Genomic DNA, 71,705 nt, shown 5'->3' with positions numbered 1-71,705 from the left:
AGCAGTTAGGAAATGCACAAGGCAGACATGAAAATGAAAAAGGAGAGAGGAAAATAATGAAAAAGGAGAGAGGAAAAAAACCCAAACAAACAAACTTAAAAGAAATAAACTTGAAAGATGTTGGCTGCAGCTTCCCACTTGCATGTATTCACCTTGGGTACCTCTTTCTGCATCTTTTATTTGCTCCAAGTGTTCTTTACTTACGGTAGTTGGACTGTGCAAACATGGATCAATGTGGCTGAATCACAGAACTTGCAGATGTGGACTCTGATTCATCAGCCTGCACCACTGCACTCACTGATAGTCTGGAATACCTGTCAGATGCTTACTGTTACTGAAGTGTTATGGTAAAACCATCAACATCTTTCCTGGGAGCTATAGCAGCAAGCATTTACATCAGTTTCAGAAGGCCTTTTGCTGAGCTGTACTCCGTGCCCTACGAAATATAACCTATTCAGCTTTCTTGGGGGGAAAAAAGGAGGTAAATTTCTGGTCTGTTTGTAGACTTTGGATATGAGAGATCCCAATGGGTTTCTAGAAAGTTGCTTACAGGGGCATGTTTTGCAGTATCAGGGGCCAGCATTGTGAGGCTTCTCCTAAGAGCAAGAACTGTTGGTCTAAGCAGTCTCAGTAATACTGTGTTAGTCAGGCATAGTGGTGATTTCTCCAAGCTTTTTGTGGTATGTTTCTTTCAGGGATATGCCCCTTTATGCTGCCACCAACCTATTTATTTCCATTTTAGTCAAATCCTCCCTGTCCTTAATCCCATTGTAGTTTCAAAATATAATAGGCAAAAATGTAAAGCTTCTGTTTCTTTAGCTAAAAGGGCATGCATTTTATTTACAGAGCTTTCTATTTCTTTTAACATGTCACCCTAATTCTATATAACACCTTTTCAGATAATTTCCCTGCAATAATTTCTGGTGGTTTCAGCTACTTCAACCTGAAAAATCCTCCAACTTAAACCGATCCGAATCTAAAACAGCACTCCTTGCCTCTAGATATGTCCATTTAATATATCCAATACAAGCAGCCAACTGCTGTTCTCAAAAGACTATCTGACAGATTCTATTCACTTTCAAAGTAGCTCTCCATGGTTTGAATAATTATCTTTCATTTCCCCCTTTCTGACACTTTTCAATGATTTGTTGACATCTGAAGAGATATGTGCAATCTCACAAGAGGCAGCTGGACTTTCTACCCAAAAGATACAAATACAAAAAGGATTCCCATACAGAATTTGAAATAACTATGTTCTTTGCAAATGGAAGACTAAATCTGCATTTTAATGGGACATGTTTTTAAAAAGCGGAATTCATGAATAACCCTATGAGTTTTAACTTTTTCACTGCCAGTGACAAATCAGAACTACCCCTGGGAAGAAATCCTACCTTCCTTTTGTCCGGTTTGCTTTCCCAGCACTCGCTGCCATAGTGGCTGGAGCTTTCCTGCAAAATGCCTTCCTTGCCCTCCTGGCACAAAGCTGACGATGAAGCTCTCTTGCCTAGCATGCAAGTCCTTTATCAGCTACCCAGGTTTGGAAAACGAGCGTATTCCCCCCTGCTGTCTGTGTGCAGCCAAAATCACACGAAGCCCACAAATAGGTAATATATCTAGGCAGCTATCCAACCTCCAGCACAGGGCAGTCTCCAAACTCAACAGAATTTATGCTTACACCAGCTGTGGGAATCCTTGTTTACAGGTGGAAAACAAAGGCAAAAAGAGCACAGAATTCAATGCCTTACCCAGAATCACACAATAAGCCAAAATGTGATGCCTGGTTGTGAACATCAGTTCGTTACTGGATACTTTCCCCATTACTTTGCCTGCATAACTATTTTGTTTTACTTGTACTGCAACATGCTGAATTGTCCCTGTCAGGAAAGGGCTTTATCCCCTCATCCCACCTAAAGAGTGTATGGAAAAAATAGCATTAAGCAACAAGTTTTTTGTTTCGTTCTTACATTATAAAATATTGTGTTTATTCTCTTTGGCTCCCAATAGGTTAATTCCTCGGGGTACAAAAGAGGACACACAAAACTTTTTTCTCCATATGGCCTCTCTCTCTCTCAGTGATGATGGCATCAAATGGGTCTCTGAGACATGTAGGAGCAATGGCCTGGGCAAGGTTGGCTGGAGCATAGGTCTCTTGCTGAAGAGCCCAGCACAGCCCAGCTGCATTCTGTTCCATGGAAGTCCTCCTTTGTGGGAGGTCTGCTACCCAGCACCCTGAGCTGGTACCTTGCTTGTATGCCCCAGGAAGAGTGAGAAGTGTGCAGTGAGACTGGGGGGGGGGGGGGAGCACAACGCAGGCAGCAGCTAAAAAGTAAATGCTGAAAAATACCAGCTTGGATGGGGCTTGGAGCAGCTTGAAATGCAGGTTATTAGTGGAATGTGCCTCTGCCTGTGGCAGGGGGATTGGAACTAAAGGAGCTTTAAGGCTTCTTCCAACATTTTGTGATTCTGTGATTTTCTGAGAATGAGGTGGGCTGAAGGAAATAGAAGAGCCTGACGTGTGATGGTAGGACGAATGGAAAGGCAGAAGCACAGCACTGTGTAGTTTCAAGCAGTGTTACGGGAAGCCCGCTGTTGTCCAGACTGCTACCCTGGTGCCTTGACGATTTGGAAGCACACAAAGCAGTAAGCAGGAGGAGAGATTCGGGACATTCCTGAAAGTTCCTGCATTGTGAAATGATATCTTATGCCACGACCCAACAAATTGCTGGGTGAAAACCCACCCGGTCTGTACCCGTGGCTATCAAGGGTGGCATTCCACCAGCAAGCACGTGTAAGTTGCTACTACCATTGAGAAACAGCCCCAGCTGCTTGCTCCCCGGGAGGAGCTCAGGACAGCTCCGTGTCTCACTGGGAGCTCTAGATCTGGCGGTTATTCCCGGTTCTGGCCGGAGCACCCTGGCACGGGCAGTAACTGGGAAGGCGGCGGTGTCTTACTGGGAAGCTGGAACGGGGGAGCTTTAACCCCCTGACACAGCGAGGGGAGCAGCGAGAGCCGCCTCCGCCGTCCCGCCCCGCAGCGCCGCCTGCCGGCCCCGCGGAGCCCCGGCCGTGACTGAGGGCGAGCCGGGAGCGGCCGGGCTCTGCCGCGCCTCAGGCTCCGCCGCCGGGCTCGGCTCAAGCGAGGGGAGCAGCGCGTTCCCGGGCGAGGAGCTGCCACCGTTTGCCGAGGTGAAAGCCAGCGACCCATGTATTCAGCCAGCCCTGCCAGACAGCCGGTTCTGCGGCAACAGGAGCTTGTGGCGTTAATTGAAAGGAGAAATAATCCAGCGTCCTGAAGGGATGGCGTGGAGGGGCCGAGTCATTACAGCAGTAATTGTCCGTGGCATTTACGATTTTAATACTCGGCTCCTGTAAATAAAGGCCGGTCGTGTAAAGTGTACAGCTTTCATGTATAACAAATGCCAGGCTACTTATTTACACACACTGAATTGTAGAGCAAGTTGAGCAAACAGACCAAGGCGGCAGATACCACCCCCCCGACACCTTCCCCCCTCCAAAGTGGATTCCCAGCTTCCAGGGCCACATACAACCCCATGATGCTGCTGCTGCTCACCTGCCAGGGCCACAGACTGATACACCCCCTGAATCACTCAGGACCTTGCTTCGCTTGTTGAAGGTCATCGATTAACATCATGTACATTCCAACCCTAACTATTCTATGATTCTATTTCTTGAGTGTCAGCATAGACATAGTAAATTGATCCATGAGGAAAAAATATAAAGAACAGAATAAAGACACATCTGATCTAAAATTTACAGAGATAAAATCCTGGTGTGACATGATATTGCCATTGCTGATATCTAGTTTTAAATAAATTAATTTTCTAGGTAGTAACACCAAGTTAGACAATTGCACTATTTGGCTGTAGGTATCATATGCTATAATACTTGTTGTTCAGTCGATGCAAACTCTAAAAGCAGTGCAGTTTTAGAACAAAAGCCATTTTTGCTTGGGCCCAGACCTAATGCTGATGTGTGAGACCCCAGAAAACCTCAGTTTGTTTTCTGCAGGTGTCACCTGTCTGAAATCACAGGGAGCACTTAGGAGGCTGTGCTTTCACCTCTAGCTGTTCACACTGACTTCTTCAAACAGTTTGGCCAAACATTTTGTTTCAGAGGCCCTCCAGCTTCCTCTGGGGATGCTGCTTGATCCATGAGAAACATGTAAGACTTTGCTTATCCATCTCTGTATCTGTGGCCTCAGCTTTGAGGCCCACTGGGACTGGGCCCAGAGCAACTAGCTCGTGCTGGCAGTGCAAAACTGAAGGACATCTTGACACGCTCAGCCTGCCTTTCATTTGTGGTTTAACTCCTGAGGAAAAGGGGTGTCATGACCAGGATTTGTCAGCCCGTGTTGCCTTTGCAGCTGTTGACCAATTTCAGCTAAACCTGACGCTGGCATTACATATAGATTCTATATTTTTGTGAGCGTCAGAAGCAAGCAGTGGTCTCAGCAGGGTGCCTTCTGCTGAGGGATGGGGGCAAAAGCCAGCTCTCTGCCCATGCCAGGAGGTGCCAGCTGGGCAGTGCCTCCCAGGTTCTGGCAGACCTTGCCTGAGGTCCAGATGGGGCACAGGGGTGCCCACTAGCAAGGACCACTACTTGTTTTCCTCCCCAGCTTCCTCAGTCCACAGCAGCTAGAAAGAAACAGATTACATTGTCTTCTCCTTCAGTAAGTGTGGGACAGGTTAAGATTCATGTGTTGATTTTCCAATTCCTCTGTCAAACTTCATGTAAAGGCACAACCATTTCCCAGAGACAGTTGATATACCACTACTGTGGAGTTAAGCATAATTCTCACCATGACAAGACAGGAGGCTAAACAGCATAAATGCTTTTATTGTGCCTAATTTTATCTCTGTGTGCCTCATTACTGTGTGGTAGCTTGTTTCAGGCGAGTGATTGCTGGTTTCCAGAAAAACAAGAGGACCTGTGGTGTCTGCATCGAAGGTATTCCTCAGAGAATAAGAAATCTCCAGTGGAGAAAGAGGTGGGTTCTTGTTAAGCACTGGAAATAGGCTGAAATGTAAATGTGTATTCCTCTCTGCAACATGCCTAATTGCCCATAAATGTCATTAAGTCGAGAAATGTTTTCCACCAAATTAACTTTGACTCCTCATGTTTAATTAGCTGGAGATGCTGAAAGATAACGACTTATCAGTCAAGAAAACATACTTAATGGTTGACTTTTTTGTTAGCAGCCATGTTGAACCAGGTATTGCAGCTGTCAAAACAGAGCATTATCAGAGCAATTAAGGACAATACCTCGGTGCAGCTTCCTATGGAGATAATTTGACAGCTCGTTCACAGGCAGGAAGTGCAGTTGAGCCCAAACTTTCTGTGAGTTGAATTTTCATTGCACAGAAGCAACCATGAATTTTACTTCCCCCCCCCCCACCCGTGTGTGTGTGTGTGTGTGTGTGCGTGAGTGTGCATGCTATGTGTAAGCTTTCTTTTCCTACTTACCTACAATCAAGTTCTCCAAAAGCAAAGGCTTTATCATCAGAGTTTTCACGAGGTGGTATTCAACTCTCTAAAGTAAAGGAAGGGATGGGAGGGGATTGTATAATCTTTTATTGTTTAAGTCTATAGAATCATAGAATAGTTAGGGTTGGAAAGAACCTCAAGATCATCTAGTTCCAACACCCCTGCCATGGGCAGGGACACCTCACACTAAACTCCTATAGTTGCGTACATAATTTTATCTTCTACAGAAGGTAAGCTTTTCCATGAGGAAGGTTGGTGACCACTGCATATAAGGGGGCGGCACTGAGGATGTAAAGCCTGACTTCCTGGTGTGTAACCCAGAACATATTTAACAAGATTATACTGCAAAATGGAAGTCTCACACCTAGCTCTCACAAAGAAAAAAATATCAGGCTCCCAGAACAGCCTTTATCTTAGATACAGTCTCTCATACAAGCTTCTGGGTTGCCCTCTGCTGAGTTTATTTCATACTGCCCTTGCACACAGATGTTTATTCAGCTCCTTCATGCGTGCTCCCTCCCATTCACTGGTTTTCTTTTTCTGCCAAATAACTTTCAAGCTTTCTGACTTCTTGCTCAGAGCGGGTGTAAATCAGCACAGCTCCACTGCATATATCTGTAATTACGCACTATAAGAACCTGCTTCTGAAAACATAGCAGTACTCTTTGATAGCTGGAAGATTATCACCATTATCATCTACTGGATTATTATCCATTTGGAGATTTTAACACCAATTTCTGTCATTGGGTTTTTAGTCCATCATTCTGATGGTACACACTTCTTCCCTTCTTTCCTAAAACATGTTGTAGCACATCCAGGTGTTAATAGCTCTACAGTAAAAAGAACTGTCTAAATTTCCCTCCAAAAAGCGATTTTAATCAAATCCCCATTTTTCTCCTTAAATTGTGTGTGGCCTTGTTCTGTTCAATAATTTTTCTGACAAGATGTGTTAAAGGAAGAATAGAAATAAAATCTATGTGAGTGGAGGAGGTAATGTGTTAATAATCTCCACAGTTAGGTTATAAATTAGAATTTTATTTCTTCTAGCCTGGGAGGGTATTTTAATCTCAACACTATGAACATTTCTCATGGCCCATTGCACATATGCCACCCACCAAGGACATTGAATCCTTGTTGTAAAGAAGATGCTGACCTCCAGAAAAGGTTCCATAGTTCAAGCTTGGGATGACAAAATAGGAATAGATCCTATCCAACAGAGGCAGGCCTATGACTTCCGACTATTCTTGTTTTATCCCAGTGGGTTGTACTGTAGGATATCAAAGGCCTGGGAACTGCAAAGCAATCTATGGGATGCAGGCACCAGTCTGCTCGTGCAAATAGAAGGTGTGCGGCTAAACCCTTTCAGGGCTGGTTTTCAAACTCTGAACTGTTTGGGATGAAATTAAGCACACATGTAGACACCTCAGTATATGATACTGTGCATTACATTGTGATATATTGCAGTTCTCTGCTCTCTGTTACCCACTCCCTTTGAGATGGCTCCTTTACAGTACTGGCGTATGATATTACTTCTTCCTTCACCAATTGTTTGTGCCTGGCAAGGGATGTCATTTAGCGGGTCATCTCCCTCTGTCTGCTTGAGGAGGGGAGCTGGATTATTTGGCTCTGCATGCCCCAAGCCCTCCACTGGGCAGCAAGCTTTCTTCTAGGCAGCCTTCAGCAGAACAGCCAGAAGCCACCCCCAGCACCAAGTCAACAGCCCTGTGCTCCTGTGACAGTCCAACACCACTGCTCACACAGCATCTTTGAGGGTTTTCCTACTTTTGCACCCTTGCTTGACACCTGCTCATTCTGTTCATTTTGGATCCTGTTCTTCCTGATTTAGCTGGGGTTTTCTTAGCCTTTTTCCCCCTCCAGTGTCTCTCCCTTGCCCCCATGGATATCCCTATGAAACACCCCCTTTTCTGCCAGCTGAGCAAGCTTTGTCCCAAGACAGACAAAAGCTCTCCATCACTATCCTTGTTATGTGGGGGCTTACACAGTAGGTAGCTGCCACACGAAATACAAACGTGTGATAAAGTTTCCGTGGGGGAGTTTCCCTTTCAGAGTCTTTCCCTCTGCTTCTCAAAAGCAGTGGTCAGCAATGTCTATCCTCCAGTATTTTCCCACAGTTATTCTAGTTTATACTGAACTAGAACACTCTCTTTGGTCTTGCATGAAATGTAAGGTAGGACATGTCAACTGGGGAGTACCATTTTTCTCCTAAAGTTAGGGCCAAAGACATTTATTTATCCTGGAATTATCTAAAACGCATAAAGTCTGGAAACAGGATTTTTATTCTATACCATTTCATTTTCCAGGAATAAAATAAAGTCTCTGATGATCTTTTTTGAACAGGTCCTGCAGGTCAGTTGGAAAATTTTGCACGTCACCTTTTTTGGTCTGCAGAATGTAAAAAGTCTTTAAATATTTCTCTCTCATTTCCTCATAGTAACTTTTCATTTACAAAAGATAACTGCATATTCATACATTACGTAATGATGGTCTCAAGTAACCAGCATTTTGTTTCAAGTGGGCACGTATCTACAAACTACCCTACTGCATGTACCACCTAGTGCAGAAGTGGCTCCCACAGAGCAGCTGCTCTCAAACCCACAGAAACAGCAAACACAGCTTTGGAGCAGGAAGATATAAAATAGGTCTGATCAGTCCACTCCCCCCTTCCATTTACAAGGATATGTTGGGTTACTTTAAAGCCTACCCAAGACACTAAGGTTAACATCCCTGTGAAACCTTCACACAAACAAAAGTGCTTAAGGGCTTTTGAGCCAAAAATACTCCAGAGTGCAGAATCCTCAAAAGTTGTGAGGAAATACTTGGTTTTATACTGAGTCAGCTCACCACACAAGATAATTTAGTGGGTGCCATGTAAAGAGTAACAGCCATTGACCCAGGGCCATACAAGCTTTAGCCGTTATCTCCCAGTAAAAAAAAAAACCCACGTGCCACTTGTCAGGAGGCTGATTGAAGAAGCTGTTCAGCTCTTAATAACTCAACAGCATGAAGTATCCATGCAGAAGCTGGGGAGATGGAAGTCAGAAACAAAGCATGGAAAAATTAGTTCAAAGTAACTTATAGGCACTTACAAAGCTGGTATTTCGAATCAAATTATAATAATCACAACTTTCTGCTAGGGCTGGACATTAGAAAAGTTTTAGTCCAAAGTAAAATATTGACATATGAAATACTAAAATCAAAACTCCTTCATGGGGTATCTATGACTCTCTTCTCTAACTGCAAATTGCTTCTTAATGGAGAAAGCTAAAAAATACTAAAAAAATACCTTGTAAAATGGCCAGGGGCTTAAGTAACACTTCCCAAACACAGCTTTTGCATTGCTTTAAAATTATCTGATTTGAAAACCAAGCAAACTAATTTTACTTTTTTTTACCTCCATTACCTTTTATATCAGTATTTTGGCAACATAGAAAGATGATATTTAAGTTTACATTGTACTGTTATCATTGCTACAGCTCTCATGAAAAAGCAGATTAATAGGGAGAACACAAGGAAGAGAAACCACAGCAGCCAATTTAGAAATAGGGGAAATGAAGTTATTCCTGACTCTCTGGCCAACAGCTCTCTTCTTTGCTGACTTACAGTGTGCAGACTTAAACCCATCACTTAATCTGACCGCGGGAGAGCTGGAAAGGCTTATTCACTCGCCAATGATACCTGTTGACCGGTTTCTCTCCCTCTCAGTTTCAAATCCTCTGTTGCTGTCAGCGACACATGCTTTCCTGCTCATCTGGGGTGGCCCAGCCTCATTAGCAAAGGATTTTGTGCATGTTAGTTAATTGAGCCCCATTCCCACCACCTGCCACTCGTGAGCCTCATCTGCACACTAACTGCTTCTAATTGTCATCATACGGCCGGCGCACCGCAACAACTTGAGAACAGACCCATAGCAGCACGCACCAGGCAGGGCTTTCCCGTGATCGAGGGAACGGCAATGCAGTGAGCGGTGGAGAGTGGAACAATTTACCAGGGGACCAGATGTTTCGAGGGGAATGGCACCTTGTGCTAACATCAGGTGCTAAAGCTTTGATGTTTATTATCATGTCAGAAGCTGAGGCACATCTTGCTGGTAAGGCGACTTGATAAATGGATTGGCCCTAGCTTCTCCACTGCCTTATTGACAGCAGAGATATAAACAGGGGGGAGCAAATACAATGATTTAGACATATGTGAAGTTTCGCAGCTCATTAATCTATAGTGTAAATCCCACAGCAGAAGTCTCTTCACTTGCTTAGATGAGACAGGACAAAGCATGAAAAAGGTATTCCAGAGGGATGAAGCTGTTAGAAGGAGCGGGCAAATTGTCCTACTATGTTTTTGACACCTCCAACGTTTATATATAAACTGGTGCTGCTGGGCATTTTGTTCTGAACAAATACAAAATGGATGCAGCCTTTAATCTTGGACAATCTGGCAGCATAAGTGGGAAGTTCCTGGTTTCCACAGGCCTCTTAAATATGCAGGCTGCCCACACATTGCAAAACAGTTCCCTGTCCTGAGGAATGGTGGTCTTAAAAAAGCAAGTAGTAAATTACAGTAAATTTTAAAAAGTAAATAGCAATAGTGAATAATACTAAAGAGAAAAACGGGGAAAAAATCAGGATTTTTTCTGTGCACAGCACATTAGTGTCATCAGTTTGAAAAGAGTTCTCCAGTACCTTGCTAAGATATTTTCAGATATGTTGTAAATATGTTCTGAGTTCTAATTTTTAAAGAATACAGACATTGTAAAGAACCAGGCTATTTCTGAGCTACATCTGTAAATGTAAGGGAATATATTCTGATGGCGTGAAAACCTGACTTAAACATTGTTAAACTCTGGTGTCTGATTTGTACTGAATGCACTTAACCTGGGGACACCTCATAATGATCCTGCAATGTTCACTCATCAGGATCGATTTCTTTCCACCAGCACACTCCTGTGCCTGAGCTCAGGGTTTTCCAACTCCTAGTCCAGGATTCTCCTCGGAAACCCTGCAGCTCAGAAGAAAAGGGAATTCTCCCACACAACAGACATTAAACCAATGGTGACAATTGTTCTCTTAGGAACAGCCTTCCTGTGGCAGCATAGTCTGCAGTACAGTCTTCTCCTTCAGACTTGTTTTCCTATACCTCTGCTGCCTACTGCAGACAACTTCCAGGTGCTCTCTGCAGACTGCAAGTCACTCCATACACCCCCACCACTCCTTCCCTCCTGCCCTTAGCCATCCTTTGCTGGGTTGTGCAGGGTCCATCCTCGTCTTTCAAGATCTACACAAACAAAGCCCCAAGCAGCCACGTCTGATCTCAGAGCCAGCCCTGCTTGGGCAGGGGTTGGATCAGAAACATTCTGAAAAACTTCCAATTTAAGCTAAACCCTCTGATAAAACCCACCCAGGGAGTATAAGCTAGGCAGGCCCTGTATGCAAAATTCAGTGAAGGATTCAGGATAAAAACATACTGTGAGCCACCCATCTTCAGGAGAGCTGGCAGTCCTGGAGATGGGGGCATATCGCCTACTTGAGCCTCTTGAAGGTTCAGCATCTACACTGACTGCAGTGGTCCTCTATAATCCATGGGAGAACTGGGCACCAGCGGATTGTGACTTGCCCCACACATCTCAAGGCCCTGACTTAAGACAGGACAAAGCCCTCTTTGGCAGAGCAGAGTCTTTTCCCAAGACTGCATCAAGGAGTCTATGCAGCCAGCTCAGGATGGAAGTACAGCAAGGTAAAATTGCAAGGGATTTTAGAAATGGTACTTGGGCTCTCTCACAAGTCTTTTGAAATGGAGAAGTGCAGACAAATTTAAAAAATCAATTTTGCTGGCTGATTTTATGAATAAAAACCCCACACATTTCTGAGATGATAATCAGGGAGGAAAACAGTGACAGTCAAGGATAGGGTCTGCAGAGAAGGGTGATGCTCATAAGCCATAACTCCAGTTGACGTGGTATTTTTAAACATAGTAGTTAGTGAGTAAGAATGAGCTGTGCTGGTGATCTCAAACACTAGCTTCATTTCCAGATGTGCTAAGGTGAAATGGAGCGTGACATAAGTCCATCTCCCCACACACAGAGCTTTTATTTAGGCAGCAGAATATGAGCAACTTCAGTGCTTCATTTTGTGCACCCAGGATTAAGAAATAATGCCTGTGACAGACCACAGTTATACAGTCACAGTGCAATCTTCCCTGGCTCACAAGAGCCCAGGTTTTCAGCAGAGGTCAGGGCTGAACGAGAACATCTCTAACTGGATAGTCTCTGAACATCATACTATATTAGCCTCTTTTTTTCTCCTTTTTCTTTTTACCTCAGTTTCTATAGACACCCACACCAGCAATAAAGCAATGCTCCTTCAGGCTTCAGTTCATACCGATTCACAAATGCCAGCCACTGATCCCTTGGCAAATAGAACCACAGTCCCCTGAATGCAAAAGATCTAAAGAAATTGCTTTTCAAGTTGCAGACCTAAAGCTGGCCCATCACAATGCTTTTTCTTGTTGCCTTGCCTAGGATTTCTCTTTATTTTCCTTTTGTGGTTTATGTTTACTCAGTTAAAGATTATCTCAAGAAAGGAAAATAAAGAGATTTCATTTTTAAAACATTTTCATTTTATTTTAGGATAGGAAGGGATGTATCATTTCATCTCCAAAGAGTGTACTCACTGTGTGCTGTCCTCTGGTGCAAACACAGTGTTAAACACTCCACTGGGATGGTTTTTAAGCCTCCTGATTAAATTCTACAGGAGCAATTTTTAAATTGTTGATATCAAAACCTGTTTTTATAATTCGAAGTCTCTCCTCAAATGTTTAACTCTTTGCAGCACAGTGCTTTGATACAGCAATAAGCAACTAAAAATATCTGTATGGATAAACTATATATCCTGCAAAATATCACAAAATTATAACTATTATGTCATAACAAAGCTGAATTTTGCCCTGTTAGACTGACAGCCACAAAGAGTTTTATCTCAGTTTGGCTTCTGCAAGTGACAGCAATGCAGGAAAGGAATTTAACACCACGAAGTGTGTCTGTAACAGGAGGGGCAGAACTGAGTGGGGTGCCATTGACGATCAGCATCACTCCACTGCCTGAAACCCTGGCAGGTTTTGCAGAACACTAACAGCTCTCTCTGAAATATTTTAATCACCTTCCAATATAGAATTTTCTAAAAGAAATTAATGAACTGATGTACTAAGAGAGTGCTGGATGGAGGGTGTGAATTCATTCTGCTTTCTTTTCTGCTATAGCACAGAGCTCACGTCAGCAATAATAAGCCATGCTTTGTATGCACTAACTCTGTAGTGGAATTATCTTTTTTTAAAAAAGAGCTTTAGTGAAGTCTTAAACTCCAAAAGCAGAACTCTCCTGTAACTGCAGAGCTTAGTGTAAATGCATAATCCTTGATATACATGATCTGTTTGTCCCCTGGCCTGTGAACTGAAAGCTGGGGCTTTGCTGCTCCAGAGATGTGGCAGACTTCAGAAGAAGAATGGCAGTTTGACACCATACTGTCACAGTAAAAGCGGGTCCTTCATGTGACCCAGGCTTGGAGGCTGATGCTCTGTACCCAATAACAGCTGAAGCTGCATCTGCCACGTTTCGTGGGCCCGCCACACCATGCTGTGTGACCAGCTGCCTCTGTTTACGCTCGGCCCCTCGCAGCCTTCTGGCCGGGCTGCAGCCAGCAGCAGCCCTGTGCTCCAGAGTGGGGCTTCAGATGTCGACGTGCGCCGGTTGCGGCACCGCGGGATACCCAGTGCCTTGGGAAGCCTGGGAAAAGGTCTGCCAGCTCCGTGAGCTGCAATGTGAAGCTGGCAAACCAACATCATAGCGAGTAGCCTCTTTGCAAATGGGATATCAGGTTAAAAACTCTAGCAGGGAAAAAGTGCGAGGGGCTGGGAGAGCCGCTGCAGATAATCACCTTAAAACTTCTTTGTATTAGAAATAAATCATCTCTGCTGCTCTGCAGCACAATCTTAATTAAAAAATCAAACAACATAATCTTAATCAAATCAGATGTCATTCTGTGCCATTAAACCACCACAGCATCCTACAAACAGCAATAGCTAACACCACATTTTTCAAGCCAGCTTGCCCTATAGCATGTGTATGCACAAGGTGACACAGAAACCCCCAGTAGGGCAGGGCAGTAAGTCTTTATCACAAGCACAGTAAATGCCTCCTCCCTGCCTCTCTGGAGAGGAAGGGAAAGGGCCCAATCATACAGTTTCACTATCACAAGAGTATGCAGGATCAGGCCCAGGTACCTTTCCATCTACCAAGAAAACAAAGCAATTGCACTTCACCAACCCCATGACTGATTGCTGCCATCACACATCACTTCCTGTTCATCACTTAAAGATGGTCATGGGACCACAGACAGGAATCCCTTTGAAGAAGGGATAATTCTGAGTGAAGAAAATAATTTTGTCTTTGACAAGGAGAGTTTCAGAGCAGCAATAAAATTGGCACTGTAATGAGAAAGTGCCAGAACTAACAGCACAGGACAAGCCTCCCAGGAAGCAGGTCCTGGCACTGCTTGGCTTAGTGTGCTCTGAGTGCCCCTGGATTTGGTCAAGAACATTGGTTGATGTGCAACTGGTACACCATCTTGTGAAAACGCAGTGCTGCACTGTGTTAACTCGGTCCTCACAGCTTGGCTGCAGACAGGGCTGATTCCTGAGCCCCTGCCTTTGAAAAAAGGTTTAATTGGTCTTCATTACTGCTGTTTCCTAAATGGAAATAACAACCCCCCCAAAACATAATAGAACTTCTGTCAGGTCTTGCTTTATGCATGACAGCAAAACTGACCTGGTCACAGTGATCTCCCTGAGTAAAATACTGTGGACAATTTGGAGACTCTGACAGTGAACTGAAAAGTCTGTTTCAAAATAAAAATAGTTCTTTCAGTATAAAGTAACTACTCCCACAGTCTTAGCTTCTCCTGCTGCTTTCCCACCGTTTCTCAGTTTAGAAATTACTCTGATCCTGAAGAATTACAGTTGAGAGCAGGCAGAATCAGTATGCTGCCCATTTTTGCTTCTTTCTCTTGCTAGATTATTGGAAACAGCAGCCCAAGAAAGATTAAGGGACACTGAGCTGAATTCACATTCTCCATAGGAGAAAAGCATAGGCAAAACGTATAAAGAAAAGGAAGCATGATCCTTGGGAATTCACAAGCATAACAGATGGTTAAGGTAAATGCTACCATTCCTACGCTGAAGATGAAATGAAGTAGGTTGTCAGTAAGAAAGCAAACAGCAGTTAAGCACCTAAGCACTTTTAAACATGTTACGGAAAGAGTTGTCACTAGAAATCCCATTCAGAGCTCTAAAGTCAGTGATTAGGACATCCTAAGACCTGGGACATTAGCATTGCCTCTCTCATGTTGAATGGTACCCACTATCAGTCTGGAGGGAGGACAACTCCACCTCCCAAAATGAGAGCTGCCTGACTGACATTCCATCCACAGATACACCCAAAGACAGCAACTACGGCCTTTTACCCAGAACACTCCCTCCAGACCCATGATACACTGAGACAATTCCCTTTCCAGGGGCAGGAATGAGGATGCACCTCCTCTAGCTGCCAAGTTCAAGCTCAAGCCACCAGGCACTGCTATGTCCTGCATGATCTCTGTGCTCAGAGTGGCAGATGATAGCCTGCCTGTGCAACACACACACGCTGACAGGGGGAGGAAGAGTGCTTCCTTGGTGCACTTACAGCATTTGGACAAGAGAAACAAGGATAACTCTCCCTCCTCTAGTTAATCTTTAAATAATTTGCATTATTTATTTTCCCCCCCAGAATACCTAAGTCTGGTCTGTCAGTAGATGCTATCCACCTGGGGTCTGAGGTTACTGGATTCCTTTTAATCTGAGAGGGCCATATTTGTGATGCTCATGCACTGATCATTTGACACAATATGAAACAGAGATTCAGGTATTTGTTCCTACCAGAATCCACTTTTAAACCACTGCTGGCCTTCTCATCGCAAAATATACCAATGCCCACTTTTCCTTTCACATGTCTAGCCACAAGCTTAGAAAGCCTTACAGCATAGTCCTGAGTGCTTCATCTTCCACCATCTTCATCAGAGTGGTGAAAGACCCATATTCAAATTCCTTTGAGTACAAGTGGATGTTACACCAAATTGCTGGCTACTAGAAAAACACCATTTGTGAGAAAAATAGTAGCTATGCTATGAGGAAGCTAGATGAATCACGGCTAGGAAGTGAATGGCTCAGCATGTCAGACTGAGCCCAGGGATTTTGGGACAGTATTATGTACAACGCACACTTCTAAACTCCCAGATTAGGCAGCACCCTGATCATCTAAGACTGCAAGTTTGGGGGCCTATGGGAGCAATTGGTGGCCAAGCCTTCAGGTGGCACAGGCTGCCCACCCTTCACTCAGATTGATTTCTGGCCTATTTAGTGGGACACTTTGGCGAGAATGGCAGGTATACAGTTGTCAGTTGTGCTCATGAAAACAGAATTACCAAGAGACCTTGTGATGGAGAAAGCAAACTAGATATATTAGTATTAATTGAGGACCTTGTCTCATTTTCACCATTAACCAACACCCTCTGAAAGAAAAAGGTATCTAAAATCATAGAACCATAGAATCAACCAGGTTGGAGAAGACCTTTAAGATCATCAGGTCAAAACCTTTACCCCAAGACTGCTAAATCCACTACTAAACCATGTCACGAAGGGCCTCATCTACATGACTTTTCAGGGGTGGTGACTCTACCACTGCCCTGGGCAGCCTGTTCCAATGCCTGACTACCCCTTCAGGGGAGAAATTGTTCCTAATATCCAGTCTAAACCTCCTCTGGTGCAGCTTGAGGCTGTTTTCCGAAGGCTTTTTTCTCTAAGGAACCTGATTTAGTGGTGGACTTGGCAGGGTTAGGTTTACAGTTAGACTCAATGATCTTGAGAGTCTTTTCTATCCCCCATATATTCTATAAATGATTCTGTGATTCTGTAATTAAATACGGTTGAAATGTTGGTTGAAAGTTTTGATTGCATTCTTTGCGTGATTACTGCCAAGTGTCATTCAAAAGACTCCTTGAGGGTAAATCCTCAAGTAGTGTAAGCTGGCATCATTCCCTCAAGAATGTGGCTGTGAATATTTAAAAACATTTAAAACTTTAAAAATATTTACAAACTCTTGAAGTCATGCACTCCTAATTGTTTCACAAACACTAAGCAGTGGTTTGTGAAGTCAGACGTTACTGTAAAGGTTGCTAGTATTTTCCTGACATCAGTCCATGTTTTGCAGTGATGCTACAGCTTCCAGATGGCGAGGGAAGGCTGAACTTTGGCAATTAAATTCAGCACTGATTTCAAACATAGAAGGTCACCTTCAACCCTTCCTCCACCTAACCTTAAACTCCATTGAAGTAAAAGAATGGGGAAAGCAGTTCTGTCTTCTCAGAAGTTTTGTTGGGGAAAAAAAGGAAATATTCACAGGCTAAGATCTCAGCAGGGACAGAAATGGGAGCTGTGGCACAGAAACTAACAGAGATCCATCCTAGAGAAACAAGGACATCAGGAGTGGAAAATGCTGAACACTTCTGTGGATCAGATCTTAAACACAGCACAATGGCAGAGCCTGTTTCCCTCTCAGTAAGTTTCGAACAACCACAACTGCTTTCTTTCAGATTCATATTTCACACATAGCAAAGAAGTGTCAGGATGAATGAGGGCATGGAAAAGTTAGAATTTCTGGAAATCAATGCTTTTCAGCAATAAGGAGTGAAGAAAAGGGAAATTACCAAGTATAAATTTTGAAGATGGAAAACAAATAGTTAGAAATAGTCCACAAAGAACTTTCCTAGATGCAAATACAGGTGAATCTTGAAAATTATCCCAGTACTTTGTGACAGCTAACTATTAATATGTAAATTTGGCTTAGCAATTCTTTTCCACCTAGCCACGGACTGGATTTTCTGTTCAGAATTAGCATCGTGGCTCTCCATGGTCAGTTTATGCACTTTTGTGAGGACAAACTCAGCAGCACAAGCCAAACTTCCCTCAGTCACACTGATGAGTGCCTAGGCTCCAAAGCCCAACTTTACATGAGTCACAACCCTGTTTGCCCTCAGATCAATGGTTCTTCCATCCCCAGTAGATGTGTCATTCATGCTTCCAGTGGACAATGCACCTGTGCTTTTGGAGTTGTTGCTGACATCAAGTGTGCTGTGCTGGTGCTTCCAGCCCGTGCAGGCAGTTGGAATTATCTTGTTGGAGTTTATGTAGCTGGTTTATTTGGGATGGACTTCCATTTTCATTTCTCTGACCAAATCTCCACCTGGACTCTTAGAATTGATTTAGCCTCCAAAGGGAACACCCTAGAATTATAGCAGCAAAACCATCTTCACTTTCTCTCTGCAATTGGATTTGAATTATGTCATTATTCACATTTACATGATCCTCTGACACATGTAAAGCATTCCATAGTTCCTCCATTCTCCCAGGTACCCAACATTTGTAGATATAGAAGGAAATACTATTTCAAACCATTTCTTTTCAGATGTTTCTGAAAAAGCTTTACTTCTAAGAGGCTTTTTAACTGTTACACCCTGCTGCTTCAGGTATTTTCTTCCTTTTGTTTTCTATCTGACACCTTGTATGGAAAAAGAAAAAAATCACCCATAAAATCAGAGAGATCTGCACCATTCAGTGCTCAGACCATTGCAGAGCACAAGAATTGTTACAACCACATAACACAAAAACCTGCTCAAAGCTGCAGTTTCCCACAGCAAGACTGAAATCCAATATCTTTTCTCTTTTCCAAAAACAAGTTGCTGCACTATTCACAACAAGATACTACCACAGAGAGCTTTTTTTGAGAGCTTGTTTTCTTGCAGGCTGAAGGGAAGGGTTGTTCGTAGTACAAGATAAATTTCAATAGGTGTGGTTCCAGTGCTTTCAGATTTGCACCTCCCAATGACTGAGCACCTCGATTAAAACTGAAATGTTGAATTTGGTCTGTAAGAAATGTATTGTGGATTGCGGATTCCTCTCTGAAGGACAGTACGTTTTATCTGGGCCATGATGACCCAGCTGCAAACCATGGCACAATTTATATTGGAGCTACAAGGAAAGTATAAAGGTCTCTTGGCTTTGGTATCTGCTTCTCATCACTAAAGTCCTACAGCTTTGAATTCTGCACATGGCAGACACCATCTATTCAGTAAGCTTGGCTATGGGGAGAGAGGAGCTAAGGCCTTGTGGAGATACCTTCTAGAGGTTTATGCTGAAGCCCTATGTTAGGCTTTTTAAGACCATGCTGTTTCTGTCTGGCCTTCTTAATGGTGTATAACTGTATTAAGCTGCCACAGCACAGGCATCTTTGCACCAGAATCTTTGCATAATATTTTAAATCATAAATTCCTAAAACATTTATGCTCCTGCCAGTTCAAGAGATTCATTCTGATGAGGGAGGAAATATCAAGAGTCATAAAATAAAAATTTTATACCACTCCAATCACTGCACAAAACCCTGGCCCCATGGAATCCAGAACCAAATTACCTGTTTTCCTACTGATCAGCCACACCTCAGTAAATGAGAGTCTTCATGTTCTATTCTATTCTGATTCTAAAATATTCTGTCTTGATTAAACAGAGATTTTAGAAATGACCTCTAAGCTTTGTGAAAAATCAGCCATGCTGTCCTCCAGTCCAGCAATGACTTTCATATGATGCTTCTCATCTTGTGTAATAAATTCACAGATGGACCATCCTTGTCCTTCCAACGCCTAAGAATAACTCCTAAGTACTGTTCCCAGGGGATTTGATTTGGTTTACACACATCTGCTTAGATACGTGTCTTTGAGCCCAGATTAAGTCTTTGTTTGACTATATTTGTGCATTTGTGAAGCTATTGGCAAGAATGTCTTTATTTTATTCATTCAAAACATGTGCTGATTGTTGCCAGTGTGATCTGAACACCTCCGACAGAATTGTTGTCTTTCATTTTCAACCTATCCATGGGGACAAGGAAACCAGTTGCAGGAAATGGTCAGCTATATTAGCCCTAAAGATGTGCTCCCCCAGAGCCTTTCTTAAATAATAAAAATCAAGTGTTTTTGAGCAAATGCATTTCAGGCTCAAACCTTTCCCTAAGCAGACCAGTAATGTTTTGCTTTGTTAGCCTCCTGTCTCAGTTTAATACCTGTTTTACTCATTACTCTTGGACACGCTATGTATCAGATGGGAGATGTTTCAAATAAAGTCTTTAATCTTTCATGGCAGAGAAAGGATTAGGAAACTACAAAACCTAAGCTTGCAATTGCCTCTCCAGAAGAAAGGTGAGGATGCCAAGGCTGTGGATGTGGCTCAAAAAAGCAAAACATGTCTTAGAAAGAGTACATGATACTTTCATCTATGTCCCAGACTGATTCAGTAATGTACAGCTTAAACCTGCCTTTTTGAGTGTAAACCACTTAGTCTGTCAGACAGCAAGACCGCAAAGTTGACATCACTGAACCAGCGGTGCAAATCTGTGCAGCCCAGCACCTCGGCAGGACAGTATATCAGGGCTTGAGGTTTACACAGTTTTGTATCACACAACGTCATTAACGTGCTGATCTCCTGTCCTTGGAGTGTTATGACACCATTGATCAGAACCAGGTAGCCCAGAAGAAGCAATACCTTTGTCTTTCTATAGGAAATATGGCACATGGTTGAGCTGTGGCTGCCTTCTGGTGGCTTATCAAGTTACCCAGCCAATGACCTTCCTTGTCCTTGGTGTGCAAGTAGTTAGCTGGTCCTTGCTGCAACACAAAATGTGCCAACTCAGATCTCTCCTACTGAGATTATTACTATTATTTTCACACAGAAAAGGGGAGGATCCAGTTCTTACCCTCTCCTTCAGGAGCAGCTTGTCATGTAGGTGGATACAAGAGAGTATTTTTGGGAAAGAGAGATTCAGATTCCTCCCCCCTGCTGTGTCCCACCTACCTACCATTCCTGACTCAGGTGGCAAGGCAGAGAAAGGAGACTATAACAGCACTGGCAAGGGAAGCTCAAAGCGGTGGCTTTCATGGCTGTCCTGACAGATGGGGCTGGTTACTGTTCACTCTTCTTGAAGGCAAGGACAGCCCTCAGGTCATGGCAGTAACTTTTACTCTCTGATCCCTGCACTCTCCCACTGTGTCAAGAATCCTGCTTTGGGCAGAATTTTCCCATGCCTAAGGGCCTCCCCACTGCAGATCTTTCATCAGGACCCAAGCAACAGCTTTGAGTACAGGCATGGAGCAGCACAACCACACTTCTATGAAGTGCTGCATGAGACAGTGCCAGTTCTCCGAACAGCAAGCAGAGGATACGTGCATATAAAAACACAGGTGGTTCCTGTGCATCTACAGTCCTCTTAGAAAGCTGATGAATGTTGAGTAGAAACCAATGGCTTATGGTTTATAAGTTATGCTTTTAACCGTATCACAGCTGATGCCACAAGAAGCCCAGCAGAGGGAAGTCAGAAGCCTTAGGACCTCACACTAACCACAAAGAGCAAGCCCAGGCTTGCTGAACCTTGATTCACCAGACACAGTCTGCTCATCACGACTGCAGAAATGCAGCTTTGTGGGGAGAGCTCTGCCCAGAGACAGAGTTATTTTGACACTTGAGCTGATGTGACACTGAAGTGCAGATGCAGAAAGACCTGCCCTGTTCAGAGCACAGTCTGAGAAGTTTTGGGAAGCATTACCCGCCCAGGACTGCTCTCTTCTCAGTGCTACTTAAAATGTTAGAACTGAGATATTTTCTTTCTGTTAGCTGTGTAAGTGCAATACTGTGTATTTTTCCTTTCATGCAATGTTTGTTGTGCATTTTCCTCTGTTTACAGCACTCCTTACTTAGGAGTGCCAGTAAAGTTATTATAGATTTGCTCCTTTGATGTACTTGGCTACGGTGGGGAACTTCTCATCTCCAGTTCAATCTGGAGACCAGCAGTAATTCCCTCACTTATTATCCTACCTTTTACACAGAATGGAAAATGGTTTTTAAAAATGAAAAACAACTAAAAGCTCTCCCATTTCAGCATATCCTTAAGCATTCTGACCAGGAGCTGTGTTGCCAGCAACAGGTTAACAAGTCCCAAATAAGACTGTCAAACAGCAGATGAAACAAAAGTCACTGCTTTCAAAACATTAAGACTTCTTTTATTTTACTTCCCTGTCTCCTGGGGTGGCCATGTTCCCTTAGCATAGTGTAGCTGTGCTGCAACCGTCCCAGCATTCCCACCTTGCACTGGAAGAAAGAGGAACAGTCAGTTCACACACTCACCCAGTTTCTGTATGGGTTAGACTGTTCTTAAGTTCCTGCTTATTATTTTTGTTTAATTACTACTGGAACAAGCCCAGCTATCTGGGTAGCTATCATGAAGTCAATTTTTAAATCAGAATTTGCTGCATTGAAGTAATTATTTAGCATCACTGAGTCCACAAGCTGCTCCCCCATAAAATCCCTCTTCTTCACTGGTGAGTGCTGCTTACAGCAGTCGCAGCTGGAAGGGAAGGAAGGGGCTTAGAGCAGAAATGCAGACATGCTGTGGCCTTGCAAGGCTCGCTTAAAGTGCAGTTGACAACATCTCAGTTTTCTGAGATAGTCATGATCTTTTCCAATGTCCCAGTCATGTAAGCAGAGCAACAGTGAAGGTGGCTGGGACCTGGGCATTTTCTAGGCTTTGGGCAAACTGGGATCATATGCCATACATTTGTGGTGAGTTGTTTACCTGCCCTTATAGTGCCTCAGCTCCAGCCCCTGAAATGGAGGAAACAGCAGTTCTTTACACACTGGGGCAGATGCTGCAAAGATAAACCTTTGGTAGGCAGCAGTGACCTGTGTGTGAATATGTGTGACACACCAAACTCACTATCACACTTGCACACCAGGTTAACATTTTTCTTCTCAGGTCCCTCTCTGGAGCACTAGCAAGATGTATAGCAGATGAGGACCAGGGTTATAATAAGGAGGTGCCCGTATAGCTGCAGCCAGAGGAGATGTCAGAAAAAGCAAAGGACACAGGAGCTGCCAGAAACAGAGCAAGAGGAGTGGATGTTTTGCAAGCATTCAGTGTGGAGCCATAGGGGAGGGTGTTACCCTGTCTTTTATACCAACACATGGCAGTCTCAGTGTGACTCCATGTTGGCTGTTGTGCCTCCAGGAAAGCAGAGAAGGAATGCAAACTGGCACACGAGACTACCCGTCCATCCTTTGGAAGAATCAAAGGGAAAAAATAGCAACACAATTTACCTGGGAACAGATGGGCTTCCTAGGCAGCCAGCCTTAATTAACCAACAAGACAACTTAACAGCCCCAGGCCACGGCACATCGCAGAGGCCTTGCTGGAGCAGAGCAGGGTAGTAGCCCAGCCAGCAGAGCAGCGCCAAGCCAGGAAAAGCCCTGGACTCAGCACAGCAGCACAGGGGCAGCCGATGAGTCAAAGATGTCACTTGTTCTTTGCTCTCCCTGCTGCTCCTCCATATCACACTGCTGACACCGCATCCTGGGGCCAGCGCTTGGGAGGAGAGGTGGCAACCCAAAAGGCCAAGGACGTTTCCCTTTCAGGACAGGGAAAGGAAGTGGCAAGCTGCAGTGCCAAACCTGAAAGCCTGCCAGGAAAATGCCCCCTCCCCAGCTGCTCAGAAGAGGTCACCTGTGGTGCCTTGTGCCATCTATTTTCTCAGTTTTATCAGAAGTGAAGAGTTGCAAAGTTAATTCAGAAGCGCTCAAAGGCAGATGGAGAGGGGTAAAGGGAAGGAGCACACAGGGACTGCATTTGCAATGCTGGAGGAAGCCTTCTCACTTGACCAATTAACAATATTCACTTCATTTTTCAGCCCATACATGGTTCTTCCTCAGCAGCTCTTCCCACTAGGCTCAAGAGCCATTAGTGAGTCCCCATGTGCCCCTTTCATAAATGTTGCTCGTTATCACACATGGCTGAGGCAGTGCCTCCATTTCAGATTGTGCATCTGTTTGCTTTCAAACTCACGTTCACTGTTTTACTCTTGTCTTTAACCTTTTTTTCAACTTAAAAAAAAGAAAAATAATTTTGAGGAGAGTCTCAGAAACAATCCTTACACATCTGAATTCCTAGACAAAGAAACCAGTGTAATTTTGCCTTTGAAATGATGGCACATACTCTTTTTCTGCACACAACTCAAACTGGCTAGAATTAAAATTGTAAAGCTATGCACAGACTAAAATTGTAAGTAATGAAATCTATGTATGGGACCTGTTGGGAGTTATACAGGGTTTTCTTGCGTCAGCTATCGAGAACTACAGCCCAAGAGCAAGTGTAGGTTAAAGACGAGAGACCAGCATTGGTTCACAAATAAGACAAGTTGATCTTTTATATGTATTTCTGTATCTACACGTCTATCTAGCCCTGTATACTCAAACATATATGGAGACTGCGAATCCCATTTTTTCCCCTTATTCCCTTCCCCATTGTTAAGAAGGCTTTTTTTTCTTTTTAACTGTCATTAAAAAGCTGCAGATTTGACTTAGATTATTCTGTCTTTTCAGCCAGTGAATCACTGATTTCAGCACAGGGCTAGGTATAATTTAATTGATACATAATCCAGAGAGCAAGTACAATCCTCCGTCTCTATCCTACCATGTGTTGCCTTCCTGACGTATGTTTGTCTCAGTGGAAGTTATTTCTCTACACCATGTCTGGTTACTTTTGAGAGGTCACGTTCCCTTTGGCATGGAACCCTTAAAGGCAGCAGGAAACCATTGTTCCAAGCACAGTAATTGTCAGAGTACGTCCTTTCCTATAGATGCTGCATCTACACAGACAAAGCAAAACTAGGAGTAGGTACACTCATTTCTGTGATTATTGGATTCATCTCCATTACATACAAATACGGTCATTTCAGATCCCTGCTTTTGGATGGTGCAGTTCTAGTCACCTGCACAGTCATAAACAGGTAGCCAGATAGCTGGAGAAGTTTAATTTTTTTTTCCTACAGAAACCAGATTATTGGGTTTTGAGCTAATCTTTGCATTTAAGAAAGCGTCAACTGCCTTTCAGTGTCTGGGATTTTCTGTTAAAGCAAATCAGGAAATTCCCAATATGCTGAGTAAAAAATTAATCAGCTCTGGTTTTCTCTATCATTGAAAAGATGAAAAATATTCCCTCCTCTGTTAAATGCAGCTGAGCATAGCTCTCTTTTACATGATGAGCAGACAGTGGGGCAATGTGAAGACAGTCTTCCTTCCAATCTAAACAAGTCAAGACCCGCACTTGTAGGCCAAACACATTCTGGTAAGTTGTAGTCAGCCGAAAATATGAAGAAAACATAGGAAAAGGAGAATATATTATTTCTGAGACCCTTTCTTCTCCTCAGATTTCTATTATTGGCCTTGCATTTCAAACAAGCTCAGAGCGTAAGACTATAGTTAGAGCCTTTGGACAGGCTGCTCTGGGCCTGGCTGTATCAAGGGAAGCCACATTTAGATGAAAAAGAAATCATCTTTTAATGTTGCCCACAGCCAGCCTGATGTCCATACCACATGGAGGAGTTTTAGCCCTCCCACTTACCTCCCTCAGGCAAGTCTTAAAAAGCAAGGCACAACTCCTGATCATTAATGATTCATTATCTGTACCCCTCTCTTTCTCTCTTTTGTTCTAACTGTCACAGTGTAATTCTTTGTCTATTTACTGTGTATTATTGGCCAATAACACTTTGTAGAGTCTCTAAAAAGAGCTGTTTACTCAGAGTCAATAACACATTCATCCATGAGGAGTTAATGCTCTCACATACACTACAGGGGACAGTTTCAGAGGGCTGCGCAAATCCCACAGCATTGTTCATGGGGATTTGTGCACAAACCTCTGCTTACTCCTCCTTGGAAATCCACATTTAATTCTGTTGTGTATGGTAATGAGAGTGCAGTGTGCTAACTTTTGCATGGCTGGTAATCCAAACAACAGAATATACTTTTTATGTCATTGTCCAATATTGATCAGGCAGTTGGTTGGCTTTCATTGATAGGACAAAGGTAAAAGTCTATCTGCAGCTGAAGAATTCTTGATCAGGAAAAGTACTGGAGGACGTATAATCCAACTAGAACAATGTGATGCAAACGACCAAAGAACATGTGTAGCAACAGCAGCAGTCCTGTGCTGGGTAGCAAAGAGAAGCCTCCAGGGCTACTTGTACATTGCTTGTGCAATGGATTTGAGACATGCGATCTAATCACTGGGAATCTCCATCAAAAGAGACCTTGCACAGCAGTAAACATGAAAAGTTTGGAAGGACTTTTCAGAACCATGGGAAACAGTACATCAAAAAAGAAAACACCTCAAAGCACAATGCAAATTTTGCACCCATTGCAAAGCCCAGTACTGCCTCTACTTGGAAATGAAGCAGCAGTGCTTTGTCTACTCACTGTAAACTTCAGGAAGAAATGAGCTAACTGAAGTTACCATCTCCCTTCAGCACCATTACCACACAATATATAAACCTACAAACTCAAAAAGGGATTCAGAAGGTATGAAGGCAGATAAAGCTCAGTCACAGTTTGTCAGAACACCAAGTTATTGAAATAAAGGCCAACACTTCCCATCAGCTCCCTCTTTTGTAGGACAGCAAGTTTAAAATAGCTTAACTCAGTAAGTCTCTGGCTTAGTAGATCCTTACCTGCTTTCAAGTTTTTTTCTAAGTCCCTGTCACTAGCCAGTGGTCTCTGGGTTTGAATGAATTATCAGGATGCCCATTTTAGACAGCCTAGAAAAAGAATGCCAGGAGCTTTCCTCTTGTGGGTATTCATGATCTTTCTCACAGTTCTTAATGCCAGCTGAGGCTGCCAGCACTAACTAACCAAATGAACAGGACAGCAGGTTGTTCTGCTGCTTTCCAAAACCCCTAGATTGCTGAAACTAGGGTTTGTTGGGTTTTTTTGTTCTCTAGACAACTGCTCAATAGCTTGGGAACTGCCAGTTAACTGCAGCCTGTCTACACGCAGGAGACATCCTCTGAGAAGGTGTCTGTGGCAAGCTGCACAGGAGGATTTCTGTTACTCTGCAGCTGGCTATCACTTGTCTGCACTCTGGCTGGATGCTGTTTTCTTGGCAAGTTTCTGGCTGTAGAGTTAATCACAGAATCCCAGAATCCCAAGGGTTGGAAGGGACCTCAAAAGATCATCTAGTCCAACCCCCCTGCAAGAGCAGGGTAACCTAGAGTACATCACACAGGAACTTGTCCAGGCAGGCCTTGAATATCTCCAACGCAGGCGACTCCACAACCCCCCTGGGCAACCTGTTCCAGTGCTCTGTCACTCTTACAGTACAGAAGTTCTTCCTGATGTTAATGTGGAACCTCCTATGCTCCAGTTTACACCCATTGCCCCTTGTCCTATCACTGGATATCACTGAAAAAAGCCTAGCTCCATCATCCTGACACCCACCCTTTACATATTTGTAAACACTGATGAGGTCACCCCTCAGTCTCCTCTTCTCCAAGCTAAAGAGACCCAGCTCCCTCAGCCTCTCCTCATAAGGGAGATGTTCCACTCCCTTCATCATCTTTGTGGCTCTGCACTGGACTCTTTCAAGCAATTCCCTGTCCTTCTTGAACTGAGGGGCCCAGAACTGGATGCAATATTCCAGATGCAGCCTCACCAAAGCAGAGTAGAGGAGGAGGAGAACCTCTCTTGCCCTACTAACCACACCCTTTCTAATGCACCCAAGGATGCCATTTGCCTTCTTGGCCACAAGGGCACATTGCTGGCTCATGGTCATCCTCCTATCCACCAGACCCCCAGGTCCCTTTCCCCTTCACTACTTTCCAACAGGTCAACCCCCAACCTGTACTGGTACATGGGGTTGTTCTTCCCCAGATGCAAGACTCTACACTTGCCCTTGTTGAATCTCATCAAGTTTCTCCCTGCCCAACTCTCCAGCCTGTCCAGGTCTCGCTGAATGGCAACACAGCCTTCTGGTGTGTCAGCCACTCCTCCCAGTTTAGTGTCATCAGTGAACTTACTGAGGGTACACTCAGTTCCCTCATCCAGGTCGTTGATGAAAATATTAAACAGCCCTGGTCCCAGCACCGACCCCTGAGGGACTCCACTAGTCACAGACCTCCAGCTAGATTCTGCCCCATTGACCACAACTCTCTGCCTTCTTCCTTTCAACCAGTTCTTGGTCCACCTCACTACCTGATCATCAAGCCCACACTTTCTTAGTTTATGTATGAGAATGCTGTGGGAAACAGTATCAAGTGCCTTACTGAAATCAAGAAAAACCACATCTACCGCTCTACCATCATCCCTCCACCTAGTCACTTCCTCATAGAAGGCTATAAGGTTGGTCAAACATGACTTCCCCCTCATAAAACCATGTTGGCTGTTCTTAATAACCCCCTCATCCTTGATATGCCTAGAGATGGATGTTGTCTTTGTGAAGCACTAGGTACTATTTGTAAGAAAACAACAAAAACATCACCAGTGATACATATGTAGCCCTCTCCACATATTTCAGAAGAGAAGGGAAGAAAAGAACAAGAGGTTCTGGTTGAGATGAACAGGTATCTAACTCATGTCTGACTCTCACTGACTTCTGCTGGGACCTGAGTGCCCTCTGTTATCTCCCATACACAAAACATGTATGAAAGCTAGTTCAGAAAGGATTGTAATGTTGAATCTACTAGGGTCAACCCCCATGGGGTGGGATGCTTACTCAGAGATCCTATCTATGTGGTGCACCTGCTTCATACACTACCTGTACTGCACATGTTCAGTCTCAGCTAGGATCTTCAAACTGCATCTTACAAAGATAACAAGAGAGATAAACCTCTGGTTCAAAGGTCTTCTGTTCTGAAAATCTTTCAGGATTCAAAACTAAGGATCGATAGATGGAGTGTGCTAGCTGGTTTCTACTCTCAGTAAAGTCCAGCAGTAAGAAGGTTGCCTTGTCCCCCAGACAGCCAGAACTATAACAGTCCATGGGGAAAATCTGGAGAGCACCTGAAGTCCTGACAGCAAGCAAGAGAGACAGGAACTGCATGTAAGTCATTCCCTGGGAGAATGGGGGAGCACAAACTCACACAGGAGCTTGTGACAGCCACTCAACTCAGTATTCACTTTTGTCATTCTCCCAGGCAGATCTTACTGTCACATTCAGGTGTATTGGGCCACCTCCTTCAGGAAGGAGGCCAGAGAGAGCTGCAGATGAGTGACAGCAGGTTGTTTAACTGAAGCTGATCCTTTTCCTTCTCCTGAGGTGTCCTGGGAGCCTGCTGCACAAGGAGCTGCTTCCTCCAGCCCTCAATAAGAAAGTAGAGAGTGTTCAAGTACATACATCAGCAGACTCTATCAGGCCATTAAGTATACTCAGGTGGCTACTTCTTTTGAAAGCAATGCATTTTTTTTTGCCCCTAAGCAGTTTTAAGAGGCAGAGCTGCACAGGACTACATTTCCTTTTCTTGAGTTTTTTTTTATTCCTCTTTACTGAGAGTCTATGTCTGCCTATGTAGAAGATATACATCAAAGCATCCTATGTCTGCAGAAGTAAAAGATCAATAATTTCCTACATGTGTAAATCTGAAGAAGTACCATCAGGAAATGGCTCACACCCACCACACGGCTCACTGGTATCTTGATGTTTGCTGTGCCATCAGGCAAAGAGACAGAACTGCCTGTGCTTAGTACAAAGCAACTACCGAAAGTTAAGATTATTCCCTACACAGAGAGTACATGTTTCTTTCATCTGATTAGACAACATGCCTATGTGTTTAGCACTAAGTCATCTACTTAATTGGAAAAAGTCAAGGATAGAAACTAATCAGCAGCATTAATCAAAAGCAGAGAGCTAATGATAATTAACAACACATCCCCACTACAAACCCAATCTCTTTATTATAAGGTGTTCCAAATTGTAAAATAAAATTAATGGAGTTTTACAATAAGTGTTTCCAATTGCCATCTTCTGGCAAGACTATGTATTATTTCCCCAGAATAAAGAACACTAATCAGACTAAACAATGTCATTTTTCACACCAAAAAGAAAAATTAAATTCCTAGGTAACTCTCCATAATATTGCAGCCACTCCCAGTGGCCAGACTGGTCTGTGCTCTTGCTGGGGCAAAATGTTATGTACCACAATTAAGGAACTGCTCACAATAGCAAAAAAATCCATACAAGAGGAGGGGAAATGCACTGACTCTTGCTAAGGGGGTAGTACTGCTCCTCAACACAAAAATTGGAGGCTACAGGTCTTAAAAGTGCTGTCAAAGACCTCAAAATTTTGTGAAATAAAAGATTAATGAGCTGCAGAAAAAACCCATCAGATGCACTGCCCCCCTGTAGAAGCCTCTGGAGAAGGCAGGGCTGGAGGGGAAGTCTCCCCTCTGCAGCTCCCCCCTTCAGCCCTGCCATTTAGGAAATCTTGCCGTTTTCCAAGAGTGTCAACACATTCAGACACATCCCAGAACACAATTTAAATTTGACTGCTAGGGGTTTTAGGTTCACTGATGTTCAGTAACCTGAGGCTTGCAAGAGGAAGAAACTGGTTGTCACAGTAACTACGCTCCTCTCTTCCTTGGGACTCTCCAGGGTTACTCCTTCCATTCTTCCTTCACTCTTTTATTGGGCCTCCTATTTTAACTGAGTTCTTTTTTGAGCTTCCCATTACAGAGCTAATAGAAATACATCTTCATGGCAAGGTAAAAATTATCATCCCATGTAGAGACATAGTCTGCAGCTGAGCTGCAAATTGCGCTATTATAATATTAACAATGATTTTCCTAGGCTCTGACATGCCATTAAGTGATTACTTCCAAGAAGGAAAGCATCGAGGGAGGGAAAACGTTAAAACAGTGAGGCTCAGTGTTTGAAACTGCAAGAATCATGCTTTCAAGAACAAGATACCCACAGAAAGAGAAATCTCTACCCACATCTGTGAAGCCTACTTCTCAGGTCCACCACAGCACATTTTGCACATGGGGCCTGCAGCCCTTCACTAGCTGGGTAATTTCTAATCCCATTCACTTGCTCTTTTCCCTGAAGCTACTCAAACACCCCTGTGAGGCAAAAAAAAAAATGTTACCTGATTCAAAACTTAAAAGAAATATTCAAAACCCAAGGAGAAGAGCAGAAATACTTGCATCAGACTAACACATAGGCCAGTCATCTGCAAACAAAATGATGCTGGCAGCTTTTGTAGGCTGAAAATCCCACTGCTGGGCAATGGAAGGTTTTACACTATTTCTTTACCATTTAATGCTTTTTACTCACATGCACTCATGTAAGGATTTAATAGTCTCATTTATTTCACTGACACAATTTGTGAGAGTAAGGCCAAAGATGTATGTAAATACTTGCAGGGCTACAGTAATACCTACATTTCATCACCTCTGTTTAGCAACCATGCTGTGGTTTGCATGCATTTCATGTTAGGTACAGTGCCTGTCAAATACTGAGGAAAAACTTTGCAGGGATCTAAGCAGGCAGCTTTCCAGATGCTGAAGTTACAGAAGGGAAAACAGAAACAAACCTCCCCCAAGGTACAATGTTCACATGTCCGTCAAATCAAGGATGTTGGGATTTTTCATTCTTTTGCACAGAAGAGATATGCTACACATTGTCATTCTCCCAAAGGACTAAGGCAATGGAGGTTGTTACAGAGCAACACCTGATACAAAATAAATCTAACTACTCTGCCAGCCTTCTGCAACTCTAACAATCTTTTTATTATTTTGGTATTTCTATGTCACTCTTAGTGAGTAAAAAAAGCAAACCAGTTAAAATATAAGTGTTCATTTTGTTTAGTGTGTAGACTGAGAATAGTTGCCATCAATACTGATAAAGCCTTGGGTGAATTTAAAACCAGCAGACAGTGAACTCACAGCTGATGCATGCTCTGCCTTGAGTAACACTTATTACATGTTTCTGTGTTTAGATTTATCTAAGAAAGCTGTGAACCTAATGATCCCACATTGGGAATAATATGTTGTCATATACTCCAGGATTGTGGAGTTTCTGCAGCTCTCTGCCCCTACCAGGTGCTAATCAGTGACAGGCTGATTACAGTTCTTCCAAAACTGAGTATTCTGAAAATAAATAAATAAATAAAATAAAAATGCTTCTGAAGTGTTTAGCAGCCCCAGAAAGCATCTGATAGTCTTCTAGCTGAGTGCTGGTTTTTAATGAATACCAATCACTGGGGACCAGATTCTGTACCACCCTACTGCAACCCCTACTAGGTTAATTGACTTCACCGAGGTGGCATGAGTTCATGCAGAATGTGGCTTAACAAGTCATATCTATATTGGTTTTACTTATAGGCAGTGGAAACTATGGGCCAGGTACCAAATTCACTACTGGTGTGATATCAAATCCAATCCCATCTCAGTTATGGGATATACCAAGGCACCAAAGGCTAGCAGAATCATTTGAATAAAGATGACAAATTGCTAGTGATATTGTTAGATAATCTATCTGCCAATTAATAATTATTAAACCAGAATTTTCTCACATGTATTTTATATTTAAACTGTACAAGAACTTAATCAATGGTTTACTCCATGTCTAGAAATGGATGTTTCCCTGTGGCTTTGTAAGAGGGTTCCCATGGTTGTTTTCATTATACTCAGTGATGTTATGTGCTGACACAGTATTGAGTTAAGTCACTGGAAGTACTCGTTATAGGAGACATTTTAAATGTAAGAAAATATTTAGTAAATGTCTTGATTTTGTGTTGTTTGTTTTAACTTAAAAGCAGTTCTCTGACTGCATTATAACCACCTCACATGCAGGAGAATGTATTTAAATAATAGGATGGAAAAGGGCATAATGCATTCAATCAAATAATGGCACACTAACATTGTTTTAAAATAAAATGTTGAAGCTAGAAGTACTGATCTGTGCACCTGGCTTGCAAACAGCCATGTCCAAAGCACAGAGATGCAAATTTGCACAGAAATTAACCAAACTTTTAAGACTACTTAACAAGTGATAAGCTTCCAGTACTGATTATCCAGACAAAAACAAAAGACTTATCCAGACCCCAATTTTTAAACACAAACCATATTTTAGAGGGCACAAAAAAGTCACTTATAAGACTGAGAAAATGCTTCCCGTCTTTAGTTGTTTGCTTCCAGGAGCATGTAACAGATTTGGGGATGAAAAGTGTTACTAGACAACAGGGAGTCACCATTCATTCTTCTACATCTCCCCAGTCCAAGGAGGGAAGTGCAGCATCATGTTTCCAGTTGTGATAACACACAATAGACTGTGTAGAGATCAAATTAAATTTTGCAGGTCATGGTAAGCAAGGATTCAGTTTAACACCTGCATATCCCCTGAGAAAATGATCAAGGTTACTTAAGGCAGCAGTTTTCAGAGAAAAGATAACAGGTTCCCTAGAACAAACATGTTGAACAGTAGTGTTTGTCATTGCTCTTACAGAAGTATCTCAAAATGCCAGCCAAAGATCAGAAATCAGCAGTAGTCACCTTTTATATGCACATGATAGCCTGACAGCTATCTTTACCCAGAGAGAGCTCATTACCTACATGACCCAAAATACAATATAGGCAGAATGCAGTGCAAGGCATGTAAGACAGAAGCAGCAAGGACCTCCACAATGCAGGTGTGGAGGCTTAGGCAAGAACAAGATCTGATGCACAGCCCCTTTTCCGCAGACATGAAACAGAATCTTTCCCTGTGCTGACAGTGCCACCATGTCTATGAACTTTAAGTTTCACATGTCTTGGCATGCCTGCTAATTTAATTTCTTTTGCATAGCAGTTGTATGTAGGAACTCAGCTATATTCCTGGAACCACTATGCCTATTAGGTTCACGCGGAGTTAGGGGCCTTTAAGTACCGGAAACTCCACAAGGACCATCTGGGAGTTCACAGGCACTGAAACAACTCATGTTCACAATATCCTGTTATCTTAGGCTTGGATGTCCTACAGTCTGAATCTGTCCTCTGCATTCTGCAGCTATAAGGACGCATGCTCAGTCAGACCTCATCATATCCAAAATTCAGCTATACCCATGTCCTGTCTCATGCAGTAGTCAGCAGCACAGACCTCAGGAATGATGTAAAAATGAGTTAAATGTGTAGTCATACCCTTAACACTTAATTTCATCTGTCACATTAAACTATCCAGTATCCCAGTGACAGCTGGGAAGTACTGCAAAATATTTCTACCATGCATAATTTCACACTAGCAGTAAACTTTGTCTACCTGCTCCCTTTTCCAGGTGATTTCTGAACATACTGAACAGTGGAACATATGCCTATGCAGAAGAAAAACATCCTGTACCCACTGTCTAACCTATCCTAGAGTCCTACACTCACAGAATAACAGAATGGTTGAGGTTGGAAGGGACCACCAACAATCATGTAGCCCAAGCTCCCTGCTTAAGCAGGGTCACCTAAATTACTCAGGATTGTATCCAGACAGCTCTGGAATATCTCCAGGGAAGAGGACTCCACACCCTCTCTGAACAACATATTCTAGTGCTCAGTCACCCTCACAGTTCAGCTGGAACTTCCTGTGTTTAAGTTTATGCCCATTACCTCTCATCGTATTGCCTGGCACCCCCCCCTTCAGTTACTTATATACATTGATCAGATCCACCACTCCCAAGCCTTCTCTTATCTAGGCTGAACAGACCCAGCTCCACCAGCCTTTCCTCACAGCAGAGATGCTCCAGAACCTTAATCTTTCCCCCATATTCAAGAAATAATCACGGGCTGTGCTTGACATCCCACCAGAAATGTATGGCATCTCAGGCCCCACCACCAAAGCAGCAGGTGATACCTTTCTCCACCTACTCAAGTTGAAGATAAGGCAAGCTCTATCCCTCATCTGGATTAATTTGCCTGCAAAGTAAGATCAAAGGGGTAACACAGATGACACCTTCAGGCCGCACCCAAGAGATATCTAAAGCTGAAAATGAATTTTAAGCAATCTTTCAAGAAACAGAAGATTTCTTAGGAAAAAGGAGAAGGACCTCTAAGACTACAAAAGGACAAGGAATTTGGGTCAAAATTCAAACATTTGCCCATATACTACAATTTAAGACAAAACACAAGGGTAGTAAACACTGAGTCATTTCTGAGGTACTGAAGTAATACCCAGAACTCTCAGTTTTGCCCTGTTAAATTTCTCAAAACAAATAAGCATACACTTGGGAACTTGCACAGAAACCTCACCTCTCCCCCAGCAACAGATCTGAAATCATGTCAGGGAACCTGAACAGCACAAAAAGATGCATTAAAATATGCATGAATGATAAAAGAAAAATAAAAATGGCTCCTACTTTTAGCGTGCTGGTCCACGTTATGCTGGAAGGGTTAATAAAATACACTTGAATTCTGCTGAGAGAGGTCTCAGTCTTTCAAAATGTTGATGAAATCTTACTTACACAGAATTGAAGAGCATAAATAGGTGTATACCTAGCTTTAATGCAAGTACTTTCTACAAGATTTTCAAAGTATTCCTCTTCAGTATCTTTTCCAAAGTTTTTTCCTAGAGAAACAGCATCACCTCCAGGCCAAAAGAAAGATCACATTCCAATTTCTTTATTCAGGAAATACTAAAAATTACTTCTTAAACTCTTGCACATCTTTCATTTCTTTCTGATTCTAGATGGCAAATCATGAACATACACAAAAAAATTATAAGGCTGTAAACAAATAAAAAAATTAAGTCAATAAAAAATGGAAAAAAAATAGCTTTCCTAGTTTTGGATCCACAGAAGTTTCAGAACAGTCCACACAGCTGAGCTCAGAGCAAAATGAAGATAGCAGAAACAGAAATAAAATTTCATAGAAAGAGATGTGACAGAAGTAAATAATCAGAGAAAGTCATATAAATATATATTCCTATATCTGGAAATTGTATGAATGTGCTCCCTGACACCAACATTAAATCAGTTGCACAGGTTCCAATGCTGACAGTAAGCATAGCAATTGGAAGACAAGCTTGAAACACTTCTAACTACTTTTTAAACACGCAGCATTTATATGCTCAGTGAAACATGGCCTTTAAAATAGTGGGCTGGGGGTTTAGAACTAGATGATCTTAAGGTCCTTTCCAACCCTAACTATTCTACAATTCTGTGGTTGGCTCTTACTAGAGGTATCAGCAGTGGAAAAGCAAAAGGATGTAAGGAGAAGAAATGAAAAAATGCAGGACATGGAAAAGTTGAAGGTATCTCATTTGAATGCGTGAGATGAAATGTGTGCCCCATGAATTCACAAAGAAAGTAAGAGCACCTCAGTCCTGTCTTTTTACATCTTTCTTTATTCTCTCTTTCTTTGCAATGCGCCAGTTTTTACAACAAACTTATCAGTAGCCAACTATTGTAGCAATTATTTTGCAACTCAAAATCCCCAGTAACAATAATACAGTTGAAAAGGCCAACACAGCGTATCAAAGGCAGAAAACAGGATGTGTCGGTGTGCAAGCAGAAGAAGCTACCAACAGAAATTAGGTCAAACTAAGTAAGATGTGCACACTAGGAATTTCCTTCTTATCAGAGAAAGAAACAGAGGTACCGGTGCACAGCTTCAAGACAAATACCAGCTTGTTGAGCTATTCTGAAATGACCATCTGAATTATTTTCATGTTGCTGCCAGTCTTGAGTTATGGCATACACACATAATTATCTTTAGTAGTTAAAACTATTGAGCACAATTAGGCTGAGCAGTCACAAGACAGGAGGTGTGACAATGGTTTGTCATTCCAAAAGGGCTTGGAACTAACATTCTGTGCAGCATAGCAGGGGAACCACCCTGTATGCTTAGAACAGCAGCTTACTCCTCCAGCACTAGAGTAGCATTTGAACCCACAGACCTGCCTGCAGCTGGCAACTTTTTGGCTTGTCTAGATAACGGTAGCTCCAGAGAGGAGCTGAATGACCTTTCTGTCATGTTTCAGGCTGGCTGGTTGCAATATACTGTGAATCCTTTGGACCCCTGAACAAGCTCCACAAACTTTGGCTTTTGTAGACAGAGACTGTCTGAGCTTGTGTCAGGCTAGACTGATGAGACTTTCCTTCAGACAGCCCTGCACTCAAAAAGTGAGCAGCAAAGTGGCAGCTGGGAAGAGAGGGTGCTTACTCTACCAGTGTTAAAATCTAACTTTTAATCAGGTGAAGCATGAATCAGACTCTACAACTCAGTTATAAAGCAGGTATGTTTATAACGGCACCAGGTGCAAGGGGGATCACTCCTCCTAACTTGCACACCGAGGGGTTTAAGCAAGCAGATATTTATTACACACAAACATGCATATTCATTAGGTTCCCGAGAGTTTGGTGGGGATATTACAATTAGTTTAGGTACTCATTATCATAAGTCTCCTCCCTTTTGGCGCTTGTGCACTGCGCTCCTACGGTCATGGGCAGGGGTCTTCAAGATGAAGTAAGTAGTCTTCCTCATGTGGGCAGGGGTCTTCAAGATGAAATAAGCAGTCTTCCTCAGGGTGCACTTTTCACCTTTGGCACAGTTGGATGCCCCAGTAATCACAAATTAGCCAAAACCAGCTGTATCTGCAAGTTTCTGATAGCTGACAAAGACTTAAAACAGCGTGACCTTCATCCACAAAATTTATTGCCTCCCAAGCTAGCAGATGGGAGTCACTGTATCCAAACTAACTGATAATTAGAAGGATGGTCACTCATTAGAAGGATGGAAAGAAATAATTCACTCTTGTTAATAAGACTACTAAATTCTGTTATCACACCACAGACTTACAGCACAAACATTGTTCTCTATCTTAGACCTAAGTTAAGTTAAAAGTATCTTAACCCTATGTTTTCCAGGCACTTGCTTTCCTTATATCACAGGCATGGTGTGTTAAGATTCCTGCCCCAAAGTCAGACTTATGCACACAAATAGATACTTATGCATAAACACACCCATGTGTGCACACACACACGTTAAGAACTAACAAAATAATTGTGTATGATACCAAAAAAGTATGTGTCTGTGCAATTTCTTCCAAATTTTCTTTGAAGAATACTGTCACTGTTTACTATGGCAGAGCCCAGGGCCAGGCTCCCCATTTCACTTACAAATTCTACAGGCAGTTTTTCATCTGAAGTGCAACAGATGGAGCTGTTCTTTACATTAAACCCCAAAAGCAAATGGAAAAAAAACCCAAACAAACCATAAACAAACAAACAAGCAAACCCCCCCAACACACACACACAGAAAAAAACCCACACAAAAGAGGAAAAACAAAAAACAACTGCAGTTTTCACTACAGACTTTTATTCCTGGCATATAGCTGAGCACCCCTGTGGTTTCAGCACATTTTTTCTTTTATAGGAAATGCAAGCTGAATTGCCGAAATAGAGAGGCTTTATATTTTGCACTAGCCACATCTTCACTGCTCCTTGCTTGTAGTCCTACCCTCCTCCCTGTCTGTACTGGGTCATGACCTGAGTGAGAGTACTTTGCTGAGTGCTAGAACCAGGAACAGCTATGCGTGGAAGTAGTATTTCAGCATTCGTGGATACATTTACCACTAAGAGACAGACAGATCATTATGGGAGGCAATTCAGACTGGTAATAGCTATGGCCTACTGACTTGACCAAAATTGTGAAAACTGAGTTCTAGGTCTCCTTCACCCCTCATTGCAGGTGCTTTATCCCTCCTGTACATAAGTCAGACAGAAGATTCACTTTGTACTGAGTGACCACAAGAGCCAGTGAATTTGTCTGACAGGCAGGCATGAAGTTTGTGGGAGCTTCTGCAAAAAATGGCAGGAAACGAGATATTTTTGTAAAAATAATTCTTAAAAAAAAATCAAAAACAACAACAAACACAAACAAAAAAAAATCCAACCTAGAGAGGTAATAAAAATTAGAAAGACCTCACAGGTGAAACAGCCTTAAACAGAAACTGGAAACCTCAGGTTTGCTTTTCCTTTGTATGCCTTAAGGAGATGCAGCATCATCTCATGTCCAGCTGCCAAACAACTCCTAAGATTACATGTCTCCATCAGTGAAGAAATGGAGGCCAACGGACTAGGAGGTGTAGTCAGTGGGGCTGCACGTCCAGTGGGACATGGCCACTAGCCAGACCTGGTTTTTTACCTCTTGCTCACCTCAGGTAGGTGCCAAGATCTTCTCATGAGGACCCCTCACATTACATGATACAGGCTGTATTCAGTACCACATGCTGCTGTTTCCACTACTAGAAAACACTATGACAGAAAACGCCTTACCCATTTCGGCCCGTTAAGGCAAATATTTACAAAACTTTTATCAGCAGCACCGCACTCCCTCAACATTAAGGAGCAAGGAGATCAGCAAGCACTTTCGCACCCTTCCGCAGAGATTTCCTGCGCATCAAACACCAGATGATGGAAGTAAAAGCGAAACAAGGCTAGGAAACGCTTTCCGCGGGTGCGGGAGACTGTGCTTCGCCAGTGGAACCTCGGGCCAGTGGCGAGGGACTGATCCCGCTCCGGAAGAAACGGCGCCCTGAAACCGGCCCCTAACGGCCCTGTTAGAGACCCAACCCCACCGGGAGCTGCCCTACCCCCGCCTCAGGACGGCCGGGGGGCGGGGCTAGCCGCCCGCCGCAGCGCCCCCTCCGCCATTTCCCGGGCGGAGCGTCCCTCAGCCTGACCGGGCAGCTGGCGCGGTGAGGCGCGGAGGGCAGCGGGGCCGCCGGGATGCCGCCTGCTGCGAGGTACGGCTGGGAGGTGGCGGGGTGACCTGTGTCCCACTACTCATCTCTCCTAATGGGTCGCTGCCCGTGGTGTGGGGGCGTTGTGGCTGTTGGAGATGTTCCGTTAGAGCAACCGGAGCGAGGGCCAGGGCGGGCAGCAACCCCCCTCAGGGTCCAGGCCAGCCGCACCCGGCGGGGCTCCGCGGAGTGCTCCTCGCTCTCTCTCAGCGAGGGGAGGTGTGTGTGCGCCGAGACCGGCCTCCCTAGCTGCAGGGGTTTCCTGGAAAGGCCGCTGGTTTCTGTTAGCGCTTCGGTGGGCTGGTACTGGAGGCTGCTGTTGGCTGAAACCGGTGATCCCGCAGCACGGCTTGGTTAAAGCCATCGGAATCGCATTTAAAAACGGCGGGTTATGGGGATTGTTCCTTCGGCGATGTCACTGGCTGCAAAACAGACCCTGGTGATAGCTTGTGGGTTGCGTTTTAGGTAATCGTGTAGCTCAGGGACAGAAATTTGTAAGGAAAAATAGGCAGCGGTAGATTCTGACGAAGTTTTTTGGCACCAATGCTGTTTCATTGTGTCCTGGCCGCCGTGCTGGAGCTGCACACCACAGCCGAGGAGTCTGTCTGTCCATCCTTCTGTTCTAATGCTGCATGTCCCACGCTGGTTCCCCCAGGGCATGTCTGGCCCACCAGGAGTACTGCGGGCAGTGTATGGAAGATGGACTTGTGGTTAACAGACTTGGATTATCAAGGTTAAATTATTTCAATATCCTTAGAAGCAATTTATCCAGAGTCCCCCAGCAAAGCCAGGAATAGAGCATGGGCATAATACTACAAGCTACAGTGTGATTCTGTAGTTCACGTGGTTTCAGTAATAGTTAGTTTGTACATTTATTACCTGTGCGTAGATTTAGGACAATTCTCTGCTGACTTCTCTGCCTGAAACGTTTTCTGTGGTTTCTGCCTCTCTCTCTGTCACTCAGTACTCCAATAAGTAATTTATATAAATGAATACGTCATCTGATTATTTCGAAGAAAAAGGTGTGCTTTCTGCTTTACTGATGTGGAGCTTTTCTGAAATACAAGTCAGTGGCTTTCAAAACCTGCTTTGTCTACTTAGAGGCAAATACAAAACAACCAAGCCTGAACTCCAGGACTCAGCAAAGTTGAGTTTTGATAGCACTGAGGGCTTCAAGCAGCTCTGAGGCGAGTTGCTGTGAGCCCAGGCTGATCAGGTGAGCAAGGGCTGGGCTCACGAGTATTTCTATGGCTTCTTTCCAGGGATTGCTGGGGTTCTGAAGAGGAAGAGTAACAAAAGCTAATCGGAGTTCTGACAGAAATGGTTTTCCCTGGAATTTCCTCTGGAATTTACCTGGCATTGATAGATCTATGGATGACATCCACATTTAAATGACTGTGCAAAGACCAAGATAACCTTAGATTTTTTCACTTTTTTAATGTGTATATATACATATATTCTATGGTGCTAAATGCATAACCTGGCTCTGAACATGCAGCATTTAAGATACATATGGTGTTCAGCATACAGAGCCCTACAGGAGTCACTTCAGATTCCAAGAGTGGGATAGTTGCTATTCAGGACAGCATGTACAGCAAGGATCAAAGGTATGCAAATACATCTATTGCACAATACCATATATTGAGTGTTTTGAACATGGTTTGTGATTAATTGTGAGGATTAAGACAAAGTATATATTTTGCTAAGTGAATTTGGGATCCTCAGTATTTTCACCTCAAGAGAAAATTCTGAACAGCCTGAAAATTCAGATCTCAGGGCTGTAACTGTTCTCTAAAGTGACAGAAAGTAGTGTTGTTTGGCACTGTGTTTCTGTGTGACTTCCAAACAAAGCTGGTAACCTTGTTGAAGTAAAAAGATTATCTTATGTATATATGTATATATATATATGTACACAGATATTGTATAATCTGTAAACTTGATCTGAATGAGAAAGTCAAATGATTTTTTTTTCTTCTGTCACATTCACTAGTGTCAAGACTAAATGAACTTGGTAGATATGTGACTTAATTGCTTTCTAGCTTGATGATATTAGTAATATACTTTAAGATTTTATGACTAGTAAATTTTATCTCCTTATTTATAGTTCTTCATTTTGATTGAAAAGAGGAAGACTGGTATTTTATATCTCCTAAATATTCCTCGTGCTTGAATTAATTAATAAATGAACCAAATTGAAATGAAAAGAACATTCTCTTTGTCTGTGAAATGATGATTATCAGTTGCACAGATACATGTTCTCGACATTTATCTAGTGGCTTCCTATAGTCGTGCTAAAACTTTGAATAGAGGAAGATTGACATCTCCAATCAGATTTTAACATACTGTGCTAAGTTTGATCATTGTATGCTTTGCCATGATTTTAAATTTTAAGCTGTAGTTTGTTTGGTTGTTATTTTCCAGAGAAAATAATATTTTTAAAATACAATTTAAATTATTTTCTCTGAAAAGTTATTTTCCAGAGAAAATAATATAAGTTGTATTTGAAAAATAATTTTAAATGTAAAGACCATTTTTTTTTATTAATCCTGAGGAGAAGATTCTTTGGAAATAGTTGTACCCTTGCCCAGACATCTATAGATTCACAGTTGTTCCTTAATACTTCGCCTGTAATCCAAAACCAGATCCTGCAAATATTAACACAATGAGGATAATAAATAAAATAAAAATACAACATCAAGGAGAGGAAATATTTTAATGGATCATCTGTATTAAAAAATTGTAGCAAAAACTTCATAATTAATAATTTTATAGTTGGGGGTTTTTTTTATAACCACCCTCTTAATCTGCCCTCTTTCTGGAAACAATTTTTACAACAATGGTGAGTTCTTGTAATATTTGAAATAAATCCAAGTAGTGTTTATTTTCATGGTACCATACAGTGGTTTCTGTGTTCATATAAAATGGTAAGAGACCTTTCCACCGAAAAAAAGGGAAGTGCTGTTGTCAGAAAGTTGCTTGTCTGATCTGAGAATCCTGGCTCCACCCACCAATAGCATTAACTGTTTCAGAACCTCTGCCTCCCCTAGACACTGAAGAGGTTAAAGTAACCCTTTGTACATAGGCCTGTTTTTCTTGCAAGTAATTTACTGAGGTGATTTGCTGAATGTGGTTGTTTTTTATCTATTTGCAGGTACAGAAGCAAAATGTTTGTTTTGCAATCAGTAGGTTATATTTCTTAATTGCAGTGGAAACACTGATGGATGTACCGATGCATTTTCATCAACTTGGTAAGTTGCCTGTACTTTATATTGTAAGAGGAGTAATAATGCTATTTTTTCACGAAAACTCCTCCTGTGTTACTGAAGTAAGATAACATCATCTTACAGGGCTTTCGCTGGAATAATGCACACTATCAAGAATCTAGTGTATTACATTCTACACACTCCATTCTATACATAAACCTGGATTTTTCACATAATAAAGTGCTTTGACACAGCATACTGCATTCTGCCTATAAATGTCCAATGAACTCTTAGATGGATATGTTGTTTTTCATCTCTTATTCTAACTTTTTTTCCAGGATTCCTTAGTTTCTAAATTAGCAGGCACAACAGACCTCGCTTGTTAGCTAGGTTAGCTCCCAGTGTGCTAGCTAGGAGCTGTACTTATAGTGAGAAACTGCTTTGCTAGGAACATTTAATTCTGTAAAAAAGGTAAAATGGTAAAAAAGTTCCACATTTGATTTGCAAATCATCTTTATCTCTCCAGTCTTAATTTTCCCTGTTATCTGGTGTAAGATTTGTTTTGTTGTCTGTGTCTCTTACATGACAGTGTAACCTATAAAATTTTGCAACTCTCCAACTATATTTGCTAAGCATGTTTGTTGAATCAAAGTTCTGAGGCAGCTTGAACTCTTGATGAATGGAATTTGATTTTGAGAGCAGAGATGCATTTTAAAATTACAACTGTTGGCATAAAATTGCCTGTCTAATCTGAGGATCCTTGAATAGAAAAACATTATGTCGGCAGGAAACATATTGGCAAGGTGGCTGGTGCTGGAGAGAATGACAACAGACTGTTTACATGCCCTAATCTGAAAGGTTTGCTCCAAGGAAGTGTGTCATTACTAGAATCTGCACCCTGAAACTACCTGTTTCTATAATGGGATTAGTCTTAATGTGGTAAAGGCTGTGTGCCTGTTAGCCCATTAGAATTCCTCACACAAATGATCACAAATCTGAGCTTGTGTTCAGGTAAAGAATAATTACTGTTAATTTATTGCTTTGTTATTCATACTCATAGGATGTTTTTTCCAGGTAGGTGATCTGTTACTATGTGGCAGGAAATCAGTTGCTCTAGTTTTAACTGCACTTCTCTAAGAGGATATTTATCACTCGGTAATAATGTAGAAGAACAGGTACTGAAGGAAGACATGCAAAAAAGAGGATGCCTGTGGTTTGGACGGCAAAATGAAGCTTGAGAGACGAGTTTTCTCTTGTGAGTTGCACATGCAGCAGATTTATATTTCCACAAGTGAGCTGCTTAATCTCTTTGCATCTAATTTCAGAAAGGATGCTGGGAGCATAGTTTAATGTTTGCGAGACAGATATCTGAAGAGCAAGATTTATAAGAGATACTTGGCTAAGTATCCATCCCAAATGACTTCCACCAACTTAGTGCCCAAGTGTATTTGTGTGTGCTTCTGTATATGCCCACTGATAATTCAAGGTCATCTTTTAAGACACTTCCCTGCAGCCATAAAGACTTGGTTCAGATATCTCTTTAATTAACTGGGCAGGAATTTTTTTCCTTTCCTTTTCCAGCCCTGTCTGCAAAAGTAGACAAGGATAGTAAAATAACTGCATTAATCCATTAGGATATTCTCCCAGTGTCTCTGGGACAGGACAGTTCCCACTGACCTGCTACTATTCTGAATCCTCTCTACTTGACCAGGAATATGTATTCTGGTACTATGATTCACATCACAGTGTGGCACCTGAGAACCTTAGTTGTGGATGAGAGTGCTGCTGTGTTAGTTGCTTTATAAATGTAAAGTTAAAGACATTTATCATGCTACAGAAAGTACCATTCTAAGTGAGATTAAGAGAATAAAAGAAAACGTTAAGGCAGTATTAATCAGCACAGTTCATTTGACACAGCAGGCCAGTGGTGTTTGGGGTATTGCCATATTTTTGGGTAGAGGTTTTTAGGTGTTAAGACAAAAGAGATTACATAGTGAAGAGTTTTAAGGAAAATAATGAAGTAATTTTGCAGATATTTCTGTGGAATTTGTCTATAGCATGAGAACAAGCATATATGTTTGAGATTAAACCAACTTCTTTGGTCAACTAAACATGGGAGTTGGCATCTTATCAGTAGAAGGATAGACCACAAAATGCCTTTAAAATGAGGACAGGAATTTTATTTTTGTTGCCGTCAGGAAGCAGAAGGGAAATGAAGGATCCTGAGGAAAAAATAAAAAACAAAGGTCAGAACAATTATTTTGAGAGTGTATTGAAGCACTGTGCTGAAAATGATTGAATGATGCAAGACTGGGTTGGTCAAAGAAAAGAATTCTGGATACAGTGAGGATGTGGGTGAACAGTCTCTTACAGAGGTTATACAAGAAGATGTGGGATGTGTAAAATGTCAAGATCTGCAAAAAGGCTGGGTTCAAGATATTACTTGGATAGTACGGCCTGACTAACAGTCTGAATGTGGCCTTAATCATGTTTTGTGGCAGAAGTGCTGTGGCATCTGTTGGTAGTGTTCTTTCTGTTCTTTTGCAGGCAGAGAATAGAATGCTATAAAGTTGAACACCACAGGGAAATATTACTTCTGTAACACTTCGGGACACAAAATAGAGAGGGAGTTACAAAATAGAGACTGAAAGAGGGAATTACAAGTGTTAGCTGTCTGGAGACAGTGGGTGATAACATCAGAGTTGTTAAACTACAGCTTTGAGAGCTCCCCATATTTGGCAAAGAACGGCATCTGTGAAGTTGATTCAATAATGTTTTTTAAGCAGTAACAGTATCTTTTCCCAGACCAGCCTTAAGATTCTTTTTGTGGCTTAAAACAGTGTTTAATAGGCAGGGTGAGCTACCTGAAATATAGTCAGAATCTTCTAAGAGGATATTTGATAAGAACATCCTAAAAATATTCACACTGAGTCATGAACCTCATCTGGCAGAGATCAGCATAAGCCTGAAGCACAGTGTAGTTATCAAAGAATTAGCTCCTGGGAGCCTCCAGTTAACGACAGAGGTTGGAAAGGGTCATCCCATACTCTAAGGAGGGAAGGGTAGGGGAAAGGCGCAGGAAGAATATGTGAAAGAAAGAAACAGTTCCACTGACGGAACTGAGTATTGTCTCTAATTGTTGGAAACTAATATTGCCAGTAGTATGCTAGTAATCAGATATTGTAGACATAAAAATGCATTAATACATAGTTTTATTTTCCAGTGTTAATCAGCATTCTGTCTACGGCTTGTCACAGTTTGCCTGGTAAGAGACTTTTAGTGTCTTTCAAATGTTTTTCTTAATGGAGTTCAAAAAACTTGCATCATCTTAAAACTTCATGCTTTTTGAAGGAAGAACTTAATAAAGGAGGACAGTCCTTTGCATTATTGTTTCTGTGATGCTGAACTCTAGCCTATATTTTGGGGCAAATATTGGGCTGCTCTAATTGGGCTTACTTATTAGAATTGTTGAAATCTCACATTTGTTTGCCATTTATATGGATATCAAACATACTGATTGTTTCTGGGTGTTTTTTTCCCCTTTCTAGAAAGATTCCTGGGAGAGCCACCTCAAAACCTACAAATGAAATCTTACAATTTTCAGCACATTTTGTCCTGGCAGGCAAAAAGTGATCCAACTATGCCAACATACTATCGTGTGCTGTACACTGACCGCAGGCAAGTCATATTTTATGACACAATTTTTAATTTTAATGTTTATCAAGACAAAACATTAAGACTAGAGGGGGGTTTATTTGTCTGTTTTTCCACTCTGAAATGCTTCCTCCCCTCCCCCACTCCCTATATTTTTATACCAGAAAACCCAGATAGATTATTTTATCTTCTTTTAACTTGTCTTGATTTGCAGGAACTGGAAGACTGCTAAACAATGCTCAAATATTACGCAACTCTCCTGTAATCTGACAGATGATTTAAAACAGGTGAACACTCAGTATTCTGCATTGGTTCAGAGCTTTGTAGGAAATGAAAAATTCAATTCTTCTGTACTTCATTTTATGCCAGTTAGTGACAGTAAGTTCTTTGCATTTGTTCATTTTAGTAGTTTTTGCTCATAGCTCATGTGTAAATGATATTCTGCTAGCTTTACACTAAAATATGGCAAACTAACTGGGTCAGTAGCTTATTCTTTAATGTAAGAAAAGATGGATTTGTATATAAACTAGCACATATGAGTTACAAGACCTGGAATATATAGATAGCTCTAAAATCAGTGGCTACAGTAGTAGTTCTGGTCAATGACAAGGCTCTGATTTTCAAATAAAATATATGTGTAAATATAGAGGATATAGGATCATATGAAGCATTGACAAGCAAAAATCTCTAAATGCTTAAGATACATAACCCACAAAACATTTCTTTTTTGTGTATTCAAGTAGTCAGTGTTAAGAGTTAAAGAAATACTGTGCCTGCACTAGGTGTAGGGGAAGAGATTTACTTGTTTACTCATCAATGTACTCTTCTCCCTTTCCTTGCTGAAAGAAGATGTTCATTAGCTGTGACATCTTCTAATGCCAGAGTGGCTTCACCCTTAGCTGTGCTCAGTATTTGGTTTTGAAGTAACAGAGAGTGATTGAGGAACAATTAGAGGACTATGGAGGAAAAATTGTAAGTCATATTACCCCTAAATTTGGCACAGAGTTAGCCACTGCTGTGTTCACTTACAGTCTTGGAAATAATGAAAAATTGGAGGGTATGGGGAGAATAACCACAAGGATAACTGAAGGATTTGAGAACATTCCTCTAAGGTGGAGGTCTTCAGTCTTTCAGCAGTTAGTTTCTTGATAGTGTAAGATCAGAAGGTGCATTGACAATAGTTAACATGGTGGCAAGCTTCTTGAGTCTCAAAACCAAAGCAGAACAGCATGCTCTGACTGAAAGCTAAAGCTAGATTTAAGTTTAGCTAGGAACAAAAGCATATATTAAATTGACCACTGGAACAAACTGTCAGATGCTTTGACTGGTTGTCCATTACTGGCAATTTGTAAATTGAAATTGGATGCTTTGCTAGTAGTTCTGTAGTTCAAAACATAAGCAATTAAGTAAAATTGTGTTTTCCAGGACATAGGACTTAGATGAGCCCTGTAGCATTTTCTTGTTTTACAATGCCTGAGTAGGAAAGAATTAATATTCTGAGATATTTTCCTTCTGGGTGTAGTTGATGGCTACCTTCAAAATACCTATGGTGGAATCTCACTCCCATTGACAGATGGATTTAAGTAAAGACAGAAAAGCTTCATAACAAAGAGCCAGCAATAAAAACCACTTCTGGCTGTAACCAGATTTAAGTTAATATTTATTTGTAACTTAAAGCAAAAGATGAGAAAGGAATAAGTTTGTAATCATTTGACTAGGGCATGCTTGCCTGTTGGGGAGTAGATGAAAGCTCACATTTGTTCTGAGTATTAAACTTGTCTGGAGTTTGGTTTTGGGGTTGCTTTTTGTTTGTTTGTTTTTTCTTTCTGTGCTATTTCAGGAACAGAAGTAGTTAGCAAATGCGTGTTGCTTTGAATTTTGCAGAGGTTGGCAAACCAGCCTCTACCTTGATCAAAATGCACATGCCTCTGGAAAAGACAAAGTGAAATGCAAACTCTAAAGTTTGATGCTTCCCCCCACCCTCCCAGTGAACTACACAGAAATGGAAGTTTATGAACATAGTTTATTTTGACATTTTCCAACGTTCCTGCTCTTTTATTGTGTAAAGATCTTAGGCTTGATTCATTATGGAAGTTCCTCCATTATTGATGGATATGTAGTTTTGGAGAAGGGAAACAAGCAGCATGCGTGGCTCTTGGAGCACACAGGTGTTCTGAGGATCTGTGGAAGTTTCACAGAAGTGTAACTATGTTTCACTGTGTTCTCTGTCCCACTCTCAGTAGAGTTTAGTATTTGGAGCTCAGCTGTTAAGTTTAGCCCTATAGCCTTCCTTGCAACTAGCATGAATAGGTGCAGGGCTACACACCACTGAATTTTTACAAAAATTTCTTCCAGAGAGTAGCTAGAAGATGATGATGAGCAAGAAAGTAAACAGCTTTTCCTATACATTAACCTCAGCTTTCCTCTCAAACAGATAAAAAGCTTACATCTCTGTGGAGCTGAAGCAAAGGCTTTGTCTCCTTTCTGCTTCTTCCCTCTTCTCCACTGCTTTCTGTTTGTCAGATCTAGTCATGTGGGAAAAGGCTTTTTGACTGTGGAACTTAAATGTTGCAAGGCCTTGTGGTTTTATAGCAGTGAAATGCTCTGGAATCTGATTAGTCAGCTACATGTCTGTCACCAAAATAGAAGTGTATATTTTTTCCACCTCTTCATTTTTTTCTTTTTTTTTTTTTCCTTTTTTTTCAATAGCATTCCTGGGACCACCAGAAGTTAATGTCAGTTCCTGTATAAACTGCATAAATGTCACCATAAAGCTGCCAACCTCTCATTTAAGAAAAAATGAAAAGCTACTGTCTTTAATTGATATATATGAAGAGCTTGATTATTATATAACACTGAAAACACTTGATGGAGAGCATAAGGTAAAGAATTTTTTGGTTTATTTATGCATTAGAGGATAAATACAGAAAACAAAATGGCTCTGATGGTTAGCAGATTCACAGAAGCAAATATGTGAATATATGAACAGAAGATACTTAGAAGGAAACAAAGAGAATGGCCATTATAACCTCAGGTTCATTTTACTGAATAGTAGTAGGCCTAGAAGAGGAATACTAATTGTCCTGTGTCCTTACTTGAAATAAAACGTAGAGTGCTGGCTCAAGCGATTATTCCCTGAGAAGACAAAGGAAAGATGTTTTAGCAGAAACTACTAGCAGGTGTAGGCACCCTAGCAGGTGTAGAACATGGAGTGTCTGTACTGGAAGTTGTAAGCAGTAGGTCAGGCAGATACCTGTTGGGAATTTAATCTAACTCATCCTGCCAGGAGACACAGAGTAAGGACCACAGCTTTCCCACCATAGATGTTTTTTTCTCCTGATTTCTCAATCAGAATATCACTTGCAGTTTCAATCTGTAGCATCTATCTGAAGCTACTTCAAGGGGACATACAGTGATCAACAGTCAGGGACAATAGGCAACTTATCTTTGATAATACTAGGTTTACAAACAGATGTGAGGTAGGCATCTTGACATCAGCTACAATTAGAGAGGAAGCAGCTGTCTAAGTAAACCACTGAGTTACTGTGTCAGTCCCTGCAGTTTCACCAGTCCTGGGGATCTTTTTTTAGGGCACAGCTAACTTTGAAACATTGTCTTTCATGGCAGAGGCCCCATGAGAAAACCACTGATGACGTTTTCAGTACTGTCATTGAAGAATTGTATCCGAATAGAAATTACTGTGTGTCTGTTATGGTCATATCATCTGTAAACCAAAATTCCATCCCGTCAGCCTGGAAATGTGTAGCTGCAGACTCTGTAGCTCAACAAGGTAACTGTCCTTGTGGGGCAGGAAGGAACTGTGTGACTTAAATAGGTGCATGTGGGTTTGTATTTTGTTTGGGTGGTTTTCGTTTGTTGTTTTGTTATGTTGTTGGTTTTGTTATTGTTTCTTTTGGGGTTTTTGTTGTTTGGTTTTTTGTTTGTTGTTTGGTTGGTTGGGTTTTTTTTTAATATAGGAAGAATTACAAGTCAATTAATCCTAAAAGTACTAAGAGAGAAAGTACCTTTTGAGTGACAAACATTGTGGGGAATTTTAAGCGAAACATAAACCCCCATCCATTTTGGGGCTATAGACCTATTCTTAATCCTGCAAGCCGTACAAATCTTCACTAGCTGCGTTTATCTGTAGTTATCAATGATGGTGTAATTTCTTTTTTAATTCCTGAATCTGAGATTTGGTCTTGTTTTGACTTTGGACCAGATAACCTCTGATCACAGAAGTTCTGTGATTCTAAATAGCTGTTCTTAATGAGAAATGTGGTTACTGGAAACTTCATTTACATATGTTCATTGCTTTTGTTTTTTTCACTTGCAGATTATTATACGGTTGTTATCATATGTGCTGTATGTTTTTCACTGATGTTAGCTGGTGCCCTGAAGTGTATGCATGCAGGAGGCTATATTCTTCAAAATAAATCACTTCCACGTACTTTGGTATGTATTAATTCTCGTTTTTAACCTTCCTGGTTGAGAGGAGGAAGTTTTACCCTCTGAAATTTCTAGTCCTGTGCATTAGGGACAAGTTATATAAGTACATATGGTTTAATTTGCAGTTTACATGTGTCAAAGATAGAACAGACAAGATTCAGCAGCCCGTAGGCTATGCAACAAATATTCAAGCTTTTTCAACACCATTTATTGCTACTTCTGTGACAAGTCACTAACAGATAGAGATCACCCCACCCTACTCAGCGTTTGTCAAGCCACGCCTGAAGTATATCTGTTTCTGGTCATCACAGTGCAGGACAGATGTGTACAGAAACCTGAGTCTGCTGAGTAATATCACCAGTAGCTTCTCAGTCAAAGGAAAAATCCTACTAGGAAAACCTACTGAAAGCAAATATACTCTGCAATTCCCCAGTCTTCCAGTTTCACAGGTGTTTCGTACTGTAGATTGGGATGCAGGCATGTGCAGTTATGTCCCTGCCAGAAAAGAATCCTACTTGTTACTTCCAGAAGTGTTACTGGCAAGTTCAGAATCACTTCACTGGGTCACCTGTCTTCTTTCTTCTATCTCAGTAATGTTTTTTTACTGTATTCTGATATACACAGGCGATAGTGAAAAGAATGCCTGATTAGCGGAACACTTAATAGGAAAAAAAGAGTATTCATATGCAAGTTACCTCTGCTGGAATCTAGAGCTAGGCATAGCACCTTAGAAACTAACTCCTGGACCAGGCTGTTGGGATCCACCCAAGTAGTGGAGTTGGATGAAAATAAAAACCAAAGGAAAAGAAACAGTGTGGCTCTGGAAGAAAACATACTTGAGCTGGGGCTGGGGAAAGGAGGTGCATGTACAAGCAGATTGGTATCAACTCCTTGTGTTTCTGTCCTTTGCTATGTCCTTACCTTCACATCTGTAAGACTGCTGAACATGACTTTGCCAGGTAATGTCTAAAGATATTTTTTTTAGTTATTGTTGGCATTTTACCCCAGTACTTTGAACCCGGGGAGGTGTGGAGTAAAGCTGAGCCCTGAAATCTGTAGGAAAAGCCAAAAAATGTGTCACAGAAGGAATAATTTGTTTGACAACCTTGTGACTGAGGGTATTTTTTTCATATTTTGCCTATGTGCAGATTTTGCTGATCTTTTATTTATTCACTTTGTTCTTTTAGTTATTCATCAGGAGGTTACCCTATCCACCTTGGACATTTGAATCTGAAAAGATAGCCTCTATAGAGATAATTTACAAAGAGGTTAAAAAAAGGACAAATAATTCCTGTGGTGGTGTCAGTGATGAAGATGAGAGTGATGACAGTGATGTCATAAGTAATCATGACTATACAAGGCGTGATATCTTAAACAGAGTACCTCATTCCTCTGAAATACCAGATGCATCTGTGCAGTACTCTACAAATAGCATGTGTGATGACAGCAGCAGCCAGGCAAGTGAAAATTCAGACACTGACCCAGAAGATGTTGAAGAGCAGGAGCTGGACATTGAGGAAGACAAAGACACAAGTCATGAGTTACATAATCCTTTCCCTGAGGCTAATTGTAACTATTCTTCGAGGTCAAAGGACAGTGCTTGTTTTACCATTAACTTAAAAACTGTGCTGTTGGGAACCTCTGAAGAGAATGTGGATAGTTCTGCAGCTCTTCTTTCTTCCCAAGAAGATGCATCTGATTGGCAGTGTACTCTTGCTGTTGAAGCAAAACTTCTGGATGACACAGAAAGTGTGCAGAAACCCCACTGTCATAACAACTCTCATGAGTGGCAAAGCTCTTCTGCTGATGATGAAAGTGACTCATCAGATTCAGATATGTACCAAAAAAATGAATACATAAGAAGATGAACAATTAAAAACCACTATTGTTTCATGACAGACTGTCGTGGTTTAAACTAAATCTGTACAGTTCCCCCTTTGTTTCCCCTCCCCCCCTCACCTTCCCACTCCCGGAGGGATGGGAAGGAGAGCCAGAGGAATACAACTCCCACGGATTGAGGTAAAATCAGTCCAGCAATCAAGGTATAACAGAAATAACTACCGGTACCAATAACAAATCAATGTTAGAGGAGACAAACAGGGAGAGAGAATACGATACCACCCGCCGCCACGAGGCCAGCCCGGAAGAGAGAGAGAGCTCCCCCCTCCCCTCCTGGCCAGCTTCCAGTTGCCTCCCCGAGCCCAGCCCGGCGTGTTAACCCCTTCCCTCCCGGCCAGCTTCCAGTCCCCTCCCCGAGCAGGACGTGCTGTGGTATGGAATACCTCCTCCCTGGCAGAGCATGAGCCACTGCTGAACCCATGACACATACAAATCAATGTTGTCCAACACTATTGATTTGTGGACTCAACATACAGATCTTTTTGTTTTCTAACGTTCTGTGAGTATATTCCTGAACATTGAAAATACACAACATGCATTTTTAACAGCTATTTTTCTGATCTCGCCAGGTTACTGCAGGTATGGTTCAGGTTGGATGAGCCACAGAGAAACAAAAATGAGTGTTCAGATGCAGCAGAAAGAGTAGTTACTTCATTTTGCAGTTGGATAGTGAACGATACCTTTTAGCTGTTCCAAAGCAAGTATTTCCTGTAACTCAAGTGTGAAGTTAGTTTGCAGTACAGGGGCTGTGAGTGGCTGGTCCCTCAACCAGACCTTTTTTTTTTTTTTAATGTTCTCTTTTTTTTCATTAGCTTTGTTGGTGGATTACTCTGGAACCTGTTTTGCTGGATGGATTGCTGTGTTTGAGTCAGAGAACTAAATTCTATATTTGTGCAGAGAACCGTGATTAAGTGAAATAGTGGGGACAGAAACAAGAATATTCGATCTTACGGAAGAGTTCTTACTCTGAATCAAGGCATTAAATATACCTTTTTATAATTTTTTTAGTATAATTATGTGCAGTTATTGAATACTACACTTTTAAAATATTTTTGTGATGTTTAAAAGTTATTACAGTGTATATTTTAACATCTGTCCTTCATAAAATGAAAATTTTTTCATACCACTGTCTGAATTTTTACTGCTACATGAGTATGAACATGTACTCTTTATGCTTCTAGGTATCACATCACTGGGAAAAAAACCTCAGCTTTTCTCACCTGGTGTTGATCTGTTTAGGTACTAGTTTTCTTGCCTGAGTTTAGTAACCACAGCAGTCAGTTATTCTTTTGGTCAGGATAGCTGAGACCAGCTTCAGAGATGCTGGAATGTATGCTGCTGCTGTACCTGCTTAGTTCAGAACAAGGGAGGTGTAAGTACATGTCATCTTGAATCTTTGACTAGCTAATTATTTGCAGATTTACACATCTGTTGCATTAGTAACCACATCTGGAATATTGCGTCCAGTTCTGGGCCCCTCAGTTCAAGAAGGACAGGGAATTGCTTGAAAGAGTCCAGCGCAGAGCCACAAAGATGATGAAGGGAGTGGAACACCTCCCTTATGAGGAGAGGCTGAGGGAGCTGGGTCTCTTTAGCTTGGAGAAGAGGAGACTGAGGGGTGACCTCATCAGTGTTTACAAATATGTAAAGGGTGGGTGTCAGGATGATGGAGCTAGGCTTTTTTCAGTGATATCCAGTGGTAGGACAAGGGGCAATGGGTGTAAACTGGAGCATAGGAGGTTCCACATTAACATCAGGAAGAACTTCTGTACTGTAAGAGTGACAGAGCACTGGAACAGGTTGCCCAAGGGGGTGGTGGAGTCTCCTACGTTGGAGATATTCAAGGTCCACCTAGACAAGTTCCTGTGTGATGTACTCTAGGTTACCCTGCTCTTGCAGGGGGGTTGGACTAGATGATATTTGGAGGTCCCTTCCAACCCTTGGGATTCTGGGATTCTGTGATTAGTAGATAAAACCTGCACTCATACTCACCCTGTGCCACTGGGTGCAGCTGGTATGTGTATCTCCACAGTGGTTGGTGCCAGGGAAATTGTTCACATGTAAGTGAAGGCTGGGGGACTGTGTGCAGCCCCCTTTAATGACAGGAGGTGACAGATGGGCTGGGAAAAAAAGTCTATTAAAGTTGTCAGTGACATTAAGCAGTTGAGAAACAACTGTTTTTTCTCTGTGATTAATAAAAATGCTCCCCCCTTCCCCCAAGTTTGTGCTGGTTTTGATCAGGAATGCTAAATGTTCCGGTAGAACTAGTGTTGGCATCTGGTGCAGGCCAGACCCTGAAGATAAAAGACAAACCTTTCCTCAGGTAACATGTGTACTGACTGCAGCAGGAATTTCACTCAAGGTCAGGTTTGACGCTATTCATCATCTGGCCTCTGTACATGTGTTATTTATCTATTTATCCACTTTGGACCGAGCTCCCACCTCCTGCCTGCCCAGCTGCCCTCCTGAAGATGCTCTTTAGTGATCCTAAGTATCCGAGCAGCCAGCACCGCCGAGATACTTAAAGCACAGCGTCCGTGAGCTCCCTGGGAAGGTTTTAGGCGCTGGGTGTGCTTCTGCTGGAGAGGCTTCGGAACCGTTGGGGTGAGCCGGCCGCGGTGCAGGCCGTGTCCCCTGTTGTTCGGAGGCAATTAGCCCAGTTGGCGGAGGCTTAAGCCCGCAGCTGGGGGCGGCAGTGGAACCGCACACCGCCCCGCCCCTCAACGGGAAGCGGAAGGGTTTCGGGGCGGCTCCGCTCCCCGCCGGAGAGGGCAGCACCCTGTGCCATGGCGGGACTGCGCTGGCAGCCTCGCTGCTGATGGAACCCCTCTCCGGGAGCCGCCATGGCCGCCCTCTGGTGCGCCCTCTGTAGCTGCCTCCTACTCTGCGGTGAGTCCGCCCCAGGCCTGGCGGGGGACAGCGGTGGGTTGCGGCTCCCCCGGAAGAGCGATCGTCCTCCCGCGGGGAGCAAGGGGGGAGGCGGCGGAGGGGGTCGCTAGAAGCGGCCGGCTTTGTTCTTGGGGGCCACGCTACCTCGAGAGCCCCGGGACCGGTTGCTGCGCGGAGGGCGTCGAGGCGCCCGCTGGTTCCCAGATCCCGCTGCCGGCGGGCTTTCCCCCCGCTCAGAGGCTGTATCTGTGCACGGAAACTGGAATTGCCCTTTGGACGCTTGTGCGAGTCCCATGGTGTGGAAGAGAAACCGCGCTCCTGCAGGCACAACGAGCGTGGCACAGGAGCAGCGGTGCCTGAGCGGCCGGCACGGGCTGGGCTGCTCCGGCAGCAGACGCTCAGAGGGGCCGGGCGTGTGTGAGACTGCGGTGTCCTATGATCAGTGTATAAACCTCACACTCACAAAGTGCAAACCCACAGAAGTATACTCTCATCAATTTGGGTCCACAGTGCCGAGTAAAAATTGAGCTGGAGGCTTTTCAAGTAGGAAACACCATCTGGGAAGCGAACCTTCCAAGGCATCTCGCTTATGAGGATTTACCATCCCAGCTTTGGAGGGAGCTTCCTCAAAATGTAGGCAGCACCCTAGCAAGGGTTCTTCATAGCAAGGACCACATCTTGCGGGACAGGAAAAGTCGGATGTCTTGTACTAACCAGGCTTTTCTGCAGCTGTGTTGTTCACACTGAGGCTTTGCAGTCCATTGTTACCTGTGCCCATCTTCCTTAGTGTCCTGCACTCCTGGGGTTTTGCAGGGAGGAGACGATGTGGGTGCAGGAGGCTGGAGGTGCCTGCAGAGGGGCACAGTGTGTGCTCGGGCAGAGATCTCAGAAGGAGAGTGCCCGAGACTGGTATGGGCAAGGGCATATTTGTACAGGGATGACATCTCTCAAGAAGGCTGGGGTGCAGGGAAGCAAGCAACTTCTGCTTTTATGGTCTGAAGCGCATTCAAGTTGATTTGTTGGGTGCAAGGTGAACATTGCAGGAATTGAGTCTGTGAAACAGTTTCTATTTAAGCAGGGTCTAGATTCAAAACTCTTGTATTCTAAAGGTGGGTAAGCAACATACTAATTTCATGTATTTATGTATCAACTATAGACATACAAGTTATTTATCTTGGAACACGTGTCATTAGGTTTTATTCCTATGACATTTAAGCACTAGTCTGACCTGATGGGGATTTCTTTGCCTTTGCAAGAATGGGCCAAAATCCTTTTGATTTTAGTTTTGATATCAACAACTATTTTAAAATTATTAAATCATAACAGTAATGATCTGTTCATCAATACTAATAGTTTCCTTTATTTGGTTTTAATAAAGCAAGACAGTTGTGTCTCCATCACTTGTGAAGAGTGCCAGTCAATGATATATAGTGCATTTAATAGCTCTTTTGCCTTCCAAGGTAGTTTGTGTTTATCTCTTTTTCAAAAAGGTGGTTGAATAACACCATGTGTAAAGCATTTCAAATGGCAATGCTAATCCATGCAGTGATGACAAACATGCTTATGGTGGGTGGGTTTTTTGAATTATTTCAGTCTTATGCACAGGTCTATGTATAAAGGCTGTTCACGTTCTCTTAAAAATAAAACCAAAACCAGCACATCAATCCCCACAGCCATGTTATTTCCATAGTGCTAGTGAAAACAACTGATTTTGACAATCTCAGTGAGAGTTCATCCACCTAGCTTTATGGGCACTGAGTCTTCGGCGGTAACAAGTTAGTCATGCATAATAAATGATGATATCATAAAGACTGCACTTACTGGAAATCACTGATGCTGGCTAACTTGTTTTTGTTGCACAAGGTCACAAGGAAGGATAGGCATCAGGATTAAAATTAATCACATTAAAGGCTGTTTTAAAAACATTTCTGAGGCAAGGTAGAGAAAGGAGGCTGTATTTAAGCTATGGATGATTGAGAAGGGGCTGGAGGAACATATACTAAAATGTTTATTTGGTTTTGATTGCTCCCACAGTATCTGGAAAAGTGCCAAAACCCCAAAATGCAAGGATTACTTCAGTTAATCTTCGTAGCATTTTACAGTGGGATGCACCTAGGTTTTACAAAGGGAATATAAGTTACACTGTCCAATCTAAGAGGTAAGTCTGGGAAGTTTGATTTCTTCAGTCCATGTTTTACAGCTGCATGTGTTTGTGATTCGTTTCCTTTTTTTTTACAGGAAGGTCAGTAGCTGTCCCTTTCTTTTAGCTGGTACAAGGTTTATCTTCTGAGCTAAATAACAGGGCAGGGACATTTTCTACACATTTCACACCCAAGGTGTTACCTGTTTGAAAGAGAACTCTCAAAGCACAGTTTAGAGAGAAGACATTGTTTATTCTGCAGGGTGCTCAGTGGTGCATTTCCACGAATCAAGCACACCTGATGAGGCTTCTTCATTACATCTACACACAGAAGTTCCAAGGTAGTACACTCCCAGTTACAGTGATTGGTCAGTAATCTACAACCATTGGCTCTTAGATACTCTTGTCTCTGTTTAAAGGCATGGTATAGATTTCTTTCAGTACACATGTTTGTGAGTAAAGGTCTCTGTGGGCAAGGGTGTGATTTTTAGTATTATAATGAAGGCAGTTCCCTTCAGCAATGCCTTGAAAGTTAGTTCCATTGCCAACTTCTTGTTAATGAGATATATGTTATTGGTGTGAGGATGTTACCCTCCTCTGGGGTCCTTTGGCCTTTGTTCATTCAGTCATCTACTCAAAACAAGACAGTTCTTCTAAACCTTGACAGATATTCACATAGTTTCTCCTGAGGTAAACTTCGATCTTCCTACTGCAAACCCAGCATTAAAGGCAGCTTTGTAGGTACTCCTTTTGGAACCAGAAACATTTTAATGTTGGGTGTTCTTAGCTGTCTGTGTGGTTTTTTTTCTCCATCATGAAGCTGTTACCTCTAATTCAAAGACTTGGTCCTGCAGAGTGTTTAGGACCCTATCTGACCTTTCACTCCAGTAGTAGTTTGTTCTCTGCCACCAATGCAGGCAGCTTGCCTGTGCCCTTAGTGGAAATGCCTGATGAACTGCAGGCTGGTGGCTCATCACAGTGCCTTAAACTTGGGACACATTTTCTGAGGTCTCCTTTTGTCATTTTTGGTAGGTTGATTAAGCTTTGATTTGGTTTTGGCACTGTGTTGCTCCGAGTTGGTCTTTCCTGTTGGGAAATCGGTCTTTGCAGCTGTAGCAAGGAAGGCAGCCACTTCCCCAGCCCACTGGTGGGCTCCGTACCTGCCTCTGTGCTTGGCAACGAAACCATGGGGTAGGGCAGAAGTCTTGTGTTCCTGCTGAAAGTTGAACTCTTTGGCCAAAACAAGGAAAAAGCCAAGACAGGATGTAAAGTGGAGATAGCAGTGCCCACAGGCAGGTGCCTTCTGAGGAGAAATCCTCCATCTTAGTTGAAAGATTTTTCTGAGTTCTGGTAGCAAATACCTTTTGATCACTACATTCCTGCATGGGCTTTTGATGCAAACCAGAAACAGTATCACGTACTGAATGGCTGCAGTGAGTTTTCAGGCTCTGTTTTCTCAGGCTGTTCCTTATATGTGTATCTAAAATTTTCTCTGTCTTTTCCTTATACGTGTATCTTAAAGACACGTCTGAACAAAGTCCAAGTTAGACAGCAAAGCCACACATAGCGATGGCGTCTTGATATTTGCAGACTTGTCTGATAAGTACTGCCTGTTGAATCAAGTTTTGTAACCAATGTCAATAGAAGGGCACCTATTTACTGAATCATAATTTTAATCTTTTATTTTATCATGGCTTTATAGATGCATATAAAATGCTCAATGTGCGTGTACACACTAGTAATGATGTTTCTTATACACTGGATCCAGTTTTTCTTGTTCATGAGTCATAACTGGTTGCATTAACAAACAGATATCCCACTTTTCCGGTTAATTGAGAGGAAATACATTTAGTCATATAAAATTTAAACATCATAGACATGTTGTTTCTCTTCCATACAGCATCAATTTACCTGGAGACACATATGAAAATGTGAGCACAAATTTGAGACTCACAGAGTGTGATGTCTCTTCTCTGTCTGCGTATGGAGACTACATTTTACAGGTTCGAGCAGAGTCAGAAAATGACCATTCAGACTGGACAACCATCAGATTTAAGCCAATGGATGACAGTAAGCACTTTTGTAATCTTCAGGAAAACCCACCAGATTGGATGGTATTAATGCACCTTTACAGTTTGACTCCATAAGAAAACCTATAGCATGCAGATAATTTTAAAATGTAATTACATTGAACAATAAAACCTTAGTTATAACATTTCCAGTTTCTGAAGGCAGAAGTTGCTGTCAGAAGGCACTGCAGATTCATTATTATAGCTAGATGTTAGTATTGGTACTTGAAACCTCTTTTGAGGAAGTTTTCAAAAACGTACATCTTTCCCTTAAAACAAGGATCATATCAAAACAAGGGTCACATATATTTTTCAATCAGGGAGATTCAATCTGAATCAAGGATTCAGATGTCCTGTATATCTCAAGAAGTTCAATTACTTTCTTTTTGATTGCTATGCCAGGCAAAAGCTTTCTTTTATTTTTTTTGTTGAAAAAGTCACAGAGAAAGGTTAATTTTTAGGTAAAAAATCTTCATTACACAATACTGACATTCTTTTAGAGAAGCCTGATAGTCTTTCATGATAAGTGATTTAGGCATTGCCTTGCATTAGAGTGTACAACAGAGATATAATCATGTTGCTGTCACCTGAGCTTGGGGATGAGAGGCTGGTTTTTACCAAGTAGAGTCTTTTATTTTGAACGTTCTTACTCCACTCATAAGCAAAAATCAAATTATTTTAGATTACATAGTTAATGGTACCCAAGGCTTTTTTTCCTCACAACTGTTAATACAAAACCATTCATGAAGCTTCTGTTGCATCTCATCTTTTGAGAAAAAACTTTACATTTCTTTTTCTCCTGTTCTGCCTCCATTTGTTGAAATTTCATCATTCTGTTCCTTGGATTCCAGAATGCAATTTTACAGTTTACAGCTTTGTTTTTCAAGATGCTTTTATTACCTCTTCAAAAGTGTAATGTTGATATAATTTAATCTGTCTATAAGGGAAGCACTGAAACATAGTAACATCAACATTACAAGTATGAGCTACAGCCAAAAGAAGATGTAATACAAAAAGCATTTGTGGATTTTCAGAGTAGAGAGCAAACTTGTAAATCATTAACAGAGTTGTAGTTTGACATACAAGTGAAATAGCGTGTGGCCTTCAGAGCAGGCTTGGCTTTGGAAAGGCAACTTATTTTTCAATGGAAAACTCTAGGTATAAAACTACTTGGAAAGAACTACCTGGGAGTACTGGCTAAATCTCTGAGGAGGACATGAGTAGTTTTAATGTTGCCATAACCAATCTGAGCAGGGTATCATGATCAAAATATCTGATATTCCTTTCTGTGTTACTAATCCTATTAGTACTTTTTTACTGAATTCCACTCTGTATTATAGGAATAGCCTAAGAAAAGCAGAGCAACCAAGACCCTCCTCACATTTTTTTTTGTAAGCTCAACAACCCATTCATGAGCATTGCATGAATGTATGCTTCAGTGAGCAGTTTGTCTGAGGCTTTTTATTGTTATTTTCAATTATAGAAGCGCATATTTCTAGAGGAATGCAAAATCATCTTTTTTGAGCTTTTGCTTTCTCGGACACTTCATAGTGTGACTGCAGCCAGGCAGAACTTTGGTGAGGCAGCCAGGGCAGTTTTTCACTGGAATTATAGAAGACTTTAATGGAGAGCTCATGTCTGACACAACGTAGTTAAGTAAGGTGAAATCATGAAATGATTTAGGTAGCTGCACAAAAACATAATAAGGAAAAGCCATTTACAAATGGCAAGAATACAATATTCTGTCTAAGGAGTATAAGAAATGCAGAAATAATTCAAATGTTTCAGTTTTTCAAAATTATCAGAGTGAAAGAAACATTAAAACACTTCACTAGAGGTCTCCTCAGAAAAGACAGACGTTGCAGCAGATTGGCCCAGAAGGAGAAGTGAGTAATAACCTATAGAAATAGTCCTTCCTCTCCCAGGAGTCACACAGCTGGCAGAAGGGAACTGAGTTAATTTAATCTATGGGAAATGTAGTCTGCAATAGCATCTGTTCCCTAACAGCAAAAATAAATCTCTTTCAAGAGCAATTCTATAAGGAAAGGATTTATTTATGCCTGATCCATGATAAGAAATAACTTTTTTCTGATAAAATTTGTTAAAGCGTGACTTGTCATGGGTTGTATAAAAATGTCAAACTGAAAACAACATGAAACTGAATTCTGTTCTTCTCTTCCACCGTTCTAATGTATAGCCATCATTGGGCCACCTGATGTAAAAGTGAAGTCAGAGTCTGGGTCCCTGCATGTGGATTTCATAGGCCCTTTTGCTGAGCGTGACAACTGGCCTCTGAAGCAGTATTACGGTTCATGGAATTACAGGATACTGTACTGGAAGAATGGCAGCACTGCTTCTGGGGTATTGTGACTCCATGATTTTGATTCTTGCTTTTCTTGGTAAAGTACCATACTAATGAAGTTCTTAAAGCTAACAGTACTGAAATAAAAATGTATGTCTACTAATTAGTGTAAGAAAGTCTAGTCACTACAACTGCTATTCAGAGCAAAGAGCTGTGCAGTTAAACAGTAGCACTGATATAATTTGCTCTTTCTGTAATTAGAACTAGCTGCTATGTTATGAGCGTTTATTCTCTCAGTTCAGTGATGTGTTTATCAGCGATGCAGGCTTCCTCACCAAATCCCTGAATTTCATACATATAAGCAAGGGTAAATTTAGAAGCTGTAATGTCAGCAATGTCTGTGATCATGGCTATAAACTGACTTGGATTCAAATCCCATGTAATTCAAGTATTTGTGCTCTTTGTGGGACTTTGGGCTTTGAATACCACCATGGATTAGGCTTTATAGTAACTGTGGTCACCTTCACCTCTTCAGTTTCCATAAGCTGTAATTTGTTTCCTTCCTCTCATGGACAGCCTCTTCCACAGGCAAATGTGTCACTCAGCTCCCCACAGAATGCATGGAGAAAGGTCATAAATAAGATATTAATTATAGGGTCATAGGTTCTATTACAGGAAAAAAGGAAGCTCTTTACTGGAAGATACCAGTCACAGTGTAATTAGTGCTTTGTACATCAGTACAATTTTCATATAATAGGGCTCCACTACATATAATTGTGATTTTTGTTTGTTATCCTGGAAAAATTCTTAGGTATTCAATTCCAGGAAATGAGGGATCATCATTTCCAAAAAACAGACTACAAAAAGTGAAGGTATTTCTGTATATGGGATGCAAACTTAGGCAAACATACAGAGAAAGTGAGAGGTTCAGGTAGAATCTGTGCTTATGACACCTTAGAGCAAAAGTCTGCGAAATTCCATAGGGATCAAAGAAGCAGAAGGAATAGACTATGTAACTTCATAGGTTGTTTTTCAAACAGATCCTTGCTTATAATGTTAAAACCTAGCTATACAGTCCCCTCATCCCTGAGAAAGAACCTGTTACTGCATAATAGGCATCCTATAGGGGCTCCTATACTCTTCAGGAATCCTATAGTTAGATGGACATAACCAGTCATGCCTGTAAGCAGCAAGCTGCATCTGCTGGCAGTCACCTAATAGCAGCCAGAAAGTCAGTGATGTGAATGGTCTCAGAGTGACCACAGCTGAAATCCAAGTAGTTATCGGTTATTTGACACAGGCAGGGAATCTCCTTCTGCCTTTAAAAACCTTGTTCACATTGCATCTACAACTGCTAGGATTTGTCCTCCTAAATGATGAGATGTTTTACTAAAGGATGATCAGAGGGCTGGAGCACCTCTCCTATGAAGACAAGTGGAGAGAGATGGGCTTTTTCAGTCTATAGAAGAGAATGTTCCTGGGAAATGTTGTAGCAGCTTTCCAGTAACTAAAAGATGCCTAAAAGTAATCTGAGAAGGGACTTTTAGGGCATGTAGTGATAGGATGAGGAGGAATGGCTTTAAACTGAGAAAGGTGAGATTTAGATTAGACATTAGTAAGAAATTCTTTACTATGTGGGTGGCAAAAGTTGTCCAGAGAAGCTGTGGCTGCCCCATCGCTGGCAGTGCTCAAGGCCAGGTTGGATGGGGCTTGGAGCAACCTGGTCTAGTGGAAGGTGTCCCTGCCCATGGCAGGGGGTTGGAATTAGGTGATCTTTAACCCAAACCTTCCAACCCAAACCATTCTGTGATTCTAAATGTAATTGTAATTACTTAGCTAGACCATTGGACTCATGCTTTTCTTTTTTTTTTTTGTATTCTCTGTTATTAGGTAACTCATGTAGACACTAAACATAACACTGAAATCCTATCTCAGCTGGAGCCATGGACAATATATTGTATTCAAGTGCAAGCAGTTATCCCCGAGTGGAACAAAACAGGGGAACTGAGTGAAGTGCTTTGTGAGAAGACAACCCACAACGGTAATACCTGGTGAATCACAACAGGACACGTACTGTAGGCAGCTGGGAAATGTGTAAAGCCATTCAGAATGACTGTCAGTGTAACATGTGAAACTTCCAAAAATGGATGTGTTTGTTACTTTGGTATTGTTTGGTGGTTAATAGCTATGTGCCTTTGGAGTGCAGGAATTGGAAACAAAGTGAAAACTACAAGTGATATGGCACCGATAGCATGATGCTTTACTTCACTCCAGATCCCTCTATGCTCCTCACACTCTGCAAATCAGGGTTAAATGGAGCATGTGCTCTTCACTGATCATGCTGAGTCTGAATTTCTTTTACCTTCAGCTGTATTCATTATCCTATGAAAGTCTTTGTTGTGTATTTGTCACTGAGAAAGGAATTGGCCCCTGTTTTGCAGTCTGCTTCACCTGTGGTGACAATGCCTGTGCCTGTCATAAGGGTAGGCCATGCTGCTCTTTCTGTGTGAAACAGAGAATTTCCTAATCAGTAATATGAACAAATATTTTGTTCAGGTACTTTCCTTCTCATTTTGAAGGTAGTTACATAAGAAAAGCACTTCCAAGCCATGCCACCTAGGCTGCTGTCTGCAGAGCCCAGCCATTAACCACCACGTGGTCTGACCCTGCTGCCTTAGCAGGGAACTTCGTGTCCCCAGTTAAAGAAAGGATGATACACATTATGTCTCTGAAAAAGTTAGTATTTCAGCTAACATGCCCTCAAATAATGTGGAAAATCAGAGGCAGAGACACAGGAAGGCAGCTCTCTGCGGGAGCTGCTGGGCTAAGCTGTTTCTCATAAGTTTTTTTCATGTAAAATATTTCCTCACATGTTTCTCCTACATGAACACTACCTGCATGCACTGCAGTTGAATTGCACGCTGGTTTTGGTGGCGGTGTTCCTTGTTAGTTCATGGCTAGACCAGTGCTTAGCATGCATAGGTTGGTTTAAAACATTTATATGGGGATACATCTCAATTCCCATTGCCTGTTGTGAAATCCCCAAGCATGACCTTTATTTTTAACGGCTAAGCAGTTTTGAATTTTATCATAATTTTTCCCTTGCTGTCTTTACTTTGCTGCCATTTTTACATGATACTGCCTTATGGATACTTCTGTAGGTCTTTTTTCCTTTAATCATTTGCATAGTCTTGCATGTAGAATCACCTGTATGTGTAACTGTAAATGTCTATATACGCTGGCTTGTAAGGTTGTATTGAGAACTTCAACTCAGCCTATTCAGGCACAAAATTTAAGAGCTAATCTGGATTGAAGACTTATTTTTGCAGTTACAATTTTGTGATAGTTTGGTTTGGTTTGTTTTTTGGGGTTTGGTGGTTTGGTTGGTTTTTTTGGTTGGTTGGCTTTTGTTTTGGTTTTAATTCCATGGAGAAAATGAAAATTTGAAAAGAATGTATCCAGAAATTAATAATCACAGGTTTAAGTTTGGTTTGGTTTGGTTTTTTCTTTCTTGTCTTGCAGGTGTAACTCCTGTGTGGATAGTTGTGACCATTCTCATAGGATCAATGTTGGTTGTTGTGATATCTGTTCCTGTTTGTTTCTTTTTGGTTTTGTATCTGTATCGACTCACCAAACATGTTTTATGTCCTTCCTATGTTTTCCCACAACACTTGAAAGAGGTTTGTTTTCTCCCTAATACAGTTAAAATTGGCAGAAGCAGGTGCTTTTCAAAAGCTTTCTGCGCCAAAACCTTTAGAGCTTCTTTTATTTTGCCTTTTTTCATTTGCACCTGACTGTGAGCCATCTGTAAAGTGCAGGCTGTTCTGAGGGGGTTTTAGATTAGAAGCAGCAATGCTGGTTATCTGTTGTCATACAGTTGTGTACGGTGAAACGCTTCTGCCAAACACAAAAGCCATTCAAATAAGCGTAAATGATGAAGTTGTGAACTTTGGGAAAAGCTGACAAAGGAAGGTACTTTTCTGCATGAGAAAGGTAGTGGAAGTTAGGTCATTTAATATTTAATTTCCAGCATTATAAGGTCATACATTTTGCATGTATGTTATCTTGCATGTTCAAGTTCTGTGGAGCTGCATAGGCATAAGTAAGAAGCAGTGATATTAGACTTCTTTTTGAAGTATACTGCTATATAATAAACTCTAAAATACTGTCATCTTGAACTGTTCTGCACAGAATGGTCCAAAATATTTAAAGCTGAACAAGTTCAAAACCTGGCATAGGCTTTTATTCCTAAAGTAACTGCCTAATTTGTGATGTGAAGCTTTCTATGGCTTCCATTTTAGAGTGAGAGAATAACAGGTGTTAACCTTCTCTTCCTCTTTTAGATTGTAAACAATTGAAATATGTCTCCCCATCTCATTTTAGACTTAAAATTGCACATTTGAAATAAGGTTCTTTCACAAACACAATAATGTGTTTTAACTTCAGTGAAGAATGTACAGAAATCTGAAAGTTCAAAATAAAATAAAAGCAGTGAATATCAACCATTACTACTGGGGAATACCACTGACCCTTCTTACCCATATAGCAACATAAAAAGGCTGTATCAGAATCTCCTTCAAGAAACAAGGCTATAAAGACTGTTACACATGCCAAAGTTAGCAGCTTTGCTGAATTTCCAGCAGTTTCTCTCATCCTTCATTTTGACTTAGAGTTCATCAGGCTTTGCAGCAGACTTAGCAATTGTCTTGCACTTCGAGCACACGCTCAATGCACAGTGAGAACCTGGAGCAGAGCTGCTGGGAAGGCAGCATTGCTCTTATCAATACAGGATGTGGTCAGATTTCATTTTGCTCACAGGCTTCTCACAAGAAAAGGAGAATTTTTATCTTGCGCTGGTGGCTTATAATGGTAAATCAAAGTAATCAAGGTCAGTCATGCTTACCTATAATTACTTTTATCAAAGGCAGTGGTTTCACTACATGAACATTTGAGATTGCAGGTTACTGACAGAATATTTCAAATCACAGTTTGCTAGAAAAAGGTCTAATGGTAATATTAGGTTGCTTGGGGGAGGGGGTAGTTTGTAATTACAATGAGCAGGGCTCCTGATAGAGCATCTTGTTTCTTATGTAAAATATGCTAAAGTAATAGACAGGGGGCAGGTAACAAGAACACAACACAGTTGTACTCCTCCAGCCACTACCATTAAAATGAACTGCCATTTCAGCTGCCAAAGCAAGTGGTTAACATGTTATTACAATGTTGAGTAGGTGTGCAGTTCTTGTTGACATTCAAAATGTTGACAGTCGTGACATCCTGTGAAGTCCATGTTGATTCTTGAGGTTCCATCTTACCAGTAGAACAGGGAGTGGGAGGAAGCTGTGATTTTCTGGTGCTAAAATTAAGCCATATTTCTCACTGAACTGCATAGCCTCACAAATTTCCATCCCTTGCCTTTACTTAACAAAAGGGTTATGGTTTATGTTGACATTTAAAGCATCACCATTTGATGTCTGCACAGACAGCTCTCTGAGATGGCAGGAACAGTTCACATCTCTTTAAGTTGTTTGGCAAATCTCTCTGCAAACTACTTCACCCACAGCCAAGTCACCATTTTTAGGTTTTTTGTTTCCAAACAAAACCTAGGTTTTGTTTTTGTTTTTTTGTTAAGAAAGTTTATATTCCAAAGAAATCACTAACACCTAGGGTATTTTCTTGCAAATAAAGGCACTTCTGCCTTGTTTTCAAGCCTTGCACAGGATGTTAAAGTGAGCAGGGAGGTTATTAGGTTGTTGCCGATCTGGGAATTCTTAGGATTGAGAAAAGCAATTGATGTGTCGAAAATAATGTAAAACATATTACTAAGCAAACAGGATGGTATGGCTGGTGAAGTCTAACTCTCATTTCCTCTTCCCTTCACAGTTCTTGAACAAGCCTTCCAGTGGTTCACAGATTTTTTCTCCAGTCCCACAAGAAGAGCACCTTTTTTATGACAAGCTAACTGTAATTTCAGAAGAATCCAAAAGTCACAGTGATGAGACTGGAGATGAAGCCAGCAAGACACCAGAGCACCTTCAGGACTCTGAACAAGAAGATTCTGATTCAAGAACAGTGTCAGTTTCAGAAAAGGCCTGAATGCACTCCTCATGCTTCACTCAGACCAAAGGAAAAGCAAATGGTCTGTTGAACTTCTAATTGCTATGGTCTTAAGACAGTAAAAATACATGAAGAAGTGTACACAGACTTTTGACAGACTCATACTATTTTTTTGAGTACAAGAAACTTGACTATAAACAAAGAATTGAGCAATACATAATTTTTGCTGCTGTTTGCAGTGGCTCACTGTTGAGTTGTAGCAATGCCTAGCACTGTGTCATGACATTATTTTAAAGAGCAATTACATATAATGCTAATTTAACTTTGATGAACTATTTATTGCAAAAGTTAATAAAACTGAAATCTTATATAAGGTTTGTAAAAGAAAATTCTATTTTGTAAAGTAAGACCTGATCTGACTTATTTTTTGCAGTGAGAAATTGTGTGTATTTCTTAAGGATAACCCTAGTGGTGTGATCTTTTTATTAAATGTTTTTTTTACCTGATGCGGAGTTGTAAAGTTATTCTGATGGCATGAACTTGGTATGAATAAACCACACACAAATACTCAGTGTGTTTTGCAGTGCAAAGTGTTACTCATACATCATTGCTAAGGATAATGGGAGTGTACCAGTGGACTGTTTAACAGCCCTTCACATTCAGGTATTGCTCACTCCCCTCAGCCTCTGCCCCACAGTTTCTAATGACTAATTAAATTTTGGCTGCCTAATCCAGTGTCCAGTGGAAAACTCTGCAGTTAAAGTGTGAGTTAAAAGGTAAATTCATTTTATTTATCTACTGAAACATCGTCTTAAATAACAACAAAAGAAAATCCAGGTTGACATGACTCCCATATTACATACTATAATCTCATTGGCATGTGAAGGTTACATCCATGCTAATGCTGGGGCATAAAGAGTGATCCTTGCACTCTGTACTGATTTTGTGATGTGAGTCTTTTTGTGTGTATTATTACATCAAAGAAGAGTGAAAAAGAATTCTGTCAGCAGAAGTAACGAGTGAAGTTGTGTGTAAAGGATAACATTATGCTGGAATTGCAACGTTTTTGGCTATGTTTCTGAGGTTTGTTAATTAATGCATACATACACACTTCCTGGGAACCATTGCAGGAGAAAACCTGAGGAAAACAGGCATTGATTCTTTGTACCACTTTGTAATCTGCCACATCTTTTCTGTACCTTTTGATTTTCATCATATTCTGGTTCAATGTGGTATATGAAAAAAATGAGGAAGGATTTTCATTTCAGTTTTTCTTTAAGGCATTTGTTTCATTGGTTCTTTTCTTCACATCTCACCAAAGCTGCTCTGTGAGTGCTGATCCCAATGACAGCCAATGTCCTGTGTCTCATATGCCTCTCCACTGTAAAAATTCAGTTCCCCATGTGTTCCCTACCCTTTCTACCACAGTAGCAGCTTATTCTGTGTAATGGTTTTGGTGGGGTTTTTTGGGTTGTGTGCAACAACATCGCCTTGAACTTTTGAAAGGTTGGCTTCTCCCATCTAGAAAGAGGAAGCATTTCCCCTCATGTGTTTGCCAATACCAGTTGTTGTGCTATCACATGAGAGGAGAGGGAAAGACTGTTCTCAGAATGCTGCTTCCTCTTTCAACGCTTCAGACAAAGGGGGAAAGGAAGGATTTGTTCTGACCAGTTTATTTGTTTAACTTTTCTTTGATATGAAACACAATGTCTTTAAAGAAACAGCTGCTTTAAGTTCACATAAGCCCATCTTCAACCTATATAAGATCTATATCATTGTCACAAAGCCTTTATATAGTGAATTCCAAACTGCAAAATATGTAAGATTCCAGCTGCACCACAACTAGCATAAAATAGGAATGAATTCTGCAACCCTGTATTTCATACGTAGGTTGATGAAGTTTCCAGAAAGACCTGTACAATCCTAGCAAAGGTTAAACCCTCAGTCATACCATGCTCCAGTTGTCTGAAGACATCAAGCTGACAGAGCTGTTAGACTACACTGTCGCTGGTGGCGTTCTAATGCAGTCAAGTTGGTAAATAAAGCTAGGAAACTATATGCCACACAAAACAGAAATGAAGTCTCCAATGCAGAATATATGCCTCTCTGAAAGGGCAGAAAGACTGTGATTGTCTGGTGCCAGAAATCTTCACACAGTGCTAACCTTGCAGTCAGGGCATCCTGCAACACTAATGTCTGCTTGCTTGTCTGCTTATCCTTTGGTCATATGAGCATCCAGCATGTGCATTTGTGCAGTGCAGAGAAGCATTGTTAGTTTTCCTGGTTATAAAGGAATTCAGAAGTAATATTAAACAACTGTGATGAATGCTTCGTTGCCGACTTCTCACCTCAGGTCAAATCACTTGGCTGCATTGTCCTTCTAATTCCATCAGCTCTTAAATGAGGATTATATTATGCAGGTACCACAGTGATGGGAGAGACTGATGCCTCCTAAGTAAGCAGACAAACACCATGCGAGTAATAACAGAGCAAGCAGGAGAGGGGCAAGGCCTGTAGTTAACGTACAGCACCCGAAAAATCAGCAAGGTCCTCATGAAGGGGACAGGGGAAGCTGTACATACAGTGACAGTTAGAAGACAACTTGCTGAACCAGGCAAGGTATTTCTTGGATAACTCTAATGGTTTTTGCTAAATTCCACTCTTCTGACCTCAGAAGATGGTTTATGACTAAAATAACAGTGACAAGCTGTACTTCAGAGCTCCTATATGTGCTGCTCATTGAGACCTGACTGGCAGTAAACACGGAGCAAGTTCATCTCTGGGCATGATCCACAGCAGTTGAAGAAGCCTGCCACAGACAAATGAGGTCCTCCCTTGCCACAGAGCAATCAGTCAGATTGAACTGGAAATTAGAATGAGAAGGGATATTGAAATATTTTGGAAAACTTGACCTGCTATTATGTAGCTTTCCCCAATGGGAAATACCTGAATCCCAAAGAGGATAAAGTCTCAGAAGCAAAATTTTTAACACATGAAGAAAGAAGTGGGGAAGGGAGGGAGAAGGCACACATCTATTTTTATGAAGTGGGGTTTCATGTAAGCACAGGAGTCCAATCCTACTTTGTCCAAGAAATGTAGAAATAGCACCCGAACTTCCAAATGCAGTGCTGGGAATGAAGTGGAAAGAAGCAGGGTTTGGTTTGGTTTTTAATATATACTTCATTTATAATGTTTTGAGCTTCCAAAACTATGTAGAAAAACTACCACTCAGCTGCAGAGTATCAATATATTCACAAAAGTTTGCTGTAATTCCTTTCAATGAACACCACTGAACGCTGTGCAAGAGGCAGAAGCAGTAGGTTATGTTTTGACTTCAATAAGATTTTTCATATCTTACAAGATACTGTTACAGACACATTAAGGAGTAATGAATAATTTGTGCTGTCCATGACAGAGATGAAAGCAGTTAGAAGACCACAACCAGACAGAGAAGAGGAAAAGTTTTGTAATGATGAATACAGAAAAAGTATAGGAAATATTATCTGAGAAGTGGCATATTAAAAAAACCCCCAACCAAACAAAACCAATAAAACCAACAGCTAAGCCCAAATGACCATTAGGAAGAGGGGAGATACAACTAGTCCTGTCTTGAGCCTGTACAATGAACCACTGGACTCCCTAAGTTGTTTCCTTCCTGAACTTAGGTTTCCATGCTTTTCAAACAAGATGAAAAGCTGTATTTCCTTCTTTTATCCTGTTCCAGAGCTGACATGAGAAGAAACAAGCAAATGATTTCTCCTTTGTCTGTCAGCCAACTGAAATAGATTCAGTGAGGCCTGCATGGCTTGGTTTCCTCCATCACATG

The 71,705-nt window shown here is 41.7% G+C and overlaps 2 protein-coding genes and 1 long non-coding RNA gene across 4 annotated transcripts; 2 read left to right on the top strand and 1 right to left on the bottom strand.

Moving 5' to 3' along the window:
- Positions 1 to 39,139: 39,139 nt before the first annotated feature.
- IFNAR2 (interferon alpha and beta receptor subunit 2) lies at positions 39,140 to 52,421 on the top strand. Of its 2 annotated transcripts, XM_013129702.2 has the most exons (10): positions 39,140 to 39,220; positions 40,480 to 40,824; positions 42,369 to 42,465; positions 45,644 to 45,685; positions 45,969 to 46,098; positions 46,289 to 46,452; positions 48,784 to 48,956; positions 49,702 to 49,864; positions 50,411 to 50,529; positions 51,711 to 52,421. In XM_013129702.2, the coding sequence occupies exons 3-10, from the start codon at positions 42,435 to 42,437 to the stop codon at positions 52,389 to 52,391; spliced, it is 1,503 nt and encodes a 500-aa protein (XP_012985156.1). In that variant the 5' UTR covers positions 39,140 to 39,220; positions 40,480 to 40,824; positions 42,369 to 42,434; the 3' UTR covers positions 52,392 to 52,421. The 2 variants fall into 2 exon arrangements, with proteins under 2 accessions (XP_012985156.1, XP_033915959.1); XM_034060068.1 differs by lacking the exons at positions 39,140 to 39,220; positions 40,480 to 40,824; positions 42,369 to 42,465 and adding an exon at positions 42,490 to 43,675.
- LOC115946933 (uncharacterized) lies at positions 49,020 to 52,444 on the bottom strand. The gene is made up of 3 exons (XR_004080936.1): positions 52,133 to 52,444; positions 51,925 to 52,028; positions 49,020 to 49,209 (listed from the first exon to the last, which is right to left on the bottom strand). It is a non-coding gene; the product is annotated as an uncharacterized lncRNA (long non-coding RNA).
- Positions 52,445 to 55,162: 2,718 nt separating this feature from the next.
- Positions 55,163 to 68,385, top strand: IL10RB (interleukin 10 receptor subunit beta). Its single transcript, XM_005151789.3, has 7 exons — positions 55,163 to 55,311; positions 57,346 to 57,469; positions 59,352 to 59,521; positions 61,718 to 61,881; positions 63,713 to 63,863; positions 65,345 to 65,502; positions 67,706 to 68,385. The coding sequence occupies exons 1-7, from the start codon at positions 55,266 to 55,268 to the stop codon at positions 67,916 to 67,918; spliced, it is 1,026 nt and encodes a 341-aa protein (XP_005151846.2). The 5' UTR covers positions 55,163 to 55,265; the 3' UTR covers positions 67,919 to 68,385.
- Positions 68,386 to 71,705: the final 3,320 nt, after the last annotated feature.

Source organism: Melopsittacus undulatus, chromosome 2 (assembly GCF_012275295.1).
Source record: "Melopsittacus undulatus isolate bMelUnd1 chromosome 2, bMelUnd1.mat.Z, whole genome shotgun sequence".
NCBI classification, from domain to species: Eukaryota; Metazoa; Chordata; class Aves; order Psittaciformes; family Psittaculidae; genus Melopsittacus; species Melopsittacus undulatus.
The sequence above is the reverse complement of the archived record's forward strand: the minus strand, read 5'-3'. Positions and strand labels throughout refer to the sequence as shown.

Excerpts from the sequence above, each read along its gene's own strand:
- IFNAR2 (XM_013129702.2), top strand. The coding sequence starts at position 42,435 with ATGGATGTACCGATGCATTTTCATCAACTTG. Across the intron at positions 42,466-45,643 it reads GATGCATTTTCATCAACTTG|TGTTAATCAGCATTCTGTCT; the intron begins GTAAGTTGCCTG and ends TTTATTTTCCAG. Across the intron at positions 50,530-51,710 it reads AATCACTTCCACGTACTTTG|TTATTCATCAGGAGGTTACC; the intron begins GTATGTATTAAT and ends TTGTTCTTTTAG.
- IL10RB (XM_005151789.3), top strand. The coding sequence starts at position 55,266 with ATGGCCGCCCTCTGGTGCGCCCTCTGTAGCTGCCTCCTACTCTGCG. Across the intron at positions 57,470-59,351 it reads TACACTGTCCAATCTAAGAG|CATCAATTTACCTGGAGACA; the intron begins GTAAGTCTGGGA and ends TCTTCCATACAG. Across the intron at positions 59,522-61,717 it reads ATTTAAGCCAATGGATGACA|CCATCATTGGGCCACCTGAT; the intron begins GTAAGCACTTTT and ends TCTAATGTATAG.